The 52598-nt window shown below is 33.8% G+C and overlaps 5 protein-coding genes across 7 annotated transcripts in view; all 5 read right to left on the bottom strand.

The window, feature by feature from the left end:
- Nucleotides 1-2097: 2097 nt before the first annotated feature.
- Nucleotides 2098-8663, bottom strand: LOC133181513 (fibroin heavy chain-like). Its single transcript, XM_061316002.1, has 6 exons — nt 8646-8663; nt 6773-6908; nt 5619-6126; nt 4142-4211; nt 3555-3640; nt 2098-2236 (listed from the first exon to the last, which is right to left on the bottom strand). Exons 1-6 carry the CDS (start codon nt 8661-8663, stop codon nt 2098-2100), a joined length of 957 nt encoding a protein of 318 aa, XP_061171986.1.
- Nucleotides 8664-17080: 8417 nt separating this feature from the next.
- On the bottom strand, nt 17081-18049 carry LOC133181514 (galactoside alpha-(1,2)-fucosyltransferase 2-like). The gene has a single exon (XM_061316003.1). It carries the CDS (start codon nt 18047-18049, stop codon nt 17081-17083), a length of 969 nt encoding a protein of 322 aa, XP_061171987.1.
- A 6693-nt stretch (nt 18050-24742) lies between these two features.
- Nucleotides 24743-25558, bottom strand: LOC133183237 (galactoside alpha-(1,2)-fucosyltransferase 2-like). Its single transcript, XM_061318187.1, has one exon. It carries the CDS (start codon nt 25541-25543, stop codon nt 24743-24745), a length of 801 nt encoding a protein of 266 aa, XP_061174171.1. The 5' UTR covers nt 25544-25558.
- Nucleotides 25559-29957: 4399 nt separating this feature from the next.
- On the bottom strand, nt 29958-31505 carry LOC133183238 (uncharacterized). Its single transcript, XM_061318188.1, has 2 exons — nt 31435-31505; nt 29958-31047 (listed from the first exon to the last, which is right to left on the bottom strand). Exons 1-2 carry the CDS (start codon nt 31438-31440, stop codon nt 30091-30093), a joined length of 963 nt encoding a protein of 320 aa, XP_061174172.1. The 5' UTR covers nt 31441-31505; the 3' UTR covers nt 29958-30090.
- Nucleotides 31506-39618: 8113 nt separating this feature from the next.
- LOC133181688 (uncharacterized) overlaps nt 39619-52598 on the bottom strand; it is a 17967-nt gene continuing 4987 nt past the window's right edge. Inside the window, exons 2-9 of one of the 3 annotated variants that reach the window (XM_061316247.1) lie at nt 47088-47324; nt 46571-46774; nt 44899-44919; nt 42726-43682; nt 42165-42270; nt 41848-42010; nt 40695-40789; nt 39619-40406 (exon numbers count right to left, since the gene is read on the bottom strand). In XM_061316247.1, coding sequence (XP_061172231.1) covers nt 40274-40406; nt 40695-40789; nt 41848-42010; nt 42165-42270; nt 42726-43682; nt 44899-44919; nt 46571-46774; nt 47088-47232 — 1824 coding nt within the window. In that variant the 5' untranslated portion in view covers nt 47233-47324 and the 3' untranslated portion in view covers nt 39619-40273. Of the gene's footprint in view, nt 40407-40694; nt 40790-41847; nt 42011-42164; nt 42271-42725; nt 43683-44898; nt 44920-45838; nt 45863-46570; nt 46775-47087; nt 47325-52598 lie in introns of all 3 variants that reach the window. The other 2 variants (XM_061316246.1, XM_061316248.1) reach the window with 2 other exon arrangements.

Raw genomic sequence — 52598 nt, forward strand, 5'->3', positions numbered from 1 at the left:
AGAGATCGGCTAAAAAGGGATGCAGTCAATTCCCACTGGGATTCCGACAGATTGTTAGAAGACATGATCTTCATAGACTATATAGATGTTGTCAATGAGAAACTCCAGCATCCTCTTAAAAGATCAACTTCAGAATACTTGTACGTAGAACCAGAATGCTTTTTTAAAAAGTCATTTTGTAGGTGGGTAATACTTTAAAAAGATTCTATTCTTACAAAATTGAACAATTGTATATGCAATAAGAACATATCTAATGAAATCAAACCTTTAATGAATTAATAAACTTTATTTAACAAAATTATGTGTGACTTTCAATGATTAAATCAATGAAATGATTAAAGCCAAATTACCTTTTAAATGGAAGTGTTCCCACCCGACTTTGTTCACACTTGAAGAAGGAATATTTTCAAAAGTCTGCGAATACAGATATAGAGCTTTGTGACACTGTTCCAAGCAAAACCCTCACATTGATCTATCATTTCTGAGCACTTTGCGCCGCAAACTAATTTGCTACTTATCCAAAGTTCAGCTAACAGAAAGTCCACTTTGAGCACACTGTCTAGGACTGGGATTCTAATAACATTTCATTATTTTCCAAACTTTTTGTCAAGCAGAAAAATGTCATAACACTAACCGAGATCATAAAAAATATAACACCCGACATCCTGCAATCCTTCGCAAAGGTTAAACTCAAAATGTTCTTTTCCTGGTCATAATCTTCTTTCACGGTTTTTCTTTGCTTAAAAAAAAATAGGAGATAAACTGTCAAGGGGGAATTTAAAATGCAACATTTAATATTCAGAAACAAAACTATCTCGTTGATGAATGTGATTGAAACTGCATATTTAAAAAAAGCAATTACTTTTTGTTATTTTGGGACGGTTGGCCATCAGTAGAAATGAGTTTAAAAGGGTTATTTCACTAGATATTTCAATACTTCTCTGATGAGAAAACCAAATCTTAAGATTATTTTAAATGAAATTTACGCGAATTTAACTCAATTAATTCATTTTCTTATCAGCTTATTTTGGGGAGAAATAGCTTAGTGCATCTCAGTCTTGTCAATCAGTAAGGCCTGGATAAATAGTAGTATGTTTCCGGTTCCCCGACCGACCCTAAATTGTACGAGTGTACCCTGAAGTTTCTTTTGGATGTTGTATACTTTCTGGGAGTGAACAATTTTGCTTTTACTATTAGAAATCCTAATATCTGTCTTATCCTTGTTTTAGAAAACACATTTTATACTCGCAAGCTATTTCCCCGGGAATAAAGGCATATAAGCCATCCTTTTGGAGGAAAGAAGTGAATATTGTTTATCTTATAAATTATTGTTTATTGTCAAAGTTGAATAAACCATAAATGTAAATAAATAAATAAATAAAATGTTTTCCTTATCTACCTACCCTATACCTACCTACCCTATACCTACCTACCCTATATCTACCTACCCACCCTATATCTACCTACCCTATACCTACCTACCCTATGCCTACCTACCCTATTTTTACCAGGTTGGAATAGGAGACACGCTTAGCTATTTATTTATCTACTTGCATCAATGCCTTTAAATTTGTTACTTCTAAATACTAGTAAATTTACTGCTAGTATAATGTTCAATTCAACATCCCTTTTAAGATTGATTGATACACCTCGCACATAAGTGCTTTATGCCAAGTAATTTATTGCAAAGCTGCATTCTTTCAAAAATGAACATGGAAAATCATTACCAATAAAATCCAATGCAAGTCTCAATTATGATATTTAATTGTAAAGAAGAAACATTTTGTCAGCTTCAATTATGCAGTATTAAAACAAATTCTGTGGCATATATTGATAAAATCTTTTTTATATATATTATAACCACAGTGGACAGATATCCTTCTATACATTTTTATTTTCAAAATCATTTAAAATTTCCCGAAAGGTACACCTTGAACCAAAGTGAGGATGCCACAACAATGGGCATGCACGTTCAGATGAATGCAAATCAAAATTTCTGACGGTTTCCAGGTTATTTTAGCGACTTGCATAATTATATGACATATCAGGAAAACTAGGTAATCAAAATTCTGCAATAGTATTTTGTATTTATTGATTTTATGCGTTGGATTTAACAAAAAATGGTAACTTATTTCCAGATTTTTCAAGTTCTTTAACACAAAGGTTGGATTTTTCGGTGTATCCACTCGGACAATTTCTACACCGACGAAGGTATGGCTTGGATTTTGGATCTCCTCTGAAATATCAATAATTGAAAAATGTTAATAATGCGTTTTATGTCTACAATTTCCTCTCGATGAAATTGAAAAAAAAAAATTCTGGCTATTTGCAGTTTTTTCCCTATCTAATGCATGTGAAAGACTCCAATTATTCGAAATTTTCATTTATTAAAACTAACAAATGACCAGGTACTAAATTTCCCCATTACGTTATCTTAATTAACAATCATTGACTGGTCTTTGATTAGAAAATACTAGTATACTTATAATTGCAAACTGTCTATTTAGAGTGTAAAAACAAACTACATGCAAACTAATCACATGCCACAAGTATCACTAGTCACATGACCCAAGTCGCCATCTAAGTAGCACAGCGAGTAATAGAAATGTTAAAAACACACTAAATTTAGCAAAAAGGTGGGTGCACACAATGGACATAAAGCAAGGAGACATGCTATGTTCAGTATAGGCGTTGCTGTGTCTTTTTTGTCTTTAGAATTGTCATCAAAGATTTGGTAACTACTGTAAACGTGGAAATTTTGACGACGTGCTAATTTTGACTATATTGACGATTTTTCTTTTCTCGTCAAAATTTCCACTCGTCAAACTTCATATCATATATATAGCGTCACAACAGACATTGACCGTTGTACAACTTTACCGCTTAATTTTTTCGGCTTCCCCCATTAAAACTAGATTAAAATTACTGTTTAATTTTCTTGTAAATAGTTATGAAAACATATAATCACAGTTTAAAAACCATTGAGTATGTCATATACTATTATTACCCATGGTCACAACATTCTAACTTTGCGTAATTATCAGGCCGTGTTTGACCTACTTTGTCACCTCAGGCAATCGGTCTCGCATAATGAAAACAAAGACTAGTACAAAAGAGCAATTAATTCAATCAAATCTTATACACTGTAGATGGTTTTTACAAGCAAAATTGAATTTTATTGATGAGAACGCTTGTAAATGAGTTCCCGAGGAAGTCGCGGTCCTTGCTTAAAACATCGTGAACTCGCACAGAGCGGCTTAATCGTAGACGTTCTGAAGTCAACTAAGCCAATGAATCCATCAAGTTTTTGGTCCTCTAGCTTTTGGCGAACTTACTCGGAGTACTAGTTTTGAAACTGTTTTTTTTTTTAGGAGTTCTTTGTATTCATTTTTGTTTTAATCTTGTGAAATCAAAGATAAATACATAACTCTTGATTCAATATTTCGTCAAAATTAACACTCGTCAATTTTCGTAAACAAAAAATCGTCAATTTTTCAACTCGTCAAAATAACCACGTTTACAGTATTAAAGAAGTAAATGTCTAATAAGATTACTTCGGTGCATAGTTGCAAACGGTAAACATGGCGTCACCACACTCCTTCATTCCACATCCAATAAACTCAGTTTCGGCACGGACAACCTAAACATAAATTTGCTGTATAATTTTAAAAGCTTTTAACATTTAAAAATACTGAACAGAAATCTTTAACTGTAGTGTCCAAACATGTTTTCTTTTTTTTATTTTAAAAAGATTTCACTTTGGAAACATTAAGAATAGCTCTTTGGGGGGAATTATCTATTTCGTTACGACATTCAATTTCTAATTGGTCTATAAAATAATTCAGTAACTTTTAATTGAATTTCGTTATAACGATCAATCTTAATACTTGCTTGTTTGTAACTCTCGCATGAAGCACCGGGTCTGCATTCGTTGCTTTTATAAAAATAATTTGAGACCTCAGATGTCCATTTAGAAATAACAGCAAAGATTCCACGCCCACTGTACTCTATTATAGATATATTATAGATATCAAAAGGTGAATCTTCAACAATGACAATAAACTTTCCGTATAGAAGTATTAGTTTGATAAATTTGTACGAGATAACAATTCTTATTTACAATCAATTACTTTACACTAACTATAACACTATACATAACTCTGGTAGCTTCGTCATACACTTCTATGGTATATGAATTATTCCTTTCCATACTGTATTGGAAAAAAAATCTGGATATTTTAAATTATCAAATATATCAAGTTGGAAACCTTCAAATGTAAAAGAGCTTTTTTTTTTTACCTCTACCAAATATTACAAATTAAGTTATCTTACTATTAACCTTACACATAAGATGTCAATTTTTGCAATATCTAGAACAAATATTGAGTAATTGCTGAATATTCTCTGTGTTTTCTGTAGTGAAAATTAAAATAATATCATCATCTACATACATAAAACAAATAGATGTAATGAAATATGGAAATAAGGAACAGTATTCAAGCTCATAAATTCAATCAAACAATACAAATCAGGAGCAGAACAAACGCGTTTCTCTAAAACATCAGAGATGGGATCAGGTGCCATGGAGGAGTGAGCATCCCTTGCCGACCAGTCACACCCGTCTTGTGCTCCTTGTCATGATCGGGAAAAACGTAGATTGTCCGTAGAAAATTAAGTGTAAATAATGCCTAACAATTAGTATGAAAAACATCAGTAAGCATTTGACTTAATAATAGATTGTATTTGCTGACAAGGTCATTGTATTGACCATAGAACTTACGAAATGAAGACTATAAACAAGAAAATGTTTGTATGTAAGTAAAGATTAAGCTCTCTCTCTTTTGAAGTTTACAGAGAGCCATTTTTTGCAGATTAAAATTCCTCAAGGTCATTTAATTTTCACTTATACCTTTATACATGTGGATTGTGATCTTAAAACATTTTCCATTAATGTTATTTAATTTGTAATTTTATTCGATTGTCCAATATGCCAAACCGAATCAAATGCTTTCCCAAAATCTATGAACGTACAATATGATTTCATTTGGTGCACTTTGAAAAGTTCTAGAAGAGAATATAGTCGGGAAAATATTATCTATAACGTACTCTCAGACATCTGCGGGATCCCTGATTAGTTTTCTAAAATAAATTATATATATTATCAGCTTACTCCTTTAGTTTGTCATTAACAATATCAGCAAATAATTCTCCCAAACAACTCAGAAGTGCAGTAGGTTTATAATTCTTAGGTTCAATATTGTCCCCTTTGTATTTATAAACTGGGATTACGTTTCCACAAGCCCACTGAGGAGATATCACACCAGAATCAAAAAGAATTGTTAAATAATACAGTATATTCAGTGATTTCAACATACAATCACATGGAATTTTAATATATTCATTTAAGATTCTATCATCACCATAACTTTGTTACTTTCAGCATATTAATACCCATGAGTACTTCATAATGTGTTATCTGATGTTAATTATCACGGTTGAGCTTTACATCATCTAAAATATCAAGCTATTCAGCAAACCTGAATCTGCACTACTTTGGAATGCTTGCATATTAAGATGCTCAGTGAACTCTGGTTTCTGAGAAAAAACCTCCTTTATACCTCCCTGTAAACTTTTTATCCCCTGTTGTAGCCCCACTATACTTCCCTGTAAAATGTTTATACCCTGTTGTAGCCCCAATATACCTCCCTGTAAACTTTTTATCCCCTGTTGTAGCCCCACTATACCTCCCTGTAAACTTTTTATCCCCTGTTGTAGCCCCACTATACTTCCCTGTAAAATGTTTATCCCCTGTTGTAGCCCCACTATACCTCCCTGTAAAATGTTTATACCCTGTTGTAGCCCCACTATACTTCCCTGTAAAATGTTTATCCCCTGTTGTAGCCCCACTATACCTCCCTGTAAACTTTTTATCCCCTGTTGTAGCCCCACTATACCTCCCTGTAAACTTTTTATCCCCTGTTGTAGCCCCACTATACTTCCCTGTAAAATGTTTATCCCCTGTTGTAGCCCCACTATACCTCCCTCTAAAATGTTTATACCCTGTTGTAGCCCCACTATACCTCCCTGTAAAATGTTTATCCCCTGTTGTAGCCCCACTATACCTCCCTGTAAAATGTTTATCCCCTGTTGTAACCCCACTTTACTCAAAAAGGCGATAATTTGAAGAACTTCCAATGTAAACTTATTATGGAAGCCTTCACTTAAATTTTGTTTTTCCTCATTCACTCTTAGATGCTTTACAACAAGTTTGGTTGAAATTGTTCGAGTGTGTCTTTTTTTTTTTTAAAGAAGCCGAGGAATGTGTTTACAGACAGACAGACGGGCGCATTCGAGTTTTTTTTTAAAGAAGCCGAGGAATGTGTTTACAGACAGACAGACGGGCGCCCTAAAACTGGTCATCAGAAAAGCTCACTTGAGGTTATGGTTTAGGTGAGCTTAAAAGATTATTGCAGATATCCTAAGGCTAGCCAAAATGTTTTTTACTATAGTAAAAACATTATTACAGAAAATCAAAGTATCAGAAGTTGTAATATAGTAAATCTAGTTTTTATCATAGTAAATAAAAGTATTTGTTCTGTGAAATTCAAACTGTGATATTTTTTTTCACATTCTTGAATGCATTTTTTTTATATTGAAAGGAAATGCACGTAGTACTTGTATATTCAAATATTATTTCAATTAACATCATAGATAAGGAATTTACATCATTGTATGATTGCTGTAACTGAAATCAAGTGTTTGAGATACTCACCGTTTATGTTCATTAGTTGAATGTTTTCCCCCACGTCTTGGAATGACACCGTTACTCTGGTTTTGTTTGTACTTTTTACATAAACACATTTGTCGGCGTGAGCCTGTGCTATTCTGCCAAGTTCTTCACTCCAGATCTACCGCACGTAAATGAAGTACTCAAAGTTGGAGGATTTAAATTATTATAATCGGAATATGATTTGAACTTTATGTTAAAAAAGAAGAAATACCCGAGTAAGAGGAACATTTTTTTACCTAATTTTTTTTTAATCAGAACCTACCAATTTCTTCATATATCTTCCTCCGACATCATTTCTTTTTTTGTTATGTATCTAAGGAATGTAAATACAAGATATTCAATCGTAAAATATATCTTACAATATTTCTATCGTCTTATATACTCATGTATGTTTAAATGTAATTCGTTTAACAGCTAAAAATACTAAAAATACAAAATGATAGTATTTACACATAGTAACACAAATTCAATTTCACAATTTTAAAAGAGGCACCTTTTGTCATCATAAAATCCACTTAGTTGTGTGCTAAATATACAGTGGGAGAGGAGAATTTTGTCAAAGAATTTAAGCATTTTTACTATTTTATTAATAAAACCCTACCCTAGCACCAGAATACCTGATCCTTGGGCAATGAATTTCACAATTTTGGTTGAAGGCTCAATGCTTATTACAATCATGACAACAGTTTGACTGCTTGATGTCCAGGAGTAACGAAGAAGATATTTAAACATTTGCATTAATTTTCATGGTTTTATCCCCAGCCCTCAAGCCCCAGGGGACAGAGACCACAAAATTCATAATTTTTGTTCCCCTTTACCCATAATTGGTTGCAATTCGTTCAAAGGTTCCGTTGAAGAAACTGAAAATGTTCAAAAGTTTACGAATATAATAAAAATGTGCAGTCAAACCTCGCTATCTCGAACTTGATGGGACCGAGGAAAAACTTCGAAATATTCGAGGTTTCGAGATATCGATGTAAAATACTTAATAAAAATATGCAGTTAGGATTTCCCAATCACTTCGACATATCCATGGTATTCGAGATATCCGTTTCGAGATACCGAAGTTCAACTGTGTTTCAAAAATTTGTTTTGGTAAGATAAAATAAAATGTATCTGTGAGAGGAATGAATGACTGAATAAAAGAAAAATACTCGACGCACAATATTGTTTGAATTTTTATGATAGAGATCTGATAGTAAAGGATTAGAAGGAAAAACCAACAAAAAATGTAATAAAAAATAATAATCATAATAAAAAAATATTTTCATATCCAACTATAAAACATTGAATATTACCTATTTAATTTCTTAAAATGTAGCATAAAACATGTGTATTGAACTACATAAAAATCCAATAAAATGATTATTCACTGATACTGTTAGCAAATTATAATACGATTTGACACAACAGTAGCAACTGAAATCGCAAGGACACTCCTTTTAGTTGGAATTGATATACTGTAGAACACTAAATTTTCGCGACACCTTATTTTTGCGAGGTAGCCATTGACCCTTTATTAGCGAGACAAAATTTTAACGAATTGTGGTTATTGCTTCATACAATCTTTAGAAATACTAATATACATGAGAATGAAATTTTCGCGAGGACACTGTCCCGCAAAATTACGGGGAAAAAAATAAAATTCTCAGTTCAGACCATAATATACTTAATATTATCCTTGGATTTCTTTTTATCACTTTCGATGAAACTGTATCGTATCATGTAAAACTTACAATGAAATATCTTCAAGAGTTTGAAATTAATAAATTAATTTATTTGTACAAAAAAGAAAACAGAACAGTGTAGATTAAGTGTTCAAAATAAAAAAAAAAACTAAGAAGTTGAAACAAACCTCAACAAACTTAACCATTGTTTCGTTGGAAACATTTGCGAATATTCCGATATTATTTCAATTAACATCATAGATAAGGAATTTACATCATTGTATGATTGCTGTAACTGAAATCAAGTGTTTGAGATACTCACCGTTTATGTTCATTAGTTGAATGTTTTCCCCCACGTCTTGGAATGACACCGTTACTCTGGTTTTGTTTGTACTTTTTACATAAACACATTTGTCGGCGTGAGCCTGTGCTATTCTGCCAAGTTCTTCACTCCAGATCTACCGCACGTAAATGAAGTACTCAAAGTTGGAGGATTTAAATTATTATAATCGGAATATGATTTGAACTTTATGTTAAAAAAGAAGAAATACCCGAGTAAGAGGAACATTTTTTTACCTAATTTTTTTTTAATCAGAACCTACCAATTTCTTCATATATCTTCCTCCGACATCATTTCTTTTTTTGTTATGTATCTAAGGAATGTAAATACAAGATATTCAATCGTAAAATATATCTTACAATATTTCTATCGTCTTATATACTCATGTATGTTTAAATGTAATTCGTTTAACAGCTAAAAATACTAAAAATACAAAATGATAGTATTTACACATAGTAACACAAATTCAATTTCACAATTTTAAAAGAGGCACCTTTTGTCATCATAAAATCCACTTAGTTGTGTGCTAAATATACAGTGGGAGAGGAGAATTTTGTCAAAGAATTTAAGCATTTTTACTATTTTATTAATAAAACCCTACCCTAGCACCAGAATACCTGATCCTTGGGCAATGAATTTCACAATTTTGGTTGAAGGCTCAATGCTTATTACAATCATGACAACAGTTTGACTGCTTGATGTCCAGGAGTAACGAAGAAGATATTTAAACATTTGCATTAATTTTCATGGTTTTATCCCCAGCCCTCAAGCCCCAGGGGACAGAGACCACAAAATTCATAATTTTTGTTCCCCTTTACCCATAATTGGTTGCAATTCGTTCAAAGGTTCCGTTGAAGAAACTGAAAATGTTCAAAAGTTTACGAATATAATAAAAATGTGCAGTCAAACCTCGCTATCTCGAACTTGATGGGACCGAGGAAAAACTTCGAAATATTCGAGGTTTCGAGATATCGATGTAAAATACTTAATAAAAATATGCAGTTAGGATTTCCCAATCACTTCGACATATCCATGGTATTCGAGATATCCGTTTCGAGATACCGAAGTTCAACTGTGTTTCAAAAATTTGTTTTGGTAAGATAAAATAAAATGTATCTGTGAGAGGAATGAATGACTGAATAAAAGAAAAATACTCGACGCACAATATTGTTTGAATTTTTATGATAGAGATCTGATAGTAAAGGATTAGAAGGAAAAACCAACAAAAAATGTAATAAAAAATAATAATCATAATAAAAAAATATTTTCATATCCAACTATAAAACATTGAATATTACCTATTTAATTTCTTAAAATGTAGCATAAAACATGTGTATTGAACTACATAAAAATCCAATAAAATGATTATTCACTGATACTGTTAGCAAATTATAATACGATTTGACACAACAGTAGCAACTGAAATCGCAAGGACACTCCTTTTAGTTGGAATTGATATACTGTAGAACACTAAATTTTCGCGACACCTTATTTTTGCGAGGTAGCCATTGACCCTTTATTAGCGAGACAAAATTTTAACGAATTGTGGTTATTGCTTCATACAATCTTTAGAAATACTAATATACATGAGAATGAAATTTTCGCGAGGACACTGTCCCGCAAAATTACGGGGAAAAAAATAAAATTCTCAGTTCAGACCATAATATACTTAATATTATCCTTGGATTTCTTTTTATCACTTTCGATGAAACTGTATCGTATCATGTAAAACTTACAATGAAATATCTTCAAGAGTTTGAAATTAATAAATTAATTTATTTGTACAAAAAAGAAAACAGAACAGTGTAGATTAAGTGTTCAAAATAAAAAAAAAAACTAAGAAGTTGAAACAAACCTCAACAAACTTAACCATTGTTTCGTTGGAAACATTTGCGAATATTCCGATATAAAGAGAAGCTGTTAGAAGTACCACTGCCGCCAGATTATACTGCATCTTGTGTGTGGATGTATATGAGGGCACCTGCTGATCATCATTATATAGCATCAACGGTATAGATTTATCTCATCTAACGTATCAACCATATTAATGATGGAACCTAAGATACAGGTATATGTGTAGGTTGTAATAGTGCTTTATGTTCAATATATAAATGAAATTTATTTTTAAAAGTGCTTGCAATAACACACTAAATTCTTTGATACTCATCTATTAATTATCTTTAGTGAATCACTGTATCACATGACAAAGTACTTATCGGCCTCCTCTAGTCATCCTATTTTTAAAGCTTTTAAAAAAGTCAAGCAGTTCAATGTAATACCAGTAATGATATAAAATCCACTGATTATCATAAATATCATTATTGAATGATTTCCATCCATTCATGATATTCAGTAATGACACTAGCTGCAGATCTGTAGCTCTCTGCTTGAGAAAATTCGGACAGATAAAGCAGAGAGCTACAGCTCCAAGCATTGTAAAAACCTTCGATTTATGGCGACGCTTTTTTATCGCTCACTTATGAACATAATACCAGAAGCGAGGGACAAAAAGCGGCGGTGTGAATCGAAGATTTTTACAACGTTTGGATCTGTAGCTCTCTGCTTTATCTGTTCGAATTTTCTCAAGCAGAGAGCTATAGTTCTGCAGCTATAATGACACAAATTTTATCATTAGTGGTTTTTGCAAACGTACTCTATGCTTATCAATTTTTCTAATGAAACATTCTGTAGTAAATTTTCGTCAATAAATTTATACCTTGGCATTTTCGTCTTAATTATTATTAGTCCCCTACCGGTGAAACCGGAGGGGACTATAGGTTTCCTCTGAGTCTGTCCTTCCGTCTGTCTGTCTGTCTGTCCCTCTGTCCCTCTGTCTATCTGTCAGTCTGTCCCACTTGGTTTTCCGCACTTTTTTCCTAAATGCTTGCAGATATTGAGCTGATTTTTGGTACGTGATTGTATCTTGATGAGTTACAGACCAAGTTTGCATTTCGTTCCGCTTCATTGATTTTTGACGGCCTTTTCAATTTTTAAGGGTTTTCCGCAATTTTCTTCTAAACGCTTTCAGATATTGAGCTGATTTTTGGTATGTGACTTTACCTTGATAAGTTATGGATCAAGTTTGCATTTCGTCCCTCTTCGTTGATTTTTTATGGAATTATGGCATTTTCAATTCTTAACGGGAACCAGATTACACTTGCCAGTAGGGGACTAGTATTGCTAATGCAATACTCTCAGAATGCTTGTTCAGTATTGCAATTCGTGCAAAATAGTGCGGAATATTGCAATGAGAAGATTTAGCACGATTAAGAATTATTATTTGTCAATAACTGTAAGCATAAAAGATTTACTCAGATATTTCTATGTAAACAAGTACATTTTAACAATGTACTTACATGTCCCAGCTCGATCTCGACCCCTCGAACTTCGGTGGAATACTCAGTAACATATAACAGCTAGAAGAAATCCCGCGCAAGCGCGGGGAATTGAAATTATACCACTACCAACAGAAAAATTCCAAGAATATATATTTGGTACGTGAGTGTATCTTGATGAGTTACAGATCAAGTTTGCATTTCGTTCCGCTTCATTGATTTTTGACCGAATTATGGCATTTTCAATTTTTAACGGGAACCATATTACACTTGCCGGTAGGGGACTAGTATTGCTAATGCAATACTCTCAGAATGCTTTTTCTTTTAAACATCGATGTCATATGATGTTCTAGAAGTTTCCGTCAATATTAAGATCGGTGAATGACGAAAATAATTTGCACATTTCCTTTTTTAATCGGTAATCACAACTTATTTCTTTTATACCATTTAAATCAAGTTTTGATTGAATAATTCAATGATGACGTTTTATGAAATAAATAAACGACTACTTGTTGTTAGTTTCATTAAAAATTGCCAGTAACTTTGATCCGCCAACCTGAATCGCCACCGTACTCACGTTTTTGCTACTTCATGGCTGTTTATAGAAAATGAAAGTAGACTTTTAATTTAATGTACGATACTTACTATGCGAGTGAAATCTGAATATAGTTTACGGACATCAACTTGTACCTAGTGTATTCATAGAGGAGTTAGTAAGAACTCTGGTGCACCCGTGTCGGAGTTTATTTGCAAAATTTATTAATTTATAAGTATAGATTTCTTTAAATTCCTATCAGTAATATACTCTTATGATGCAGGATTTATTCAAAAACTTCTTCAGAAGAAGAAAACTGTTGCTTTGGCCTTTTGTTTTATCAATTAACATTTAGTTCTTTTCATTTGCCATGTCTACTCGTTATACATATACTAGTACCCAATGTCTTCGGTCTGAGGGTGTATGGAATAAAACGCGAGGTAAATCACCGTACACCCTTGATTGGACCTGGAGAACTAATAGTATCTCATGTCTACTCGCTATACATGTACTAGTACCCCATGTCTACTCGATATTCATGTACTATTATCCCAGTGAACTCGAAATAAAAGACACCACATGGTCTATCACATTTGTTCCGTATTTTTATGTTTTACTGATGTTAATGGCCAGCCAAAACTAAACAATATGACAAACGGGACGACTGTTTTTCCTTCGTCAACTTCCCTTTTTTATGTAGTAACATGCCACTCTCATCTGTATACGGTGTTTAAGTCTCCCAGTTGATTCGAAACGCAAGAGTTCAATCAATTTTTTAAGTAAAACCTTAACCTTGCCAATAACTTTTGATTGTTGGACCTAGGGCTTTCAAATTTCACATTAGTTTTCCTTGTGACAAGTCTTCGTTTTAAATACAAAAACATTTGACCTCTTGACCTTGTAGTTTGACTTACTTTTACAAAATTTTACCAAACTTTTACAAAATTTTACCAAACTTTAACATTGGCTATAAATTTTGAACGGTTATCAAGGATTTTCATATTTCATATGTAATTCCTTTCGAGTAACAACATCATTGACCTCGACCTTGGGTTTGGCCTACTAGTATTTTGAAAAACTTTAACCTTGACCAAAACTTAAAAACAGTTGGTGCTAGGGATTTCATATTTCACTAGTGTATCTTTTTTACGCCCCCGTAATTCGGTGGCATATAGCGTTTGCCTTTGTCCGTCCGTCTGTCTGTCTAGCTGTCTGTTTGTCCGCAAAAACTTTAACCTTGCCCATAACTTTTTGTTGGTTGAAGCTATGGCTTTCCTATATGTATTCCTTGCGACAAGACCTTTCTTTGGGTACCATCATATTTGACTTTTTGACCATGACCTTGGAGTTTGACCCAGTTTTGCAAAATTTTACCCAACTTTAACCTTGGCCATAACATTTGAACAGTTGGTGCTAGGGATTTCATACTTCACATGTGTAGTTTTTGTGTCAAGACCTTCTTTTGGATACCAACAATTATAGCCCATTGACCTTGACCTTGGAGTTTGACCTACTTTTAGAAAACTTTAACGTTGGCCATTACTTTTGAACAGTTGGTGCTAGGGATTTCCTACTTCACATATGTAATCCCTGTGGCAACTTTTGAACGGTTGGTACTATTTCACATGTGTATTTCTTGTGAGAAGGTCTTTCCTTGGGCATCATTAATTTTAACCATTTGACCTTGACCTTGATATTTGACTTACTTTTGAAAAACCTTTCCGATATCGTTTCAATGGTTCCTGCTGGGGCTTTCATATTTCAAAGGTATATTCCTCGAGACGAATGCTGGACAACTCGCCCCCAAGACAAGATCTAACTTTGGGTACCAACATATTTGATTTGCATTCGAGAACGTTGAACCTTCGCTGTAAGTTGCCGTACAGGGGTACAGTGTTTCACAAATGCATCTTGTTTGACAAGACCTTTCCTTGGGTACCAACGTTTTTGACCTCATGACCTTTACCTTACATTCGTATGACCTATTTGTGAAAAAATAACTTTGGCTATACATTTAACTTTAGAACAGTTGGTGTTAGGGCTTTCATATTTTTCACATGTATGTTACCGGTGACAAGACCTTTCTTTGGGTACCAACATTTTTTACCTTTTGAGTTTGACCTTGAAGTTTTACCTTCGTTTGAAAAACGTTAACATTGATCATAACTTTTGAACTGTTGGTGCTAGGGCTTTCATATTTCACCTTACATGCATTCTAGTTAAAATTCCTGAAGTGGCAATAGAATAGAAAATTGCATAAAAAATGTTTCATAATTTTTTTGAAACTAAAGTTTTAATATATATATATATATATATATATATATATATATATATATATATATATATATATATATATATATATATATATATATATATATATATATATATATATATATAAATTATAACACGCAATTACTCATTCAAAGTTCGTTAATCAGTTCGGTATTTTGATATTTTTATTATTATTTACGGCAAGTTTTTTTTTCATATTTTCTAAACTTCAAAATGTGATTTTTTTTTTTTGCTTTTGTAATATATATTTAAAAATATGTGTTTAGCGATGAAAACTAATTTGTGAATTGACGATAAAATTTCCAATCAATATCTGGCGACCCAAACAGTATATATAATTTATTTCTGCAGTCTATTTTTAGAAATGTAGATTAAGTTCATTGATAATTATAAAAGTTTTGTTGCACTCCTGACTGCAGTATATTTGAAATAAAAAATTAAAAATAATAAAAATTAAGAACACAAAAATTCATAAAGTTTGGCAACATCAAGTTTGAACGAAATTGCGCAATAATTAAAGTCCAATACTTCAAGGTAAAAACAAATTAATGCATTTAAATTTTGTTTTGTATCTTGAATTATTCCCTATTTATGTCAAAAAACTAGCTGAAAATATAATTAGAAGATAAAAGTATATCTTTTAGCATATTTTCCTTCACCGGACAAACAGTGAGCAATTGAGGTCAACCAGAAACATTTTACTCATCATTTTTTTCTTTATATTCATTCATATATGCATGATTTATATAACATTTTATAGTTTTAATATATCAGTTATTGTTTTACACTTAAAAAATTCTTATTTTTACTAAATTGTCATACAGATATTTAAAAGCAATGTTTTTTGACATCACTACATTTTTTCTGTTGCACTCCTGACTTAAATTGGTATAGCAATTTTTAAGCATCAGCCAAGACCACAACTTGGTCAAACAAAAAGTTGTTACAGTTTACATTTAAAGGTCAATACTTTAAATATTATAAGGAAATTCTTTATTTTCAAAATAAACCACTATTTTTTATTTCACAGATCTTCAAAATATATCGAATTTTCAAAATGTCACAAAAAGGTATTGCACTCTCGACATTTTAAGCATCATTTTTTGGCATAATTTTTTTGTGACTTGAGATACATCAATGAGATATTTTGGCAGGTATTTGGACACTATCTAAGGACATTTGCTGAGATATAGAAATTTATTCGCCTTGTAGTGAGTTATATAAATGGAGCGAAGTGGAATCAGTATAGCCCTGTATATACGACTCATTTTAAAAACCTGCATCTTTTTGTTCTTGACTGAGTTGAACATTACCCTCAGCATTAAGCAATGCCTCGCTTATTGGCCAACCTGTTCAAAACTGCTTCGTTGATGTGCAAAGGAAGCACAGAAACAGAAAATACGCGCGCACACACACACACACACACACACACACACACACACACACATATATATATATATATATATATATATATATATATATATATATATATATATATATATATATATATATATATATATATATATATATATATATGAGAGACCTATATACAATTAATATACAATTACATAGGGCCTTGCTAACATTATAGGTTGGTGTAACGACTAAAATGCACCTTTTTGGTAGGAGTGTGTAGTTTTAATAAAATATTTGGAGATAAAGAACGAACAGTATTCGAGCTCAAAAGTCCATTAAACCCTTGACTTATAATTTGCGTTGTAGAGCGTTGCAATTCTATATTTAGATTCTTGGTTAGGAAGACAGCCATTGAACGAAAATGATAGAACAGGGCAGAGGAGAGCTCAAAATCTTATTTAATGCGAAAAGAAAAACCTTAAAGAAATGCATATTACAAATCAACAATAGAGTGTAATAATATCACATATAATGTTCATTATTTTACCAAAAATAATACTGAGACCAACATCGTTTATATTTTTACACTTTTATCATCTAAACCAATAAAGAAAACCAATCGAGTACGATCTCTCAAATCAAGAACCAATAAACAAGAAGTCAGCCAAAATAAAAAAAAAAATTAGTATAAAGAATGAAAACGAATTGTTACAATTTACATTCATGTAAGCAATTTCTTTTTGACTTCACAAAATGAAATGACGTTTATTCCATTCCTATCCAACCCGGATGTATAAAATCCTCGATGGAGTTATTTCTAAACTCTTTAGCGAATTCAGATCCAGGAACAAATATGTGCTTGTAATACACAGTTGTCCCCCTTGTCATCCAACCAATCCACCAACCATAAGTTCCAACCGACACAATAGTGTGGTTAGCGAAGGACAACAAAGCCATATCCTCAACAGCTGAATTTCCTCGAACGTAATAAATATTGGTTTCCGATTCCAACACTTTGATTGGCCACCAAATTTCATCAGAACTTAAAATAAATAAGACATTTCCAAATTTCTTCCTAAAATATGTCATGGCGTTCTTATAATAGGTAGCGTTGGGTGTCACTTTCCCGAATTTTTTGTGTCCTTTTGTGGCGTAATCTCCTCGTCGGACATGGACACCGACTACAACGCCTGTCCTGTCAAAATTCATCTCCTGTAAAATATCCACAAACTGGGAAGAAGCTGACTCCTTTATGGAGCTATTAAATTGAAAAATATCTCGGATTTCGTCTTCAAATTTTATCCAATATTTCCAGGACTGGAAATAACCATCGTATTTGACGTTTGTATGTGACGGAACCTTGAACAAGTTCTCGTCATACGACAGACCCCACCGCTCTACATGTTTTGGTAGCTGTGAACACGTCTTAAAACGCTTTGGGGTTTTCTGGATAGTCGTAGGCTGAACGTTGAACACATTTAGGAGTTCAAAATCAACTGGAACGATCGGATAGAGGTCTTTGGTTTTAGCTACGACGTACAAAAAAGCATATTGCAACATAAGATTCCCTAATCCTCCTTTGAAATTGACACAAGCAACGGCTTTGGACTTATCATACGTGAAGTTAGTTCTCTTCACGTTGTGATCTTTTATGTCATTCACTTTACGTGTAGTTTGAAGATTTCCAGTGGATTGTTGTAGCCATGTACGTGTTCCAGGCATCGCTCTCCTCATCGCCACTAAACCTAGAGTAACTGCTATAACGATCACTGAAATATATGTTTCGGTAATTTTTCAAAGTCATTCAAGACGAAATGTTGTGATTTGCTGATCAGACATGACAAAAAGGAAACGTAAAACTAACCTGTCAGAAAAACTACTGCATGTTTGAATCTGCAATAACGAAGGAAATAATTATTTGGTGAAAGTTTTTTTTCTGAATGCCTACAATAAATTACATGGGAACTTGACGTCAAATATTTATCTTAACGCAAAAAAAAAAAAAAAATAACCCTACAAAGATGGGCGTATTCGGAGTGTAATCTGCAGGAATCGTGAATACGAACGAATATTTCGTAGTTTATATGCCCAGTCAAGCAGATTTTGGTCGGCTGAAAACAGCTGGACAGTTTTTACGCACATAGAAAAATATAAATACATTGAAATACCTTGTTCAAAAAAAAAATTGTTCATCTTAACAGGTTTGGACAATCCCCAGTTATGGAAGTTGTTATAAATATACTTCATATACACGTAAATATTTTTATGCCCAAACAGAAAAACAGCAAAACTTTACATATTTTAAAGGACCAAGAAGAGAACATGTGCTTTTTATCTCCAAAAGATTTTATTGACAAAAATCTTTAGAAGTAAGTTGAGATGTTTGGAAGAATAAGGTTATCCTCACATATTTATCGTGAATAGACTTGACACTTTCATCTCGCAAAAAAAAAAAAAAAAAAAAAAAAAAAAAAAAAAAAACACACATTAATGCACGGGCACTGGAAGTTTATGAATATTGAGTAAGTGCATGTATGAAAAAGGAAGGGTAGGACACTCTTTTTGAGGCAAATTCGGGTTTCGGGAAGTGTGGATTTTTTTAAACGGCCTGACTTTACTTACAATATATATCTTGCTTCGTTCCGCTCCAATGCATTTTACTCGACGAAATAGATGCTTTTACACCTCCAAGTGCCTAAGAATTTTGCTAGACTGCTCTACTTTCGGTTACAACTACAAGCGAATCTAATGCTTAGTTCTAATTTGTCTTCATATATATATATAAAATAATTCTTGAAATACAAAAATGCAATTTGGAAAATTTGTCAATTGAGCCATCTCCTACTGAATTTTCTTTGGACGATGTTTTACCTTTGATTTTTATTATATACAGTTTGACTGATTAATCAGAATTAAGCTTTTAATCCACTTGTGATTGTAACTGAAAGTAGAGCAGGCTATCAAAAAAAAAAACAAAAAAAAACATGCGATCCTTTTACGGAGAAATAGGTCACACCGTCAAAATATTAAAGATGAATAATGACCCCAGTAAAATACTGACCGAGGGTAATATCACCTATTCAACTCAAATATGTAATATCACCTATTCCAATAGGTGCTATTCATTTCCAATAGGTGATATCCCCGATTCGAAAAGGTGATATCACCTATTCAATTTGAGTTAAATTACAATTTCAAACAGGTGATATCACCTTTTCGAAAAGGTGATATCACTAAATGGCAATAAATACCAATCGAGCGCCTCATACAAGACATAGACAATGATCGGTACATGTGTAATGATCCCGTACCGGCAGTTTTGTACCTGTGCACGTTAGTTCACTCGTTCGTTGTGAGAAAAAAAATTTCCAAACGTTTTCACGACAATGGAAACAGCTTTAAAAATCTTAAATGTAAATGCATTTGCACGTGAAGTTTCACAAAGACTTTACAAGCCAACCATGAGAATATTCGGTGACAATTTTTTTTCCATGACAACGGTAGTTTAACGAACATCTAGAGTTGCTGATCATTTCTGAAACGTTTCATTAAGTTTATACAAGTCATGTCCGAGAAAATGTTCGGACAAAATAATAGATCTAGCGATAATAATGTATTGTCCTGACTTGTGTTCTGGACGACATAATTATACAACTTTAACCAATAGCCACTGAGACGTGTCTATTGTGCAATTTTATTTTTGAGCCCAGAACAGAATAGGTAAAGTCAACATTTCGTACATTTTATGGCCGTTATAATGACCTTGTTAGAAAATATTAGCTATCATTGGGTCTTATTTTGGCTGACTTGTTTTATTCCAATTGTAAGCCTTTGTTTTTGTACTGAATTGACTACGGATAGTTCCATCTACCTGATCAATACATAGGGGTCACGGCGGGTGTGACTGGTCAACAGGGGATGCTTACTCCCCCTAGACACCTGATCCCACCTTTGGAATTTCCAGGGGTCCATATTTTATGCCCTCTTTACAAAATTGTATTGTTTATAGATTTTTGAGATCAATTACTGTTCGCTATCTTCACTTTTTTCAGTCTAATAAAAAGAAACACATGTGATGTTATTTAACAATTTTAATTACGTGTTCGTCTAGTGTTAATCAGAAAACCGCGCAAGAGAAATACTCTTTGAGAACCAATCCTTGGCATCAATCATCTCTTTTCAACTTTGTATCACTCTGTTGGGATGGGGTCAATTTTCAATGGGGTCAATTTTTATAGGTTGCACATGTAGAAAACTGACCCCTTTTTTTACAAAAATCACATTTTTCTACGGCTAGGGAGTCATTTTTCTACGGGGGGTCATTATTTGTCTTTACAATTACAACATTTATCAGAAATTGTGCTATATTGGTAAATAGAATATTGCTTATCCGTCTGATTTTCATCGATAACGTGAAGTTTTCATGCGTATAGATCTAAGTACAGCACGCAAGGTTTCATGAGTGCTGAATACCATGTTATACTTTAAACAAGCATAGTAAAAGGTGTAACACGTGGGGAAAAAGGAATGAATTATCACCATAACTTACCACGCATACCAGAAACTGGACGATTTTGTTATACATGTACACAGGAAATAATTAAGACGATCATATTCCCAGTACTAATACCAAGACATATTCATGCCAGGTTCTAAAAACTGAAAATCTGCCGTATTTATATCAAATTTCTTGACGCAAATTTAACCTTGGAATTGTAACCCTCAAAGTGACAGATTTTAATCCCACTTCGAATTTATTCTAAGCCTTCGAGTCATGTATGTTCACGGTAGAATTGTTACATATGATGTGTTATTCCTAAAGGTGCATAAAGTTTACAAAAAGCTTTTGTGCAAAAAATACATATATACCTCTCTTGCAAATTTTTACGAGATAAACGAAGAGTCATTGAAAAGATACGCTTATATAAAGGTCGTTGGATACCCAAAATTCGGCGGAAGTTAGATTTTTATCAGATCTTCTTGTATTTTGTCGAAATCAAAGTAATTTGTTACGTGGTAAAAATCAGAGTTAATTTATATTTATTTGGGGGATTTAATTTATTCATAATTTTGCATCGATTTCAATTTAAATATAAAGGTATAGATTTGGAGAGAATGAAAAAATAAGACTGACATAATATAAAAATTTTATGATAAATATATGTTTTACCAACAAAAAAGTGTATACAAACTGTTTTACATACTTCTTTTAATTAGCATACTTTGGAGGTATCCTATGTCCTTAAGTAATAATAACATACATTAATATATAGCTCTACTGTGCGATTTCAGTTTGTACTCATCTAGCGAATATCCATTTTTGGTGATTAACACACCAAGTACTTTCATCAAAGAATAACTAGTGCTTCTTTTGTATAAAATGTTACTGATAAATTCATAAGAATCTGTGATTTTTTTGGGAATAAGAATTATTACCTTCTAGCAAAGACCCTTTTCCTGAAAGACCCCAGGTACGTCATTGAATAGCTATGTGATGTTGTCCACGAATTAACCGAAGTAAAAATATATCGTGTAGGTTTAGCTGTGGTGTGAGTTAGCGCAACCTAGTAACTCAGTTCCAGTGGAGAGAACTTACCATATAAAGATACTGCACAACATACGAACATGCTGTGTAAGATGTCTGAAATTGATTAATACAAACAAATGTACATTAAATGTATTAGCAAGGATTCTTCCCAGAATGAGTTGATCACACACAAACACACACACTTAACAAACAATATCTTTAATTGATGTAACATAAAAGTGTAGTGTGAGACATTTAAAAATTTTACCTGACTAAGGCAAATTCCTTTGTTATGTTCAATTCTTTACCTATATTAGTTTACTGATAAAATATGATTGTCAATTTTCGTCAGCAATCCTTATAATCGTTTCAAGATTAGATTTTCACTCACGAGCACACATTGAGGACATAGCCTGCTAACCATACGATAAACAATATTTACATATTAATTGTGGCTTAATTTGTTGTTCTTGAATATGAAATGGTGCTTAGAAGCATGTGTACAAATGGATGCAGATGCAATTGAATACAGTTTTGCTACAAGCTAGGAATGGATACGGATGTGCTACAAGCTAGGAATGAATACAGATGTGTTACAAGCTAGGAATGAATACAGGTGTGCTACAAGCTAGCAATGAATACAGATAGGCTACAAGCTAGGAATGAATACAGATGTGCTACAAGCTAGGAATGAATACAGATGTACTACAAGCTAGGAATGAATATAGATAGGCTACAAGCTAGGAATGAATACAGATAGGCTACAAGCTAGGTATGAATACAGATGTGCTACAAGGTAGGAATGAATACAGATGGGCTACAAGCTAGGGATGAATACAGATAGGCCACAAGCTAGGAATGAATACAGATGTGCTACAAGCTAGGAATGAATACAGGTGTGCTACAAGCTAGGAATGAATACAGATGTGCTACAAGCTAGGAATGGATACAGGGTGCTACAAGCTAGGAATGAATACAGATGTGCTACAAGCTAGGAATGAATACAGGTGTGCTACAAGCTAGGAATGAATACAGATGTGCTACAAGCTAGGAATGAATACAGATGTGCTACAAGCTAGGGATGAATACAGATGTGCTACAGGCTAGAGGTGAATACAGATAGGCTACAAGCTAGGAACGAATACAGATGTGCTACAAGCTAGGTATGAATACAGATGTGCTACAAGCTGGGAATGAATACAGATAGGCTACAAGCTGGGAATGAATACAGATAGGCTACAAGCTGGGAATGAATACAGATGTGCTACAAGCTAAGGATGAATACAGGTACATGTATGCTACAAGCTAGGAATGAATACAGATGTGCTATAAGACAAAAATAGAGAATGGGTACACTACAAGAGTGGACATCAGATGCAGCTTGTATCAATTGTCGAGGCAGTTCGTAGAACATATTACAAATACAGAAATCCAGAGTTTCTGTAAGCATTTACACACTTTTCAGAAAACTGACAAACACATGGACAGTTGAAAAGGAAAGGTTATAATATTTTATTTTAGCAAATTAATAAATCCTTCAGGACTGATTATCAACATGAGATGATAAATGAATGTTACTTACATATTACAGTCAGATAAATAGAACCACAAGTAGTTAGTAAATGAGAAACAAATGCATAGGAGACGATATGAACATGGCTCATACACAGATGAAGTCAGAGCATAGGTCAGTCATATTTCATGATAATTATGACAGAGCATAACTAAGAGATGATGATAGAGCTTAGCTCAGACACACCTGATGGTAGAGCGTCAAGATGGTGCAAAGCTCAGGCACAGATGATGATGGTATAACATACCTATGGCACGGATGATGATTGTACAGCATACCTATGGCACGGATGATGATGATTAAAATGATGATAGAGAACAGCTAAAACACAAATGATGGTATAGCATACCGACGGCATGGATGATGATGATTGAAATGATGATAGAGCACAGCTAAGACACAAATGATGGTAAAGCATAATTCAGACACATAATGATTTAAGAGCATTGCTCAGACACAGATAACGATATAAGAGCATAGCTCGGACACAGATAATGATTTAAGAGCATAGCTCAGACACAGATATTGATATAAGAGCATAGCTCAGACACAGATATTGATATAAGAGCATAGCTCAGACACAGATAATGATTAAAGAGCATAGCTCAGACACAGATAATGATTTAAAAGCATAGCTCAGACACAGGTAATGATATAAGAGCATAGCTCAGACACAGATAATGATTTAAGAGCATAGCTCAGATGCAGATGAGGGTGGAGTATATCTCAAACACAGATGATGATGATGATGATGATGATGATCGAGCACAGCTCAGACAGAGGTGATGACAATAGAGTAAATGCAGCTCAGACACAGATAATGGTAGAACATAGCTCTAGCACAGATGATGATAGAGCAAAGGTACATGTACATTATAGCTCCAGCACAGATGATGGTAATCATGGTATAGCATAGCTCAGACACAAAGGATGGTAGGATGGTATAGCATAGCTCAGGCAAAGACGATGATGGTAGGGCATAGCTCAGACACAGACGATGGTAAAGCATAACTCAAACACAGATTATGGTTGTAGAGAATAACTCGGGCAAAGAGCATATCTCATACACAGATGCCTAGATTTGTTATTAACAATGAAGCTTATGGAAGGAAATGTATCTATAAAGATTTTTAGCAAGAATCTTATATTTATCATGTAAATGGTAACATTCAAAAATCAGAATTGGACCTTATCTTAAAGAAAAAAAATGTTTGTTCAAATGTGTCCTTCTAAAAGATAAACTCAGTCCAAAGATAACTGAAAGTAAAACATTTGAAATTAAAAGTGATCGTTTATTCACTTACTGAATTTCACTTTAGACATCCTATTATTCCATTTCTATCCAACCTGGATATATGAAATCCTGTGTAGAACCATCTCTAAAATCTTTAGAGAATCGACTTCCGGGGACAAACATATGTTTGTAATATATAGCTATGCCCCCTGCAAGCCAGCCAATCCACCAGCCATACGTACCCACAGACATGATCGTGTGATTGGCCATAGAAAGAAGAGCTAAATCTTCCGCGGCCGAATTTCCTTCAGAGAAATATACATTGGGTTCTGTATTCAAAGCGTCTCTAGACCACTCTAAGTCTGTTGAACCAACGATAAATAACACTTTCCTAAACTTCTTTTTGAAATAGGATATAGCATTAAAATAGTAACTTGCGTTCGGTGTAATTTTACCGAAAGCCACTACTTCTTTTGAAATATAATCCTCTCTGCGAATATGCACGCTGACGACAACACTTTCACTGTCTAATGTGAAATTCATTCTTTGTAAAATATCCTTGAATTGCAAATCAGCCTTTTGCCTGACTGACTCTTTGAATCGGAATATATCTCGAATTTCCTCTTCATTATCTACCCAGTATTTCCAAGACTGAAAGTAACCGTAAAATTTTACACTTTTATGGCGAGGGACCTCAACTAACCTTTCGTCAAAGGATAGAGCCCATCGCTCAGAGCGTATTGGAAGCTTTGAGCAAGCATTCCGACGTTTTCCAATACGTGATAATGTTGTTTCCTGTATATTGAACACGGTTGGAAGCGGAGATTTCTCTGGGATAATAGGATAAAGGCCTTTGCTTGTTGCTATCGCGTATAGGAACGCGTACTCTAGCATAAGATTTCCTAATCGGCCTCTAAAGTCAACACAAACAATTTTGGAGGATTCTGAAAAAGTGAAAGTGGTTCTTTTTCTGATTTTCTTTTGAATGGTGGCAGAAGATGGTTGTTGTATGACAGTGCCATTGAATGTTATAGTACTTTGTTTCCACTGGAGTGTGTCCATGTCTCTTTGATGCAGTTGCAGCAGACTTTTATCAGATTCAGACCTTTTATACAAAACAGCAAAAGTGATCAGCACTGGAAGGCAAAGGTAAACTGAAAAATGAAAATGACAAGATAAAAACTTAGAGCATCGTATTGTCTACTGTTTTTGCATTCTTTTTTTTTTTTTAACAAGTATCATTCGATTTAAAACCAACCAATGTAAAATTATTGTATTTCGATGATTTTTTCGAATTCTAATTGGGAACAGAGATCCTTAATATTGTTCATCGTGTAGCTAGAATTTTCAATGCTTTTTTAATGACTGAGAAGAAGGGTTTTGATACGTAATTTAATTACTCATTACTAAAACATTCAACAAGTTTCATAGAATATACTGCAGATCTGTAGTTCGCTGGTCTGATAAAAATGGTGTGGACGACCAGGAAGCTTAGTGTTAACCATTGCAAAAAGTATATTTATTGCGCACAAAAAAAGTGTGCTGGTTTGTTTTGTTTTTGTTTTTGTTTTTTTTTTTCGATTTAGCTCCGATCTCGAAATATTACTAATCGTGTGTTCCTGGCGTATTCTTTTACTTCATCCACAACAAAACATCCCCAAGCCGTTGCCCTCCTGGGCATGAAATTGAGTCCATCGGAAATTTCGCCTATATATATGTATACTGCTATATTGGGTGGCAAGGCAATTCGGTCCAGCAAGACTTGTACATGCAGTTTTATTGTGGAAGTAGTAAAGAACGATCGGTTAAAAATATTTTGAGGATAGAGATTTATTACATTTTCAACAGTGAAATTCTGTGATTTACTACATTTTCAACAGTGAAATACTATGATTTATTACCTAATTTATTAATTAATTAATAATTATTAATATTGATTTATTAAGTAAGTGAAAAATGTCATCAGATAGAGATAGTAACTAAAACGTCTTGATAGAGACTAAAACTGCCAATTTCTTCCCAAATATGTTGCTAAAATCCATGTTACAATGTTTTCAATCTCACAACTGCTAATCTGTATGACGTCTCAACCGCTCAATTATGACATCACAGCCTATGACACTGTGTTAAGAAAAGACAGAGGCAAAGGGAAGATGAAAGAAATTGAAATAAACAGAAAATTTAATGTTTTGTAGTTGGTTATAGAATTTATTTCACTCGCGAGTCAGGATTTTTTTTTTCTTATATATTCACTCGTGCTTTGCACTCGTGAAAATTTATATTTGAAAAATCCTGTCCCACTCGTGAAATAAATTCCATATATCCAACTATAAAACATTGAATATATTTATTGAATAAAAGTGATATTCTCTCACAGTGTGAAAGCATACCAAGGTGATATTCTCTCATATGAAAGGAAATTAAAGTAGGTAAAAAATAATTTCTGGCCTGTCATAAGGTATAGATAGTAACTAAACCGTCTTGATAGAGACTAAAACTGCCAATTTCTTCCCAAATATGTAGCTAAAATTCATGTTACAATGTTTTCGATCTCACAGTTGCTAAGCAATGACATCTTAACCTCTCAACTATGACATCACAGCCAGGAACACTGTGTTAAGAAAAGACAGACGAATCTGGAAAATCACTTGTTATAACCAGATAATTCAATGTTTTGTAATTGGATATGGAATTTATTTCAATCGTAAGACAGGATTTTATTTTATATATTTTCACTCGTGCTTCGCACTCGGAAAAATTTTAAAAAAAATCTTGTCCCACTCGTGAAATAAATTCCATATCTAACTGAAGAACATTGAATATCCTCTATATATTTATTCGGTATACTACATACTTTGATGCAATGCATTTTGACATTTTTTTCCAGAGGGTGAGAGGTTCCACATCAGTCAATAAATTTCCACCCAGAAAAAAACCCCGTAAAATCCATTTCCCAAACGTGAAACAAACCTACTTCTTGGTGGTAGTAATGAGGTACACTTTTTCCAAAGTCATTTTTTATTTGCTGCAGTATATACCTTTATTATATATTTGTTATATAATACAGGATTTTTGCATCCCTAATATGAACACAGGCACGTGCCCTGTATTACACACCCTGTGAAATCAGCGCACTTTTTGTGCGCAGTATACACTTTTTTCAATATGGGTGGTACTGTAGCTCAGTGGTCGTCCATCCCAATTTTTTTTCAGTCCAGCTAGCTACAGATCTGCAGGTAGTGTGAATACAGAAAATCGTGCTTATAAGGAAGTGCCGAGGACATTAATTTTTAGTTTCTTATAACCTAGATGCTTGATATCCATGTAAACAAGTGTAAATGATACGAGGTAAGGGAGATAATGTAACTTCCTTATAACCGAGATGTCCTCATATCCGTGTTCATAATAGGCGCGTTTTACTGTATATTGTATTCGAGCTTACCTGTACAGCGGGTTCTTTTATTTATATTCATCCCTTTATCCACAACTGATAGCAAGAAAAAGTTGTAATCATCCGTGTCAGAACTCTAAAATAACAAGTGTATTATCTTATCATTAAATAACCATAATGATTTCATTCATCTTTTCTTACAGTTCTAAAAATATCAGGATCTTTTTTCCGAATTCTTGCATTTTTTTCATGTTTTGGAGACTTATTTTTTTTTTTTACAAAAGCATTATTTCTCATAAAATGCCCGAGTTCGATTTTTAACCAGACTTCATGCACTTACCAGAGATATTTAATTTTCAATAATAATTCCTATTTATGTTGATGATCCCAAACTTTGTTCACAGCAAACTCGTTCGTCCAGTAAGTGGTGTACTTAGTCGTATAAGATTCAGGAAGTGGACTTGGGTAATTTGATAACAAGCCTCCCCGAGGGTATAGTATTAACGTTTTTGCACTACATTTAGTTTTATTTTTGGGTGCTGCTTGTTTTTAAGGTACAGTCAGGTAACGTAAGGCACACTGTAGTTTGCCGACGGATTAAATACGGAATTAACAGGTTAAGTATATGAGTACAAAATTTAGTCCTTGACAGATTAAAAAATACCTTCTTTGATTCCTGCACTGAACTTGACATTTGGTTGTTTAATAATTTCTTAAAATTTTTCTTCCATTTCAGTTTATTCATGATTTGTTTAAAAGAATGCCTTCAAACTTTCAGCTTAATTTTGTTTAAACAGAAGGCACCATTGTTTTTATAGTGATGGCCAACTAACGTCCTTGTTCAGGGCCTTGACATTAGAGACTATTTTTAACCCCACACATGCCCGGCCAGAAAGGGCGTATTTGAAAAGAAAATGATTTATGAAAAATGCACGCTGAAGTAATTTAAAGGGGCCTGAACACTTTCATTTCACTTTCATTTACAATTTTAATTTCTTACTAAAAAAATAACTTCAGTGTAATGAAATAAACTTACAATTGATTTCATACAGGTGGTGAAACGTTTTCTTCTGGGCGAAAAGTGTCATGCTTGTCAATGAACAAATAGCACCAACCAAAGGCAACGGCCAGTGCTTAAAGAGAAAATTATTAACATCGGTCATCCATGGAAAAAGTTCAAAGCCATGAAAATACCATAGTTCTCATACTCATCAAAATGTAAAGCGCAAGTGAAAAGATTTTTCCCCAAAGAAATAATAAATAATTTCCTCTATTGTCTCCATGTTTGTTATAAAAGTTGGTTCACTTTATATATTACCCTTTGGGAGGAGGAGAAATTCTTAATACGTGATGAGGTATACTTAAATCAGAGCAAATCCGGGCAGGTGTAAAATTCTCCTTTGGTTGAAAATTAAAACTTCAGGATGTTGGGTTATGGAAATAAAACCCATTCTAAGGACATAAATACCTTTAGAACGTTTTGCTATTAAAGTATTGTCATATTGTAATTTTTGAATTTACCGGGTGGTAGTAAATACAAAAATTACAATATGACAAATTTTTGTATTTACTATCACCCGGTAATTTCAAAAATTACAATATGACAATATGTTGTACAAAATGTACTATCATTCATCTTATATTAAAAGCACAGAAATTAATTTTTTTTTCATGAATCTCTTTCTTTTCAAAACCACCCTTTCTGAGCATGTGTGGGGGTAAAAAAAAAATAGTCTCTAATGTCAGGGCCCTGAACAAGCACAATACTAGTAGTTATCTGGCCATTCAGTATATTGTTGGGAATGGTTACAAAAAATTCATTCAGCATAGGGAACACAAATTATTCCACATATTAACCCATCATCAGATTTGCTTATTTGATATAAAATGAAGATTATTGTTTGTTGTTTTGATTTTTCCATGTGATTTATGCAAAGAGTAAAATCAACAATATATTGCACAATTGATTAACACTATATATATGGTTACCGGTAATTTTTTAAAGAAAAATCGAATTGTAGTATATCTACTTTTTATATATAGTTGTACATCATTTCATCAATTGAAATGAGTACGCATCATTCAGCCTTGAATTGGTTTCTGAATTGCCGCCAAAAATGTAAAGTCTTTCATCTTCGTCAGAAAATGCAGCAGTAAACCACCCTCGTGGTTCAGGCACGTCACCCTGTACAGCAACCTTGACCCATTTCTGGGGAACAGACGTGTCAAGGATGAATGTATCATTGGAGAAATTCCCTGCGCCTTCGTGACCTTTATCAGAAGGATCAACCTCCCCGCCTACAACTATTATGTTGGTTCCATGGGAAACCACACCGAACACACTCCTTGGTGGCAGTGGTGTAAGGAAGGTCAAAGTTTGCCATGTTTTTGATTTGGTGTCAAATGCATGAACATCGTTCATTTCCCTGCCAGCAAAGCCTGCAACAACATAAAGAGTTTTACCCACGGCAACAAGGCCTGGACCACCGCGGCCCTCAATCACATCATACGATGGCTGTTTTTCCCACTGGTTTGTAGCGACATCTAAACAGTACAAATCATTCAGTCGGCCTTTTTCTGAACAACCACCAAATACATACAGTGAGTTCTCCATCGCTGTCATGGAATGAAAGCTTCTGGCTAAAGGAACCTCTCCACTTGTAGCAAGTTTACTCCATTCCTTTGTCGAGGTGTTGAACGAGTACATGTCGTTCGTGTCCCCCTCTCCCATTGTGATTCCAGATCGACCACCAAACACATACATACAATCACCAATACTAGCTACTGCGGCGGCATTTATAGGTTTGGGCTCGTTTTCCTTGTTTTTTGGCTGACAAACGCTCCATTCCTGTGTTTCTAGATTTAGACAGTGCACGGTACTGCCAATGGGCACTCGCGGAGAATGTTCCCCTCCAAAAACATAAGCGTTTTTGTTGATAATCACAAAGCCGTGACTGCTTCTGCCGATGGGCAAGGCACCTCTAGTGGACAGACGACACCACAAACCCTGCAATATATAAAAAAGAAACCATTATATTTCATGTCTAGAGTTGCTTATTCAAGAACTGAAATCCGATGTTTTTGTCCCAAACTACAATCCATACCTCAACTAAAATGAAAGTGTTGAGCAATGTACATTATATTTCTCATGACAGGTGCTTAAGCCTTTGGACACAATGTTTACTGACTTTAAAATCACTTTTACCACGAAAGAGGATCTTTCCATTGATTTACATAAGTTTTTGCTAATTTTATGCCTTAACCTAAGTATCGTGTTCATGCTTATTCAACTGAAGCGCGTTTGATTTAGATATGATATTTCAGTAACAAATAATAATAGAGAAATCAGACGACAATTTCATTTTTGTTAAACTGAATAGACTAATTTCACTACCTGCATATCTCGCTTGAAATAGTCCTTGACAAAGTTTTGACAGTAAAAAACCTACGTGCACGATGTCAAGCTACCACCTCAATACACAAAGTACGGCAAGTATTAACAGATACTTTTAAATATACTGAGTGTAACACTGCAACGTCGAGGGTAAAAATATTAAAACAAGTTGAATTGCAGAAAGCATTAAATAGGCCGCAAAAATATATTTAGCATTTTAAAGTATTTAGAAGAAAGAGTCCAACAGAATAAAAATCAAAGTTCAAGAAGTATATGATACATTTTATAGCAAACTGTACGCTTGCCTTATTTTCTGTGCAGCTGGAATCACTGCTGCTATTTGCAACTTTTTAAAAATAACACTAATGCAATTAAATTAGTTCTTAATGATATACATATAACACAGGTCACTTTAGCCTTTTCCTTCGGCGCTCGTTTTGTGATCTGGAAAGGGGAGGGGGGCTGGAGATCATAGTTCGATTGTCATTTCCGGTGTCGCGTCAAAGATCAGACATGCATGTATACAATGTTATATAACTGTTTATGTAACTGTTTATATATATTAAAAAAAACAATGTATATTGTGAATTATGTTTAAATTGTGCATTTATATATGTGGAAATGCCTTTCGGGGCCCTTGATTGGTAAATAAACTAGAGCGAGCTCGTTGCAAAGCAACGATTAGGTCTTCCGTTGGAGCTGCGGAAAGAAGTGACCTTGAGTCAAGGTCATGCCACACTCTAAAGTTATACATGTAAGCAATCTTGTAAGGGGAAGCAACTTACAATATTTCGCTAGGAAAAACTGTAAAGGAATGTACGTGACCTTGAACATTCCAAATGACCTTGCGTCAAGCCATGACACACTCTCGTCATAAAACCCAATCTGTGTGTTACCGACTTGAAAAGTTCACAGTGACACGTCATGTTTTTTTAGTCCATACATAAGTCAAAACATCTTATCCATAGTGACCTTGAACTTGAGTCAAGGCCATGTCACACTCTGCATGATACCAGCAATGTTTCACTAGTACAAATACGGTAGCGAAATTACAGTTTCTCTGTCAGTGACCTTGACTCGACCAAATGACCTTGCATCAAGGCCATAACACACACTGGTTAAGAACAATCCCAATCTGTGGGTTTCTGAATGGATAAGTTCAGCCATGTTTTTTCAGATCATACAGCGAGTCGGAATAATTTGTTAGGTTCAACACAATGATTTAAAAATTCATTGAGAATGTTTTATGCCCAGTTTGGATAAATAGTAAAACGTGGAGATCGGCCCTTTGGATGAGACCGTATAAGGTCTCGTGTCGGGGTAAGTGCTAGCATGAAAAGGATCTCTCATGCTATAAATTTTGAATTTACCGGGTGGCAGTAAATACAAAATTTACAACATGACATGTAAATTTTGTATTAACTGACAACCGGTAAGTTCAAAATTTACAACATGATAGATCCATGGCACTTGATTCTACCTCTGATTTCAAGAGATTTGCACTGTTCCTGATTTGTATTGTTTGAATGGTCTTTTAAGCTTGAATGCTGAACAGGTGCTTGTGGACAGGACAACCCCCCCCAATATACACCCCGGGGTCCGAGAATATTTTTATTTGTCTTTTTCCATAAATTAATCTTCTAGTACACATTTACAATGTATCCCATATGAAAAATCCAAAAAATAACGTAGAATTAACGTTTTATTAAAAAATCATACCCGCGGTATTATGAAATAGAGAAGGTAAGTCACTTCCATTTGTTAACACTGGACCCCTCTTGGATATCGGGCCTCAAATATCATATACCTACCACATGTCACCAAAATATGTTATTATATCTTGTTTCGGTAGATAATCTTTGTCTTTAATCGTGCTATTTAATTGCCTATGCATTCCACAATAATCCGAGTATTCATCGTCAAACGTAAGAAATGTAAGATTTGGAAATGTCAAAGTAGAAATTATACGGAAGTGATGCAGAAACGACACCTAGCGGGTAACTCTCGAGTTCCGAGTGTTACAGAATTAAGGGAAAAGCCAGAGGTCTATGGAAAAGTTCAGGAAAATTTTGATAAAGAAGTCGAAATCGATTCATTAGAATTTAAATTTTGCTGCAGATTTTCCAGATGAGTTAGGGTAGTCATCAATATTCTTTTTAAAGGATTTTATCACTCAAACCAAATAGCGTTTTAAAAACGCTTTCTAACTGCACTTAACCAGTTTGTAAAATTTTCCTGTTGTTCTTCATACTCACATAATAATTGTTTATAACATGTCCGCAGATTGCAATTATTTGTATTGAGCAACTTACACCAATATTTCAGAATTCGAAGTTTTCTTTGAACATACATTGGGCATCTACCAAATTCGAAATAAACCATTAAGTTATTTGTAGATTTTCGAAGCGACATAATTTTCTTCAAAAAGATAATATGTACTTGCTCAACATGTGGGGCTTTATGAAATCCCCACATCTCACATTCATAATGAAAAACAGAATCTATACATATGTATCAAATAAAAAGAGTGTAGTCTCCACATTTAGATTATTCTCTTTCACTCTTTTCCACAAAGAAAAAGTACATTTTTCCTTAACATTTCACCTGTGGAATGCTGATCATTTTCTCCGTATTCCATCATTTACTGCTCAAAGGCCGTAAGTACCATGTACATTATAAAATGTATAAATTTTCAGCCATTCACCATTTATATCCTATTAAAATTTTAATTCCATCTATTTTGTTAACATTAAATTGCTGGAAATATAGTCAAAAAATCCGGAATGAAAATAATAAATGTTAAAAGTGAAATTTATTAATTTTCGGAAGTGCAATGCAAAATTCCGGAAATCAAATGCACTGAAAATGGTACCTCCCCCCACCCAAAGAAACTATTAGTACACACTTCGACGCTCAATTGACCACTCCAATGAACGCATTAAATCGTTACATTTTCTAAGTTTTAGAAATAAAATAAAAGACCTTAAAAAGTTTATAAAATAATGATATTAATCGTTGCAGACCTTGTTTTTCATTCATTTGACGATTCGCGAAGAACAAATGTCGCGTATGATTATTGGTTTACATTAAAATACATGTAGGTTGTGGATTTCTCTCGGAATTCAACACCAGCCCCCACCTATATGTATACGTACCTGAACAAACCAACCGATTGACATTTTCGGCTCTAAAGAAAAACATTGTATTCTTTAAAGGGGGGAGGGGGGTACGTATCGTGATGAGAGAAAATTTGATCACCTGTCAGTCCATTAAACATTAAAGATTATTTTGGAATATTTGTATACAACTGCGTGGCTTTCTTAGAACCAAATTAGTATTTGTTGGAAAAATTAAATAATTATTTAGATGTTTAAGATTTGTGACATATTTGTAAGAACCACTTTATTTACCAACAAAGTTTCACCCTTACATGGACGCCGTGATATACACATGTATTTGATTGGCTGTTTAATTACGGTACCATTCGGATATATTGCCATTCAAAGGACCAACACATTTTTTTTTAATTTGGATAAAAAGTCCGACAATTTTCAACCACGTTTGCTATAATTTTACCGAATCGGATCTTTTTTCCGTATAGTCGAAATGCATGGACGAAGGATAAAAAACTGTATGCTGATCAATCAAAACATCATTGCGATTGTGTATTTAATTTATGGAGACATGTTTTTTTTCTGTTTTTCCTTATCTGTGAATTACCCGTTTGCTTTGTACACAAGCATGTGTATTCTGAAAGCTCAGGATGTATTTAGTTTGGGCGCTCTTCCATGTAAAACTGCATGTACTTATAAGCATGTATCCGTAAAATCGTGTATTGGGATATTCTGTTTATTCGACGAAATAAAAGAAATGCATAAGTATATCATTCTGTACAATACAATTATAAGTTTGGTAGCAAATAATGCAAACTCAGAAGTGATTAATTTAATTTTCGATTTTCCCGAGAATTGAAAACGTCACCCCCACTTACAATTATTATGCATGTGTACATGCAGTTTAAAACATGAGACAGAAAAATAAATTGTTGCAAACCTAGTGGTTAAGTCGGCAATTAAAATGCATAAAACTTAAAATGAATAAATACACAGGCGGATAAGATAATGATAAAAAGTAAGCGTGAGATAGAGTGAAATAAAATAATATTGAAGATTTGAAATGATTTTAAACACAATTTTCTATTAATCGCTATGAGTACACATTGCTTTTTAACACCGATCGCTAATCTCTGCGGCCACGTGTGAACGACGAGTGGGTTACAGATTTTGAAGTAAAACACAGAGACAGAACGGAATGTAAACTGTCTGTTGTAAGAAGGCGTAAATTATTGTATGTTTAAAAGTATTATTTTATGTATATAGTTTATTTAATATTAAATGAAAAATTAAATGAAGAAACAAGAGACTGATAGTAAAAATTATACTTTACACAAGTACATGTATTAATACTTAATATTTCCATCACTAATTGCAATTATTTGCCGTAGCACCTTTTCAATTACAATTGAAATAGAATACAATAACACGGGATAGAGAAATAAATTGTTTGTTTTTTTTTAATTGTATTGTTGTGTCGACAGTGACCAGGTCGGTGAAAGCGATTAAAATTCGTAATGATTTTATGCACTAGTGTTTGGAATTAAGATTAAATCAAAGATGAGATTGTTATCTTAAAGATTCGATATAAATTAAAAAAAACATAATGTTTCATTAATCGTTGTTTCTACGCAATGGATTTGTCATCTCAGATGTTTGTTTTGTTTACATGGCTTATGACCGCAGGTGGCTGGTACACTGGTGACCTCGGCAACGTGGGATCGCGGGTTGTGTTACATAACTATAAACATCGAGGTGAACATGGAGAAATGCGTACTGTTAATGATCATTAATTATTCGATGCTTAAAGTTTAATATTACTTATATAGATATATAGATACATTTAATTCCTTCCTTTATTTGAAGACGTGTTCCCTTTAAATCTAAATTAAAAAAGAAAAGAAAGTTGTAAAAAATAATTTATGAGTGAACCACAGAACACGTTTAAAACCTTATTTAGAAGAAAATTAGCATTAAATACAGTAGGGTATATAATTTATTGCAAGCTTGTTAAAGTTATACAAATGAAGAGTTCTGATTTACTTGCCGAATGAAAACGCTTACCTGTTTACGGGACCTGCTTTTTACCTACATATTACGACATATTACACAATACTCGAACAAAACAACATTTGTATGAGATCAATAAGGTGTTAAAGAACAACTTTAATTCCGAAAGCCATATCGAAATATTTATCGTTTTTGAGTTATAAAGCGAAAACTTTCAAGGGCTCTAGATCCCTAATTTTAGGGGCCAGCCCCTTTTAAATGATATCAAATGAAAGCTCTTGCTATTATGCACAACTTTTATTCTACATGTTTTAACAAAATATTTTTAGTTTTAAAGATATAAAGGAAAATATGTCAAAATTTTTGCTCTTTTCCGCGTTCTAACTTTTGACCCCTCTCTAGCGCCATATTTAATGCAAAAATCAAAAAACAAAAACCGATGTGCACAACTTCAATGCTTCTTCTTTTCAATTTCAAAGGGTTTTGGGCTCCAATTATTACAGTCTCAGAGCCTTTGTCTGGAAACCAGAGGCATAAAAATTTCAATCAAAGGGGAATAACTCGTGAACAGAAGGTAATTTCCGAATTGTATTACGGTATTCTGACAGTGTTTTGCAAAGTCTAAAAGCTCTGAAAATTTGAACAAAATCCGTTCAGAAATGAGGAAGATATGAAGCTTCAAAGTTGGCGTCTAGGAAAAAAAAAAAAAGAATAATAAGAATAATCTTAACCATCAGAATCAGTAGAAGGTCTTCCGTTGGAAACGGAAGACCTTAAATATCTTGTATCTTGTAGACCTTGTAATGACTGTTCCTTCGGCATTTGAAGTGAAAGCCACGAGTATTTCGGATAAGACCTTAAGAAAAGGGGCCTGTATTCCAGTAGGCGTTAGGAGATAAAGAATCCTCACTGCTGTTAGGGGAAAGAAAATTTGATTCGCAAGGGGGGGGGGGTAGCAACCAAAAAAGGGGCAAATACTCCAATACTTTACTTTAATGCTCTAATTTGAAGAGGGGATTAGGTATTGGGTATCTGCAGTCAAGATCAGAATATTTACACTGAAAGGGAAAAGAAACGCAGGGTAAAATTTCGAAGTGGATTAATGCTTTTTTGCGAACGTATTTTCCAGTAGTGTTAGCTGACATTTAAACTCATCTTTACCAAAATCTCATTTGATTTTGACTGCTAATTCATGAGTTAATGAAATTCATATCAGTACCCCCCAAAATGAATGTATGTTTGTTCGCCCTAAAACGGGCTCGCCATTGACGCCGTTTGCCCTAATTCTCGTTCGCCTAGAGTCCGTTCGTTCTACAACACGTTCGCCCAAAGTCCGTTCGTCCTCTGTATGTTAGTCAATTAGTTTTTCGTAATTTCCTTTGATTTTATTGAATTTCGTGATTTCTTTCTGTTTAGATTATAATTTGTTGTGCTTGAACTTTCAGTTAGATGAAGAAATTTAAAAAAAAAAAAACTGTTAGTAATCGCTGCGATACTCGTAAAATCAGTAATGTTTTTATAATATTATATAAAGTTGAGAATAAAAGAGTCTTCAAAAATAAACCCGTTGCTCAGACGCTGCTCATCCCCAATTAAAATGGCCCATTAACATGATTAACGACACTCTCAATTTCCTTAATTATTTTCAAAATATACATGTGACACGAACGAATGTCAGATACCTCGGCCCATTGATATTTCGGCCCAATGACATCTCGGCTCAGACGGGTCGGCCCAAGATTTAAGACAGCTCGGCCCATACATAAGACAACTCGGCCCAAGCAAAATTTTACTATGAAAAATATATTTCCAATTTTTGGACTTGAATTGAAATATTAATTGAAAAAAGTACATGAATAAACTATCAAGTTTAAAAAAAAAAAAAGAAGATCTTCCATGAGCACATTGAGGATATTCAAAGAACGAGAAGACAATGCTATTTATTAAAGTGATAATTGATAAACAAACAAAATGCCGCGACGCATCCTTTGGAAGGTCAAGTGCGAGTTATATTTGTGACAACAGGGGGTTAATTACGAGCAGACTCAATTGGGAGACAGTAATTAAATACATTTAGATCCATCAAATATTTTCTCTTTTATTTCTTAAGAAAATCATTTCCCTTCATAAATTTCTTATCGTCGCGCTTATATCTAGTTTGAGTTCATCTTTTTCCCTAGCTACTTGTATGAAAGCAAGTACGTGACGCGTCTTTTTTTTTTTTTTTTTTTTTTGTTGGCTAATACAAGATTAACGCGCGCAACCGTGATACTGCAGAAAAAAAATTACATTTTCCACAAGAAATAGATGTAAATGAAAGACTGATCTAATTTAACAATTTTACTAGTTCTATTTAATATAACAAAACAAAAAATAGAAATTACTTAAAATTCAACGATAATGATGACATAAAATATCATCAATAGGGCGAACGGGATATAGGGCGAACGGGATATATGGCGAACGACAATTCAGGCGAATGGACCGTGCGCGAACGGACCTATGCGAACAGGTAGATAGGGCGAACAGACCCAATTACCCCCCCCCCCCCCTCCCAATATGAAAACAAAAATTCTCATCATCTCCCTCGCGCATCTGCCACAGCCTTGATTCTCCTCTACATGAAATTTATCAGTGCATTTATCTTTCTCACAGGTATATTATTCAACCCTTCCGACAGGGCAGCAATTAGTTGGTCGACAGTAGCTTGGGCATTCCAACGCCTTCAAGCACTACTGTCCAGTTAATCCCACAGATTTTTGACTGGAGAAAAAGATAGAATTTACGGAGACCGGTGGATTTGGTAAATGTGAGTGTCTCTGAGAAAGTCTTGGCAAACTCTGACTACATTTTCCCGGGAGTGAACATGCTGAAAAAATTAGGCATACGACGCACACGTCCGAGTTACATTTCGAGTCTTGAGTTTGATGACTATGCTCCCTATATTTGGAAATATTTAATCTTATACCTACTTATACAATTTTTTACATGATGTAGTTATAAGTGATTATGAATACTTCACATAAAGTTAAGTATATGAGAAAAAAGGAAACCTTAAAAATGAATGATATTTTCATTTAATGACAAATAAATAATAACAAAGTAATGTGAAATTAAAATATTGATTAGTGTGGTCAAAGTAAACAGTGTTTCCCACAGAACAGGAAAGCACAGTGTCAAATTCACAACAAGCAGGTGTTTCCAGTGAAATTTACAAAAATGGGTGTCATGTTTTCATCTCTTTCCTTGCAAAAAACAAAATTATATCAAAAATCTCATCTATTTTTACACAACAAAACTGATGGATCTCATATTACCAGCAAGTAAGTGTTGTTAATCAACTTGATATAATATAAAAAAGAAAATATTAAACAATTACTTAGCAGTAATATGTTTTATACGAAATAACACAACAAGATCTAAACAAAAACAATATCGAGTTTACGTGTACAAATTGTTCTTATTAAACTCGAGTATGATTGTACATGTATGAAGATTGCCATTGTGATCTTGCCACTTTATCATACATAATACATGTAATTGTTTTTAATGCAACAATAGAGGTCTACTGTAATACAATGAATGATACAGAATCAATTCTATCTTTAATGGGACTGATAAGCAATGAGTATAAATAAGTTTAATTCCAAATGTCCATTCTCCTAAGCTAACATGCATATCAATTGTGTAATTAACAAAAGTCTTTAACAGTTTGACTAGCTAAGTGCTGATCTCGACCGTGTGGGGGAGTAGGATCGACTCCTTAATCTGTGGGGGGACGGAGATCTACTTCGAGCTGCCTTCTCATTGTTAACAATGGTCTTAAGGTTTCCTAGGTGATGGAGAGCTCTGAAATATACAATCAGTTAAAGGGGTTTAAATGGCTGTATATGAACATAAAGTAATGTAAACATACTTATTTTTGCAGTTATGATCATCATATTAGTGCCTTTCCGGCTGATTCTATTCAATAATTTAAGTATACACACAAGATTTAATCAAGTACACTTAGAAGCTTAGTCCCATATTGCACCAATTTGGCATTACGCTAAACAGCTGGTGAGAAAAACTGAGCTTAATTATGAGTGTGTAATATATGTTTAACTGTGTTTAAAACAAAGTGTTACTGATACAGACTTTTCTAGGGACTGCCCCCCGGGCTGCTCTTTCCAGTTGTAACCCTCCAGGGCAGGAATGTCATCCTCAGCTCTATCTGTACTAGGAGCTCCAGCCTAAAGGTAAAAAAACACTGAGCATTATTTCACCTCTTAATGGGTTTCTAGTTTTTACTCTAAAACTCTTTAGACAATGATGAAGAGGTTTTTTCCACAAATCTAAATATTTTCTTGAAGTATTTTATGCTTGTATTGCCTGAGGCTTTTTAAAACTGTTTGTGAGGAATTTTTAGTTTTGGATGCACATAAGATTACATGTCAGATTTCCAGGATCAAGGAATTTCCTTCTTTAATTAGTTACTGGAAAATTTCTTATTTTCAAGGAGTGACATTTTTGTGGTTTAAAGTTACATAATGAGTCAAAATCATGTGTTTCTTTTAAGATAATTGCATCATAAAACAAAAGATTTATGTGAAATATGACTAAAGCGAAGTTTTGACAACTCAACTGCACTGTAAAGCAAGAAAAGAACTGCAAAATGTAAGTGCCGGAAAAACAAAGGTTGTATCTACCGCTTTGTTGTTATCGTCAATATCAACGATGTCAAGGTCGAGCGACTTTTCTTTTTAGCGTGAAACTTGTAAACAACATTGAATTGGAGCAAACAGAAGTAAAAAATAAGTTCTGATCATCTTTATTGAAGATTGTATCAAAATCCTTGGTCATCCCATATTTATATCTATGGAATTGACACCATGGTAAATTCTTCAACTTTTCTGCACATGCACACAATAAAAAGGAAGAAGTGAAGCAATATTTTTGTGTTGGGGCAAACTAAAATTATTTTTACTTTTATTTTTCTCCAAAAAAGTAGATTTTTTAGGTTCTGAGACCTGCAATTTTCTGAAACCTAATATCTTCAAGAATTGAATAAACTTTGCATGTGTCATCCAAAAATTCTACTTTTGTCAGTTTTCCCCTTTTTCCGTCACAGTGCCACTATCAAGAAAAATTACTGGCTCAAGGGATCTGAATTTACTTTATCTTAACATTTTGTGGGGGATAAGAATTTGTGGGTCTTTTCATACCACAAAAACAACTAAAATCAAACCCCCACAAAATTTTGTGATTTCCCAGTATCTATATAGTGTTTGGATTCTCTATGTTAGCTTACCTGAAGATTTTCTATGGTGGTAGGATTTCCAGCTGCATGAGCTGCAGCCTCAGTTTGGAGTTTAAACAACATGTTCTTTAAGGCCTCCAAACTGCCGGGCTGTGGTGTCCCTGTCAGTGTGTCAGTCTGTAAGTCATCATCATCTGTTAAGACTGGTGGCTTTCTAAAATAGAAAATTTATTATCTCTTGTTCAAATGGGTGATGTGATATCATAAATGTGTTTTATATTAAATTAAGCATCATATGCTGGTAGAAATATGAAATTTGTAAAATGTTAAGGACTGGTTTAAACACAAAGTAGCTGCTGGTTTCTTACAGACAAGGTAATACAGGTTTCTCCCAGGAACGATCACCGTCCAGTACCATATCTGTGTCCGGACTCCAAGCTCGATTAGACATTCCAGGCCGTGCTGGGGATTGATCTTTAATACAAAATTTCATCAACTAACAGATAAAGCATTCCTTTTTTAAGCTCCAAAGAAGCAAAAATCGAAATATATGTACCTTTTGGCCAATGAGTTATTCTGTTTTACTATTTATACTTTCAAACTTAAAATTGAATTTGCACCAACTCTAGTTTATTAAGTTGAATCCTGTTTTAATGTTAGACTTTTTTTTTCAAATTTCTTAATTTGGACAGCAATGTTTCATAAATAGTTATCGTTAATAAATCCCTAAATGTCAGACACTTACAAACTACAGAAACAACAGCAAAATAGCACTGGCGCAGGAAAATACCCTTATTATATTGTACTGTATTTGAGTCATAGAAGAGACATGTACATACCAGTACATGAACACTCATGTACAAAAAAAAAATCTTTTTAGTTTTTCATTGACTTAAATACTTGACAGTTATCTTGACCATCAAGTTTACCTGGCACAATAGGGCTTGCTCCTGTAATGTCACTTTTGTTTGGTGCTGATATCCCTGCTAACAATGCCTCAGTATCCAAGCTAGAACATCGTGGGGGATGGGACACATCATAGGAGTTATCTGCCTTTGTTGAGGTTTCTAAGTATTTTTCTAAAATATCACTGCTATTTGCACTGGTGTTTCCAGCCTTAAGTACTTCTGGTGCCAACTTGCTGGAGAAATTGTAGGCTTTTCGACTTGACTTTGGTGACTTTAAAGAAGATTTCCCTGGTGATTTGGATAGTAAATCATTAAAATCTAGACCAGGAGGGTTTGAGTCATGTGATCTATTAAAGTTTGATTGAGCCACATTTTCTGAGAAGCCCACTCGCTTTTGAGGTAGTTCAGCTGTAACACATGTAATATCAGATTTATCTAGTCCATGGACCCAGCTGGGAGCGGGCCTACCAGACACAAGGTCTCTCTTTGACCAAAAGCTCTCACTGGGATTGGAAATATCCAGAGCATCAATCCAGCTGGGTGGCTTCCTGCTCTCAGATAAATCCAAATCATAGCTTTTCACTGGAATGTCATAAGCCTGTCTGGCTGGATTGCTGGCTAACCTCTCATGGTGTCTGAATGAAGACGGAGACACAGACCTACTTCTCTCCCTTGTCTGGGACGACTTGTAGCTTGTTGGAGGAGGGAGGTTTGCCAGACCACTCCGCCTTGATCCAAGAATGTCTTCTACACTAGAAAGGTCCCTTTTCTGGGGAGCGGCCCCCACTGTCTTGGACCGGTTCCTGGGGTTTTTATAAGAGTATACATGTCCTCGCTTCTGTGCAGCTGAACCCAGCTTCATATTGATCAGTGTGTCTGTATTGACACTTTCTACATCACTAGGCCCTTCCTTTGGTAAGGGTTCATCATGAGCTATTCTATGTAATAATTCTCCTGATTTGTTTAAAGCTTCATCCACTGAAAATTCAGAAATGTATTCTATAAATATATTGTACATTTAATATTAAGTTTAATAAAATTACTAAATAAATACCCCAATCCCTTCTGAAAGAGCAATATTTATATTCAATTTTACTTTAATAGCAAATAACCATCTAACATAGACTTATAAATATGGAAATGTAGTCTTTTTTTTTTACTAGTATTTGAACTGTTTTCTCCATAATTTCAAACATTTACTACTGTTTGAATTAGGATTTCCTCTTATGTCTATATTTCCAGTTATTCATATACATGTGTATTTAATTTTTCACCAAAGTTTCAAAAGGCTTCTAACTGATTTTAATTTTTTTAATAAAATGTTCTTATCTTTTGATTAAGTGGAATTAAAACACAATTATAAAACAAGTACCAGTATGCCCTGAGATTTCATATTAGTTAAACCAAATATTTTAAGCCCCACTACCAATATTTTTCAGTTGTTTAATATCCATATATATCACAAATCTCTTGTTCTTTATAGAACACAGCTGTACATGAAAAGTACATGAACTTCACAATGAATGGGTACAAAATAATGATTCTACTATAAGAAATGTGTAGAAAATGGAGATATACTGATTACATTTGTAAAGCCTGATACCAAAGCCAAAGTAAACCAAATTCTTCTTCTGCAAAATCTTTTACAGATTTATGATACCAAAAAGGGGTCTCTTCTGATGAATTTTTTCTTTATTATTTCTTAGGATTGATAAACTGATATAAATGTTTGTTTATTTCTTAATTACTTTCCTTAAGCTCCAGTATGAAGCTGCCCCCCAAACTCCCAAAGGTTCTTACTGCAGAAAAAAAGATGGTTTACTTACAAAATGAAACACAATGACAATGGATGATGATGCAACATGGAAAATTAATCTAATGCTATAAAAACATTTTAAAATACCGGTACATGTATGTGTATATTTGCTTTGAATATTTTTTTCCTGTTACAGCAAATTATAACTCTCATAGCTTTTTTTCAGTCTTGTACATTTTGACTTGGCCAATATGTTGTATGTAAAAAAAAAATCCTGTAAAATTAGAATTAGAAAACTCCACATTGCCTCACAAATATCTGTATAACAATGCATATACAATGTAGAAATTAAAGAGTAAATGAAATGTTAGCTTTAAGAGTATGATAAGCATCATGAGGTCTGGATTACATGGCATGGTTACAGAAGTGCATGCATACCTCTGTCAACTTTCCAATGACCTGCTAATATATATACAGTATCCCAGCTCATCACAAAAAGCACAAAACATATACACAGATATATGATATTCAATATTCCAGCTCATAAACAGCACCCAACGTTATATATATAGATGTAATATACACAATATTCCAACTTATCATAAACAGCACACAACATTAAACATAGACATACTATATTCAATACCCCAGCTCACACATCAATATATATATAGATGCATACAATATTCCAGCTCATTATAAACAGCACACAATAATATATAAAGATGTACTATATAATATTCCAGTTCATCAGAAACAAACAGAAGTACGGAGGCATGCTTTGGCCAGTGATGTTATGTAGTCTTTGGTGCAAATTGTACACCTTAAACTTAAACATGCAGTGTATAAAACATGCATATGCAATCAATTCATGCCAAAATACACATAGGAAGCCTCAAATTGAGTCTGTCTGTAATATATACATGTACATGTTTATAACAAAGTGATTTCATAGATAAGTAGCAAAGTTATCAAGTGTCAAATTAACTTTATATTCTTTTCTCTAACTCAGTATATTTTGACATATTTTTCATGAGCATGAATGGAACAAGGGAAAATAATTCAGGGTATAGAAAGTGCAATAAAAAAGAAATCTGGCCTATTGAAAATTAATAAACTTTAACTTAAATCCCATTTTAACAACCAGAAACTGTGTCACTTCATATATTTTGTCCATCATAAAATTTCCTAAAATATATCAAAGTTAACTAAACCAGCAGAGGAAATTTTGTTTGAAGGAAACTGTACTGTAAGACTGTATAAAATCATATTCTTGCAAAAGAAAACACCTTGTCAAAACTTCACAATTTTGTATTGATGTGATTGAACTACTTTCAAAACATGCCTTCACTCTCTACACATTATACCAGTGTCTTACCATGTCGGTTTCTCCTCTCCCGATCTGAGGCCATTACAAAAATATTAAAAAACTTTACATAAAATTTTTGTTAACATAAATACATTCAGCACCTTAAAATGATTGTTAGTCTGAGTAAGTTCTGGAAAATGCATGTTTAAAAATGTGTTTTATAACAATGTGTGGTGACAAACTTGTATGAAAACATGGATTTTTTTATGCCTTCATTATTCTATACATATAACAAAAATTTTTTGATTTGTTGATAGGGGTGACACTGTAGTGCAAATATGAATAGCACGTCAGAAATTGATGTACAAGTGAATAATGAACAAGTTAATATGAAAAATGTTTTGGTGTCTTTACTACTAAGCCATTATTATAAGTCAAATATCTAAAAAATAAAAAAGGGGGGTGGGGCTAGGTGAAACACTACAAATCTATTTATTATATAACTTAAGAGGGCTGGGTGGTTGTGGTCATTTTTAGACTATATTGATCTCCTTTAGAAGAAGAGCTCCATATAAAGATATACACTAAAATGTATGAAAATTTTGTTTGCCAAATGATAGTTGACAGCTTAAGATATCATATCTAAAAAAATAAGTTATATCTGATGGTTAATTTCTTGACCCCCCAGCCTCCTTAAGGTATTTCTACTCAAAATCTAAAGATCTTCTTAACTGATAAAATTGTACATTTGTAATACTTTTAGTGTAAATATAATCCAAAACTTTTGAAATCTTTAAATACCTTCAGCTCTGAGAGCCATACTCCTTTTCATTTTGTCATAAGATTCATTGATAGATTCCCTAGCGTTGGCCAGCTGGAGTTCAGCGGCTGTGTCCCGGACACCTGTTTGCAGAGATCGTTCTGCAGTGAGATGGAGGGCAGACTTAGGATCCAATAGATCTGACACATTCTGCCTATAGCGACCTTTGTATTTAGAGGTCAAACCTTCAAAATACACAAAAAATTCAGAATATAAACAACTCAATTATCTGCAAAGAATGCCTTATAAATTTTCTAATGTGAACTTAATAGACTCCCTGAGACTAAGAGTAGTTCTAAATGTATCCAAAGACACAGTTGTAGATCAAAGTAGTCAATTTTTGCTGTTGATCTTGCAGCTAGTAAATTGTACTGCTCTAAGAGTTATGATATTGCTTATAAAGCCATAGCCTGAGTTAAATTTTTTTAATAACTCAAAATTTTCAATGCATAAGTTTGTGTTTCCATCAATACTAGTGTAAAAGGCCAGTTTGATTACCTGCATATTGGTCCAGGTAAGCTTCCAGGGCTTCAGAGGCAGATGTAAAGTCTCTATTTCCCACCTTGATTCGAGAACCATTGCATCTGATCCTGTTCAGTCCATGGAGAAAGTCTGTGGGTGCTGGATCCACATCCATTGTCATACTGTGTTATAGAGGGACCTGTAGGCTCCTACTTCATTGTATTATTGTGCACCTTAGCTGTCCCTAATAACCAAAGTCATCCTATTATATACCTAAAATATGAAAATTTGTCATTCAAACAATGTACATTTTAACATACAGAAAATATCTGCTGCCATTTAACTAAGTGCTTTATTGCATGTTGACCAAGTATGCATCAGTGCACATAAACCATTTCTTGTATGTAATTCCAATTAATTGGGTCATAGGTAACACAGTGTGTATATAATCTCAATCTATGAGGATCTAGCTATCTTGTGAGGACAATTAAATGACTGAAGGATTTAAATCATTAGATTTTTATTTCATGTTCTCCCTGCATGCCTCAATGAATGTACAACTTCATCAATGCTTTTTTGAAATCATTTTAAATTTTATCAGCTTTATTGATATGTTAATGACACACTCTAAAGACTAATAATAACTAGATGCTGTCATGAGACAGTAATACCCGCACTAAGGTGTTTGCCTCTAAATGCACACTCCTTCATATTGGGCTTACCAAGGAAAAAAGTCCAATCAATTCTATAATTTACACAGTACATGTATTTGTCAAATCGAGCATAAAATGCTCAGGTGACTATGTGACCCATGAACCTCTTATACGCATTTCATATACTTAATTCATTACCAGTCTGAAATAACAGAATTTAATTAATGATGAAAATTAGGTTTTGCTAAAAGGGGGGGGGGGAGGTATAAATTTTTGGCCCATAATTGGAACTTTTCAAATTTATTTTCTCAACAACAAATAATATTATTTTAGTACAAAGCATTTTTGATGAATTTATCAAAATGTGCAAACTTTTTTTAGTATTTGATTAGGCAAAAACCTCCTTGAAAAGCCATACCCAATCAATTTTCTCACCCCCCCCCCCCCCAACACGCACACACAATTTGCCTGTTTTTGGAAATAGGCCTAGATGGCAAAGTTATGTTAAACATCGTTTGTTATGATAATTTAAAATTTGTTCTTGTACTGTACATGTATGTGAACACCTTTTTGAAAATTTCTACATCACATTGGGCTTGCGTCACCCTACCAGTACTAGTACTAGTTTTACCATTATCATTTTTAGATTGCACATGCCATGTGACATGGTGTGGTGCAGTGTTACATGTATATCAGTGGAAATTAATTCATTTTGTGTTTTAATTGGATTATATTTCATGAAGTTGACAGGACCTATGACAGTCGGTAAGTACAAGTGTAAGTATAGATTGGGGTAAAATAAACCGAAATGCAAATGGTTAGGTTAAAGTTTAAAAAGGATCAAAGATCATCGGCAATCTCCTATGCAGAGTTGTCGTTCGTTTCTCTCTCAGACACTGAATGTAGAGAGTGGATCATCGGGTGCCACAGTAGACGAATTTCACATTCTGAAGAGTTATCTCCCGTTGTCGACATTACATTCAGTTACAGGCACAGATCCGGGAATTTTTTTCGGGGGGGGGGGGGGGGGGGGGGGGGGGGGTCCACACCTCAGTCAAAAAAAATTCCAGCCCAGAATTTCCTGAGGAGCAAAAAAAAAAAAAAACCAAACAAACAAGCAAAATAAAAACAATGATGGTGGGGTCCATGTTTTTAAAGGGGGGAGGGCATTTAAAGTCATTTTTTATTTGCTTCTGTAAATCAGTATATAGTCCTATTTAAATAACTCTGCAAATTCCAGGGGGGGGGGGGGGGGTTCCAATCTCCCTAGCCGCTCCCTGTCCCTGAAATGACAAATGATCATGTGACTCCTAAATAGTAGAAAACTTTTCCATTTGACTATACATACGTAATTTTGTTTCTTGTGTTATTATGTTATGTACATCTAATGGTTTAAGGTTATGAACCCCTGGAGGTCATCCCCACTCTCTTAATGAACTGGAAATGTTCATAATATGACTACATCAAATTAAATAAAAGTGCATCAATGATAAGATTACTTGACATTTCATTCATGAATTTGGGTCAACCCATGTACCCTCCTAGAATTAGGAATGAAAATCATTCAAAGAGATGGACCATTAAACTATTTGTATATATTCACATTTTTTTTTATGTCAAACCAAAGTATTAGACTAGTTTGCATACATGAACAAACAGGGGTCTGGGAAGGGGAAGGGGCAAGGGGAAGGAGTTATCTCTTTACATCTTAATTGTTGAAAACTCCTAAAATGAATGTTAACTTCAAATCCGACTTGTATGTCTTCATTATTTTTAAGTGGTGGTGTCTCCGTATGAATGAAAAATTCCCAAGAGGGACATTTAACAACAAACAAACATTAATGACTTAAAAAACACAATATACATGTACATGTTTATTAGTCAACAGATATACTTCTGATCATATCTCTAGTTCTCCCTTGAATCAGAAATGATGATATAAATATTTTAAGAATGGTTAAGAGTTGAAAAGGTTGTGCATTTTAAAATTCACTAAGCTCTGTGCTTGAATTAGCTATACCAGTTTAGCTTATTTTGCTACTCAAAGCACCTTGATTAACTATTTTTAATCATACTGTTTTCTGAAATGTGAAGTTTTTTCAACATGGATACAAGTCATACCTTTTCAGATTCTGAAAACAATGCATGAAAAAAAAACTGCTTTATAATACTGTAACTCTTTCCAAGTACTAGTGATCATCAGTTTTTAGCTCACTTGAGTTTTTCTGGTTTTCTGATCACATTTTGTTTGTCATCCATCTGTCCGCCTGTAAACTTTTCACATTTTTGTCTTCTTCACTAGAACCGCTGGGCCAATTTCGACCAACCCTGCCACAAAGCATCTTCGGGTAAAGGGGATTTAAGTTTGTTCAAGTGAAGGGTCACACCCTCTTTCAAGGGGGGATAATCAAGAATTAGTGAAAATTTAGTGGTATCATTTTAAAAAAGTTTTATCAAGAACCACTGACTGGGCCCAAAAAGTTGAAACTTTCTTTACATAGACTTAGTGTAGCTTCAAATTTGTTAAAATTATGACCCACTGGGGTAGGGTGGGGCCACATATGGGGATCCAATGATTTACATAGAAAAATGCAGGGGATTTTTTCCATCATAAATCTTCTTCTCATGAACAGCAAGGGCATTATTGTCCTCCGTTTTCGCAAAAGGGACCTATGGGACATTAAATCTCATTTGTCTGTCAGTCTGTCCATTTGTCAGTCTGTCCGTCTGTCACAATAAGTTTAACCTTGGTCATAACTTCTGAATAATAAGAGATAGGGCTTTCATATTTCACATGTACATTACTTACAAGAACTTTCTAAACATACCATGATTTTTGAACCCAAGACCTTGACCTTGAAGTTTGACCTACTTTTCAAAAAATTTAACATTATTTTAAATGATCATCTTGAAAGAGAAAAGATAGGGCATTCATATTATGCATGTATATTACCTGTGACAAGACCTTTCTAAATATATCATGACTTTTGACTCTGTGACATTGACCTTGAAGTTTAACCTACTTTTCAAAAATGTTATATTTCCTTATAACTTTTGACTGAGAAGAGATAGGACTTTTATATTTGACAGGTACATTACCTGTAACAAGATGTTTCCAAGCATGCTATGATTTTTTTTACCCCTTGACCTTGATGTTTTACCTAATTTTCAAAAATTTTAACTTTGGTGATTACTTTTGAATGACATATGATAGGGCGTGCATATTTGAAACAATATGTCATAAATAATGGCATCCCATCCACTAGGACACAGAAAGTAGGGGACCACAATTCTTTGAATTTGCTTGTTAGTCATTTTGATATGGAACATCCTCATATAGTGTAGATTCAAGTTTTTTATGCCCTGCCATGAATATGGCCGAGGCATATAGTGTTTGTCATGTCCGAATTCAATAAAATGTCATATGCTGATACATACTGATGTAAGCTTTTCAACTGCATCAAGATTTTTGACCTTGAATTTTCCTTTGACCTTACTTTTCTTAAATTAGTGTATAGATCAGTTTTGAATAAACAATTCAAGATATATTTATCAAACTTCATATGCTGATATATACTGCTGAGAGATATCAATTGCATCAACTTTTTTGACCTTGACTTTTCCTTTGACCTTGACCTCACTTTTTTAAATTAGTGTTTATCTACATTTTAAATAAACCATTTCTGATATTTTTGTTGAACTTCTATGCTAATAGTAAATACATACTGATATAAGTTTTTCAACTGCATCAACATTTTGACCTCAACCTTTCCGTTGACCTTGACCTCTCTTTTCTCAAATAAGTGTTAAGCTCAGTTTTAAATAAATCATTCAAGATATTTTTATCAAACCTAATATGCTGATATGTATTAGTGAGAGCTCTTCCACTGCATCAAAAACTTTTCATCTTGCACTTTCCTGTGACCTTGACCTCCCTTCTCTTTAATTTGTATTTTGCTTAGTTTTAAAGAAACAATCTAAGATATTTTTATGTAAGCATGCACTTATAGATAATTTTGTGAGAATTTATCATCTATATCCATTTTTTTTAGATTTTAGTTTCAATTTTAAAGAAACTGTTCAAGATATTCTCATCAAACTTCATACACTCATACAAATTTTCATGTTGCATTAGTAATATACATTCGGCGGGGCATTTATGTCCTATGGACATATTTCTAGTTTTCAAATCATGACCTCCGAGGATAGGCTCAGGCCACAATAAGGGATCAGTTTTATAGAGATTTAAAAGGAAAAAATATCTTCAAAATTCTTTTTTTTAAGAACAACAAAAGCATGATTAATATGGAAACATTCCCAAGAAGTGTAGATTTTTTCCTGCCCCTATTTGCTATCCACATGGAAATGCAAATTTTAAAACCATTTTACACATCCACAGGACAAAATCAATCATCTTCCAAATGATCATGATTTAAGGCTAGTGCATAAAATATAAGGGAAGTTCTGGGAACCAGGATGTTTAAACATGTTAAATATTTTTTTTAAAAAAATTGACCCCCATTTGACCCCCAGGGGGAAAATAAGAATTCCGAAACCTTACTGCACATCTATAGGACACCACCAACCATCTCCCAAAAGATGATTAGGCTACTGTGTAAAATGTAAGAGGAGTTCTGGGAACCAGGGGCTTTTTGCATAAAAAACGTTATTTTTCAACCCCTATTTGACCCCATCGTGAAAATGAAAATTCCGAAACCTTACTGCACATCTACAGGACACCACCAACCATCTCCCAAAAGACGATTAGGCTACTGTGTAAAATGTAAGAGGAGTTCTGGGAACCAGGGGCTTTTTGCATAAAAAACGTCATTTTTCGACCCTCATTTGACCCCCAGGGTAAAAATGAAAATTCCGAAACCTTACTGCACATCTG

This window comes from Saccostrea echinata, unplaced genomic scaffold (genome assembly GCF_033153115.1).
Source record: "Saccostrea echinata isolate AGI-Se365-2 ecotype Australia unplaced genomic scaffold, CSIRO_AGI_Sech_v1 ptg000009l, whole genome shotgun sequence".
NCBI classification, from domain to species: domain Eukaryota; kingdom Metazoa; phylum Mollusca; class Bivalvia; order Ostreida; family Ostreidae; genus Saccostrea; species Saccostrea echinata.

Bases quoted from the DNA above. Each gene is read 5' to 3' on its own strand.
- LOC133181513 (XM_061316002.1), bottom strand. The intron at 3,641-4,141 runs GTTAGTGTAAAG...ATTTATGTTTAG, and splicing joins GAGTTATGTATAGTGTTATA to GTTGTCCGTGCCGAAACTGA. The intron at 2,237-3,554 runs GTAATCTTATTA...TTGATATTTCAG, and splicing joins GTTTGCAACTATGCACCGAA to AGGAGATCCAAAATCCAAGC.
- LOC133181514 (XM_061316003.1), bottom strand. From the start codon at position 18,049: ATGAGGAGAGCGATGCCTGGAACACGTACATGGCTACAACAATCCACT.
- LOC133183237 (XM_061318187.1), bottom strand. From the start codon at position 25,543: ATGCTAGAGTACGCGTTCCTATACGCGATAGCAACAAGCAAAGGCCTT.